The sequence below is a fragment of the Canis lupus genome, chromosome 1 (assembly GCF_003254725.2).
Source record: "Canis lupus dingo isolate Sandy chromosome 1, ASM325472v2, whole genome shotgun sequence".
In the NCBI taxonomy this organism is placed as follows: domain Eukaryota; kingdom Metazoa; phylum Chordata; class Mammalia; order Carnivora; family Canidae; genus Canis; species Canis lupus.
The window spans coordinates 56,306,507-56,378,595 of record NC_064243.1 but is presented as its reverse complement, the minus strand read 5'-3'; positions in this window follow the sequence as shown (position 1 = coordinate 56,378,595).

Genomic DNA, 72,089 nt, shown 5'->3' with positions numbered 1-72,089 from the left:
CTTTCCAGGGTGGCAGCAGGCAGAGGCTGAGGCCCTCCGACCGCACATACGGCCGGTGCACCCAGACCTCGTCCAGCCTGTACGGAGCCCCAGAGTGCTGTTCCCTGTAGTCTTTCTTCCTTCCTTCCTTCCTTCCTTCCTTCCTTCCTTCCTTCCTTCCTTTCTTTCTTTCTTTCTTTCTTTCTTTCTTTCTTTCTTTCTTTCTTTCTCTCTCTCTTTCTCTCTCTTTTTCTTTCTTTCTTTCTTTCTTTCTTTCTTTCTTTCTTTCTTTCTTTCTTTCTTTCTTTTTTTTCTTTCTTTCTTTCTTTTTTCCTTCCTTCCTTCCTTCCTTCCTTCCTTCCTTCCTTCCTTCCTTCCTTCTTTCTTTCTTTCTTTCTTTCTTTCTTTCTTTCTTTCTTTCTTTCTTTCTTTCTTTCTCTTCTTTTAGATTTTATTTATTTATTCATGAGAGACACAAAGAGAGAGAGGCAGAGACATAGGCAGAGGGAGAAGCAGGCTCCGTGCAGGGAACCCAATGTGAGACTCGATCCCAGGACCCTGGGATCACGACTGAGTCAAAGGCAGATGCTCAACTGCTGAGCCACTCAGATGTCCCTGTAGTTTTCAACAAGGGCTGAGGATGCAGCTTTTTATTTTTATTTTTGGGGGGAGGATGCAGGGTTTTATTTGCAGAACAAAATTATTGAATATTTTTCCTTTTCCTAAAGGGAAAGAAATGTCTTCCATGACTCCCTCTCCCAGTGTCTACCCCAGGAGCCCATGGGAGATCCAAGTGAGTGAGTCCCCTGCTTCAGGCCAGGGGGCCATGGGGTCGCAGGCCAGGATTTCTCCGCATTTTCACTATCTCTGGAGACAAATGTAAGGGCCCCATGTAGAGAGACCGTGGAGCGCCTCCTGGAGAGAGGATCTGGCAAGGGGAGCCTGGGCCGTCCTGGGAGCGCGGCCCAGACAGCAGACTCCTGTACAGTTCTTTGCTGTCCTTCTTCTCAACAAAGTCCTATGGATTCAAGACCTGCTTTGCAAATGGTGCAAACAAAATTGTACTTCTGCATCCTTTGACCGCCAGCTACTTAATCAACCCTTTAAAACAAATGAGACTCCTTGGGTTCCCCATTTCCTTTCTCACTCTTTGATACATCATTAACTTATTTAAAATATTTAAAATATTCTTTAAATATTTTATGCTTGAAATATGCTCTTAATGCTTTAAAATATTCTTCCGATGAGCACAAGCTTCCTCATGCCAAGTGTCACCAGGCAAGTCACCCACAGCCCTGGCGCCTCCCGGACGGACGCTGCGGCCGCACACAGTGACTCCCCTGTGAGCCTTCTGGGTCTGGGCTGTGACTTTGGACTTCATTTTTGCTTAAGTTTTCAATTTCCTATTTGCCTGTGATAGCATGTCATTACTTACCACCTTATGATTCCCAGTTTGCCGAAATTCTTGTGGCACTAGTGAGAATGACCTAACGGTGCATTTGGGGATGAAGGAGCAGCTGCCATGTCCCCAGACACACGCCGGGCTCCTGGGAGTCTAGGCGTCTCGAGACCAAGAAAAAGCCATTGTGAAGCAGCCGTGGCACCCCATCAAGGGTTTCCTCAGTGTTTGAGCCAGAAGGGGAAATGTTTGTTAGACAGCTGGAGAGTAATAAAAATGCACACTTCTTCCCCAAGTTTGCAAATAAAGAGACAGTGGAGCCACCAGGCTGGGCTGGCCTAAGAGCCTCGGAAGGGCCACTCTGGGGACTTGGCCCTGGAGGCACTGCTCAGGGAGGCGGCTGCGTGCCCTGAGATCTCCACAGCCACTGGAACCCACGTGCCCCATGGTGGCCGTGTGGGTGGACGAGACCCCTGACCCTGACCTCACTCATGATTCCGGCGTTCTCGGCAGGGTTGTGGCTTGAGCAGGAGGCCGCTCAGAAGGCCCACTGGCCCCTGGAGGGCCCGGCTGGTGGGTTCTCTGGTCAGGAGCCTCGGCGTCCTGGTGGCTCTCTTGTCAGCGTGCCCCAGGTCAGCTCGCCCTGCTGGAGGGTCCCTCCACCTCACTGAGAGACCGCAGAGACCAACCCTCAGCGGTCGGGGGCCCGCCCCAACATGGTGTGGGTGTGTGTCCTCATCTCTTATGGGGCCACCATTGTGCTTTACTTCAAGGATATGAAACTTGCTGACTGATTCACTCATTTCAAGTCCCTCCAGGTCCATCGTCCAGGACTGGGGACCAGGGATGGTGCCATATGGTTCCCGCGGAACTGGCACCTGGCAGCTCTCAAGAGATAGTCATTCACGGTCTGACGTGCTGTCTATAAGATGCCCTCCATGACCTAGGTGTGACAGGGTCACTGTTGGTCATCCCTGGACCCAGCCTCCAGGCCAGGCTCTGAGTCGTGCAGAGCACAGGCTGCTTCTTGCCCCATGGCCATCCCAGGGCCATCCCAGTCCTGTGTGTGGTTCCAACGAGCCCCAGTGGCTGATCCCTGAGAGCTACACAAACAGCCAAACACCCTTCTTAAAATCTGCGGGGAGCTGGCCATGCCCGTTGCTCAGGCTCACGCTGTGAAAGTTGGCACATTAACCAGAGTCAAGAAACAGTTGTCTCCGTGTTGGTGAGGGTTCACCACCATCACTTGTGCCCTCCCCTGGTAACAAAGCACAGCGGATCAGGGGACCAGGGCTTTCACAGGCAGATCTCAAGCAAGCATCCAGAGAGGGCCCACAGGCTCTGTCCACACCATGTGTTGGTGAGGCTTCAGGGTGTGAAACCATAACCCTCGGGAAGGCCTGTCAGTGCAGCCCTTGCCAGGGCCGGGGCAGGTGTCCTGTCTGAAGGTGGAGATTGGCACACACAGTGCTTGGTGAGGGATGGGGAGGAGGAGGGTGTGTGCTGGGAGTGGCACAAAGTGGTGACAGCCAAGCTTTGATTTGAGGTGTTGGGGTGTGGCCCTTTTTCAGTGTCCTTCTGTTATGTTTCCTTTGCTTTTGGCCTTGATTTTGTGGGAAAATTGAGTCTTAGTTATTCCAGGAAGGCCTCTGGCTTCACTCCTTGACTCGTGGGACATGAAGTCTGTGTGACTCAGGCCCTGCCTGGTCTCATCCAGAGTATGGATCCATGGGTTTCTTGGATCCTGACAGCAGTCGCTATGAGAGACCCGCAGGCAGCTGGGAACACAGAGGTGCTCTGCAGGGTCAACCTTGTTTTCATGAGCTTATCCTTCGAGAGCTAACCTGTATGTGTCACCCTATTCTCAATTCATACTCTGGACACAGAGCCATGGGGTCTTTGACAGTTCTGTGTGGAAAAATTTGGAGTTATTACAGTGGAGCGGTCCACTGAGAAGACCAGGTAAATGGTGTTAGGAGTCCAAGTAGGATGTTCTAGCACACAGGCCTCTTCAAGCCAGACAGACTAGACGATGTCTTTATTAGCCACATCTGACTCAACGTTTTACTGGTTACCCAGTGGGAAGGCCAGGAAGTCACTAGTAGGTGTCATGTTTGAGCTGAAGGAGGGCACAAGTTCTGTGGGTGTTAGAACATCTCCCCACAGGGGCCACCCTTCTCCCACCTGTTTCAAACGTCCTGTCCCCAGAGTTGCCCTTTGGGTTGGACACCGCTTGGGAGGCATCATCTTCAGAAGGGAGCTGACAGAGAAGACATGGCCGCACATATTCCCATGGGTGACCTGGTCAAAGCAGCAGGGCCTCCATGTGTGGAAGGTGTGAGGAGCCACCAGAAACAGCCTCAGTCTCCTCGTTTCCTAGGGCCTACTTGGGTCTGAGACTATGGTCTCCAAAGGCAGACCCTCCAAAGGCACAGCTGCACCAGTCAGTAGTCAGTTGTTGTAGTAAATCCACATCCTTTTCATTAACCCATTTTAATGGACAGACTTTCTTTCTTACTGGAGGGACCAGACCACAGATAGGATGTTAACACTGTTTTGACTTCAACCAGCTGATCTACCTACCAAGTAGCCAAGAAGTCAACAGGATGTGCTACATGGGGTGGCACTGCACCTGCGTTCAGATGCATGGGGCTTCCCTGTAGTCTGTGTGTACATGCTATTCGAAGCTAGTGAGTCCTACTGGCTTCCTAAAGCCTTTCCTGGCTGCTCCGTTTCTTGCTAAAGCCTCCTTGGCATGCCTAATTGTGGTTATTCCATAGAGACAGGTAGATAGATGGATAGATAGATGACAGAGAATGGCTGACTGCCTGGCTGGCTGGCTGGCTGGCTGGAGACATAGATAAATAGATAAATGGATGGATGGATGGATAGATAGATAAATGGATAGATAAATGGATGGATGGGTGGATATGTGGATGGATGGATGGATGGATGATGGATGGATGGATGGATGGATGGATAAAAATAGATATGGAGAGATGATAGATTGGTGAATATTTTTTCTTCTGCTCTTTAGTAAGGAGCAGTACTTTGGTTTGCATTTCACATGGTTTCTGTATTATTTTTCAGGAAATGGGTGATGAGAAGATTTATGTTTATTTTCTCATTGGTTCCTACCTCAAGCTGGATATGAAGCACTGTCTACAATATGGAGACCATTGCTGTAGGCCCACATGGCGATATGAAGTGTTGGTCAGGTTCTCCAGAGACACAGAAAGAACAGGATGCACATAGATATGTGTAAGGAGAGATTTGTTACAGAAATTGGCACACGTGGGCAGCCCCAGTGGCCCAGGGTGTGATCCTGGAGATCCAGGATCAAGTCCCACGTCGGGCTTCCTCCGTGGAGCCTGCTTCTCCCTCTGCCTGTGTCTCTGCCTCTCTCTCTCTCTCACTCTCTCTCTCTCTGTCATGAATAAATAAAATCTTAAAAAAAAATAAGAATTGGCTCACGTGATTGTGGAGGCTGGGAGGTCCCATAGTCTGTGCCCTATAAGCTGGAGAGCCAGGGACACCAGTGATGGGATTTAGGTGGAGGTGGAAAGCCTGTGAACCAAGAGTATAGATGTCTGAGGGCAGGACAGGACAGGCAGTCCAGTGCAGGAAGAGACAGCGCCAATTTGGTCTTGCTCTACCTCTCTGTGCCATTGAGGGTCTTGGGGACCCCTGCCCACGTGGGTCATGACCCTCTTTGTTCATTCTATGGTCTACCGACTCGGATGTTCACCTTTTCTGGTATTACCCTCAGAGAAACACCAAGAGGTAACATCTCACCAGCTCCCTGAGCCCCTTGTGGGCAAACACATAAGAAAAGATGAGCCACCACCAGTGCCTGGAGAGGAAGGAGCCTTGAGAACCCCTGTGCCATAGGGGTGATTAGCTCATGGAAACATGGCTGTCTGCGTCTACACTACTCACCTTTACATGGCCTCAGGAGGGGAGTCCGTTTTCACCAACCCACGTCACATCAGAACAACTTGGTTTCAGCACAAATAAGCCTCCCACAGGTTACATTTTTCAAGTTTTTAAGTTGAGGAAAAGAAACAACACACAATTAGGATTTTTCTTTTTTTTTTTTAGGCTTATATCTGAAGACACAGTAAAATGATACACTCTGACTTGTCAACCACGTAAATTCCGTTACAAAATTGTAAATATACCAGGAAAACTGGAATCACTTCAGACATTATTTTTGTGAACTTTGGGTACAATCACGCAATGAAGAACATTCCACCAGATCTGCACTGAGTAGACCTCTGACTTTTAAGTAGTGACCTAAGAAAGCATGAATGTCCAAAAGAACCTAACAGAATAAACCTCGGGGAGGGGATTTGGTGAGAAAGAGTAAATAAAAAATGAGGAAGTCTAATCCCCGCTGACCCTACAAGCCGCCAGAGCCCTGGTCCACGTCAGAGCCATGGGAAGAGATGCAAGACCGGCCTGAATAGACTGGAGGAGAGTCTAACTCTTAAATGAGTGCTGACCAACTATTCATGTAATGAGGGTTTGACAAGGTGTTTCTCATCTGTAAGAGCACAAACTGTAGGATCCTGCAAAGCCAACACACCTACGTCGATATGTAAGTGACCTTCTGATTCATATCTCCTGGTGCATACATAACGCTAAAAAGAAAACCAATAATTTAGAAGGGTTATTTACAAAATTTGAGCATGATAGAGGTTTCATAGGCAGGAAATTGATTTTTATTATGGTTTTCAGTAAACAAAGAGGCAAGCTGAGATACCCCCTGTGAGCTGGACGACAGGACAGGATGTTAGGAAGGCAGACCCCGTTTCTCGGGCTGGCGACTACCCGTCTGCATCCCGCATCCCGCAGTCGGCCTGTCCTGACACCTCTGACGACGCCCCATCTTCCTTGTTTACCACCCCAGTTCCTGTGTTAATATTTGGTATTTTGTGGTGTACGCGGCGCTGAATCAGGCCCAGGATACGTGCTCCTCTGCTTATTACTTAAGAATGGATGCGAGAAACAAATATAAGACTTTAAAAAAATGCAACGCATTGCATTTTTCAAACAACCTGACATCTACATGAGTAACATTTTTCAAAAATAATAAAGCAACCTCTAAACCACAAATCCCATTAACTTCTGAGTGAATGGTCTTTTGTGAATGCCGTAATTGGAAAACAGCAGTTATTCCTACCAAGTAAATTTCAAAAAGCATTAGTGGAAAGACCACGAATAATGTCATTTCAGTAAAAGAAAAAAAAATGCTGTTTCTGTTTGTCCCCTCATCCTTGTGAGGGTGTCTGAATGGTGAGATCAGTGACTTTTACCCTTGATACTGGGGCGGGGGGCGGGGCGGTCTTCACATCTCCTCCCTCCAAGCAGGAAGGATTCCACCTGCAGAGCCACGGCAAGACATGCTCCAGAGCCCTCTGGAGAGGGTGCTGGAGATGCACTGAGCACAGATCTGGCACACAGGCTACACCGACCTCCCACCAGCGCCATGTCAGTGAGGCAGCTGGTGGATGGGGACACGGGCCCAGGAGGCCACACGTGCCCCAGCTCGCCTTCATCGCCGGGCAGCTGTCATGCAGAGGAAAGCAGGCCTTGGCCCCACTCGGTCATTTCTTTCTCCCACTTTTCTCTGTGACTCATAATAACATACCACCGATGTGAACGTGCCAAAGATCAAAGAAAATCAGTTAAATAACCAAAGTCCATCCAATTTCCTTTCTTGGAACACATGACGCCATGTCTTCTGGTACCTTCAGGGCAATCGGCTTTTCTGGCCTGACTCACATTTACCATGTGAATGTTTCCCCCTTTTCCTAAAAAACATGCCACAGGTGTCACTGCAGACAGAAGACTCCCGTGTGGCGGTGCCACGTGGCCCAGGATCGGCCGCTCCCTGGAAGGAGCCCTGGTGCTCCCTGGGCGGGCGATCTGGTTCATGGGAAGGCAAAGTTCACATCGATCATGCTCCAAAAACAAACACCCACCACCCCTCCCAATGAGACAAGACCTGAGTCCACCTGGTCAGACACGCCCCTGGCGGTGGGGTTTTGCCTTGGAACCTGCAGGTGGGTTCATGCACAGGCCCCGCACCTGTGTGTCCCCCATGCCCAGTCAGCAAGCAGCTGCAGCGGTGAGGCCCCTGTCTGACTGGGGGTCTGGCAGCAGCCCCTCTGTGGCCCACTGCCCCCGCCTCCGGGTCCCTGTCCCGCTGGATGCCACCCCCCCCACACTGTCCCTCTGCCAGGGAGGCCTTCCTGGTGGCTCCTGGTCCTTGGTTGGCTCCTCATGTCTTCCGTCCTGGGGTGACCGCTTCTCTCCATCGCACCTGCTCTGACTGAAGTATCTGCAGACATTTCCATTCTCCCGATCAGAGCCGATCCACATGTCCTCCCAGGGATGTTTAAATTCCTTGCAGATGTGGGAGGACCCCTGAAAGGCTTTGTTGGCAAAGCTTAACGCTGCAGGTGCTCGTGAATGAGGGCACTGTTGGGGGTACGGCTGGTGGGTTGGTGGGAAGGGCCAGTGAGGACCACGCGGAGTCATGTTCATGGAGAGACGACACAGCAGCAACTGAAGGGGTTCCTCCCGGGTCATAAGTCAACATGCTAGCATCGCTAGATGGTAGGCATGAGCTAGACGGTAGGCATGAGCATGGCCTACAGAGTCGGACGCAGCTGGGCCCACCGTGTCCAACCAGTCTGTGCTGGTTCAAGGGAATGAAATCACCCTCTGGGCAGCAGAGTCCTCATCCACGACTGGAAATACAGGAGCCCACTCACTGCTGAAGTCAGGATTCAGCACAGCACCGGGTGGGGGGCGTCATTCATGAATGGCAGCCAATGGCTGCTGTCTCTCCATCAAGCTTCGGTGCCCACCTCAGCTGAGCAAGCACACTGTTCTAGGTGCTTAGGACTCAGTCAAACACAGACAAAGGTCCTTGGTGGAAGGCTTCGTGCGGAGTAGAGTCTACGAGCAGAGACAGCCCGCGAGGACGGAGCGTTAAGTCAGCAATGAGCGTGGTTTGTCAGGGGCCGTGGGAGACCAGGGGTTGGGGACACTCTGTGAGGGCCGGGGGGCTGCCTGACTGAGAAGCTGGTGTGAGGATGCAAGAGGTGGCTTGGGCTGTCTGCACACAGAGGCCAAGGAAGTGCTGCCCACGGGCCGGGAGAGGCTCCAGCCGAGCCACAGCTGGACGTGCAATGCCGGGTGTCGCGGCAACGAGAAGAGCGAGTTCCGGGGGTGGGAGCCTGGGGGGCGGTGGGTAGAGGCAGGGGGGGCGTTTGTCTGGAAGCACCCACAGCAGTTCAAGGGGCTGGCAGACAGTGCGGTTCAAGGAAGGTTTCTGCTCCGTCTTGTTTTGATTGTGTGTTAAAATGGGCCAGATAACAGCGTGCATGCCGGCTGATGGGAAGAATCCACTGGAAAAACAGTGAAGTAGGGGAAATAAGGAGAGATTTGCTGGAGGAAGGCTGTGGCGTAGGCGAGATGAGCCGGGTCCAGGGCACACGAGGGGGTTTCCTTTGGATTGGACAAGGATTGTCCTCATGGTGGTCAGGACGGTCAGGACGGAAGGACAGGAGGACCAGAGGGCGGGAAGATGGGAGGATGGGCCCGTGGCCACAGATGGGGACACAGGTGCCTGTGACCAGGGAGCAGGAGGGGGAGGCCTGTGGGACAGTGAGTGGACAGTGAGAACACGGCAGTGGGCGGCCGAGGAGGGAAGAGGATGGATGGACAGACGGGCAGACACGTGGCCCTGAGAGCTGGGCCTGGGCTGCTGGTGACGCCGCCCAGTCATGGAATGCTCTCCAGCGTGGCCAGCTGGACAGCCGCCGACCAGAACTGGGAGGGACTGGAGTTTAACCACAGAGGGTACAGGGGTACAGCAGTGGGACAGTGGGCCGTGGCCGTACGGGACGGTCACCGAGCAGTCACAGGGCAAGAGGCCGAGGTCGAGGATCTGCAAACCCGGGTACGGGGAGACGATGCACATGCCTGGCGCATCTGCCAAGAAATTTCATGAGTCGGCTGGAAGGCCACACGAGCTGCTCCTTCCAGCTTGTTGCTTTTGCAGAAATGAGACTCTGTTCCCACGGGGTGAGTCTCCTCGGGTCACAGAGAGGAGATGCTGGTCCCTGTCATGGACTGAAGTGCATCCCCCCGAGCTCACGGGTTGAAGTCCTGAGCCCAGCACCATCACACTTGGGGATGGGGCCCCTTAGGAAACTATTAGAGTCCAGTGAGGTCCCCTTTATGGGTCCTGATCCCATAGGTCTGGTGTCCTCACAAGAAGAGGAAGATGCCAGAGCCCTGTCCCCACTCACACAGGCAGAGGAAGGCCATGCGAGCACAGGGCAGGAGGGCAGCGGACTGAATCAAGGAGGGCCCTCGGGGGAAGCAGCCCTGGGCACCTGACCTGGGACTCCCTGCGGCCGGCAGACAGGGCTGGTGGTCCAGCCCCTGGTTCTGGTGCTTCATTGCGGGGCCGAGCTCACCGAGAGACCAACCGTCTTCTTCCGACATCAGGGTGACCGTCCATCTGGACAGCGATGGCCCCAAGCCTGTGGTTCAGCCAGTATTTGGGGGACCTGGGGTTTGGAAAAGGAGACCCTCAGACCCTCAGCTGAAGCACCAGTGAGTCACATCCAGCTCCATCGGCACCAGCATCCTCTCTGGCTGCTGCGCCGGGGGCCGTGTTCCCGCTGCACGGAGGCACCCGTGTCCTAGCCCTCTCCTCACCTCGTTACTCCTGACAACATGACTCCTCTCACTCAGTTTTAACATCTGGGATGCAGACGTGGCAGCCTCATGAAGCTGTGGTCAGGACTGGTGGGTGGCCGGGGTGGCTGCTGGGCCCACACGGGGCCTAGGACACTGCAAACCCCAGCTGAGCAGGAGCCAAACTCAACTGCTGGCTCAACACGGGCCCTGAAATGCAGGTGCTGAGCAAAGAAAATGATGGATTAGTTCTCTGTCACGTCATGTTCCTGAGAGTGACCACTGGTCCTGGGGGGGAGGGTCCCATTTCACCAGCAGAGCCAGGTCCCCTGCTTCTCTGGCGTCCTTCTGCACAGGACCCTCCAAGCTGGTCACCGGCAGCGTGTGCAAACAAACCCCCATCCCCTCCCAGAAGGAGGAGAGAAGCAGAGCACCAAGGCACAGGGCAGGGACACTCCTTCTCAGGGGGTCACAGGGACACAGCGTCTACTCAGACCTCGTGCAGAAGGACTTGATCTACAACCTGCTTCTCCACAAGGTGGGCTCTGGGTGGTCTCTAGGGGTGGACATGTCTGCTGAGAACCAGGGTCTCATTACTACCAAGAAGGAGAGCTGTTCTGGGACAGTTACTCATCGTGTTAACAGGTATTTATTGAACCTGCAGGCCTCTTGTTCTTTTCTTTTATTTATTTATTTATTTTTTTAAGATTTTATTTATTCATGAGAGACAGAGAGAGAGGCAGAGATACAGGCAGCGGGAAAAGCAGGCTCCATGCAGGGAGCCTGACGTGGGACTCGATCCTGGGTCTCCAGGATCACGCCCTGGGCCAAAGGTAGGCGCTAAACCACTGGGCCACCCAGGGATCCCCCACACCTCTTGTGACTCAGTGGGATGTGTCCAGCAACACAGGACACTGTCCCCTCCTTGGAGATGCAGTACTGCCCCTCACCCCGGGGTTGTTCCTGTCGTGACAAAAGGGGAAGCAGAAGGTGCCTCCTGTGCATGAAGCAACAATAGGAAGATCTGGAGGGTCAGGACCAGAGGGGTGCCCAGGCTCTGTTAGGGGTCATGTGCAGGACTCTGGGAGCTTCTATGAGCTTCTGGAAAACCTACCAGCATGGCTGGAATTTTTTTCAATGAAAAACATGAATGTCCATTGCTAAACAACTTCCCAACCTTGGTCGTGAGATTTGCTCTGAACTTGCGGGGCCATCGTTGGCATCTGGCTGACTTCTGTCTCTGAGCCTCGCGTGGGTGGCATGGTCCTGGGGAGACAGAAAACCATGTCTGATGGAGGCGCCTCCGGCCTCCATGGGCTCTCAGACACTGTCATGAGCCTGGGGCCTGCGACTTCGGTGTGCATCCATGAGCCTTGCACCCCTGCGGCAAAGAATCCCCGGCACCACCCGGCTCGCCCTGGACACCCTCCACCCGAACAGGATGACCTGTCACTTTGAAGTGGCCACAAAGGAAATGTGCAGGTGCCTGCTGAGCGGGAGGGAGCCAATGTCCCCCTGGGCTGATGTGGCGTTTGCAGTGTGCAGACCAAGCTGCAGGCTCCCTGTGACGCTCACTGCGCACCCTGGTCCCTGCGTATTCAGGCTCTCACGGCCGGGGCCGGGCCGGGCCGTCCTCCTGTTCGCAGGGGCCGGCGAGCCCGCGGGGGAGGCCGCTCTGCTCTCCCAGGCCTGGCCTCCGCGGCTGCCACGTTGCTCAGAACTTCTGGCAGCAGGAAACCCTCGTCTGCTGGCGCTGCCCCAGCCCGGCAGGAAGTCTCTAAATGTGCATTTGTTTCCTAACAGACAAAAAAATCCTTGACTCCAGAATGATTTCCAGGAACTACAGTGTAAGAACTTAGTATGTGAGATTTTAATTTTCTTCCTAAAAAAATAAAATGAAATCGAAGTACAAGAAACCAGACTGAACAGAGCACTTTCCGCTTTGCACCACAAATGCCTGTTTTTTCCCCATCACCTGCCCCAGATCGGGGTCGTCAGTTCCCTGGCTTTTCCGATGGCAGGAAATGAGGTGACAGGAGAGTCAGGGGCTCCCCCCTGCCCCAGCTGCCCACCTTGTCCTCTTCCTGGGGCTCCGGGAGGAGGCTCAGGGAGCCCTTCTGACTGCGGGTGTTGGGTCGGGTTGGGGGTGGACAGCGGCAGGCCCGAGGGAGGCAGCGCTAGTGGGTGGTGGGGTGAGTCCTTGGGCTCTGATGGCACCTGCGCATCTCTCCCGCAGGCAGAAGGTGAGCAGCATTACTGAGTCCTGTCAGTCCTGGCCCTGGGGGTCCCGTGGTCCCTGTGGGACTCCGGGCAGGCCCTGTGCCCTCCATAGGCTCCTCACCGAGACAGTGGCCTTGCTGGCTTGACGGGAGCCTGTGAATACCTGTTTTTGGTCTCAGGTTCACAAGGCCCTGTCTCTACTGCATCCCTGACCTCCTCACCCACTCCTGCACATGCTCTGAACATTCTGGAACACATCAGAGGTACTCCTGACCTAGGGTGCTGCACTGGGTCCCCGACTCGGGCCTTCTCTCCCTCCGAGAGCTCCTGGACAGTGTCCGAGTCCATTAGTGGGTCACTTCTCAGTAGACCTGATGTGATTTTGAAGTTATCACCTACCCTACTCATCTCTCTGGCCCCTCATCCTCCCCTGGAAGCACCCCCCTCACTGCTGCTACTCTTCCCTTCCCTGCACAGAACAACCGTCCCAGTCCTCACCCCGGTTTATCACTGTCCTCCCACCGTGAGGGTGTGAGTCTCCGTGGGGCCCAGGCCTGTTTGTTTTTCTTTCTTGCTTCATACTTGTCTCCCCAGAGCCTGGGTTAGAGCCTGGCACATAGCAGATGCTCAGTAAATATTCAGTGAGTGAATTAGCTTGGGTGGAGGGCAGCCGAGTAATCTGGGAGGCACGGCCGCAAGCCTACAGGGGCTCGTTTCACTAGCAAAAGCCTGTTTGCGTGAGGTTTGCATACAAAGATGCTTTAAAAATTTCACTGAATTATCTAGATGCTCACCTTCCTCTGACATCAGTCTGGAAATGTGACGAGCAAATGTTTCACTAGCAGAGCAGATCGACATGAAGAGTGAGTGCTGAGCACACGGATTAACACTGTGGCTTTCGCTTTGCAAGCATTCAGTGCTAACACTGTTTTCTGTAAAAACATGTTTTCAAGAGAAGCTAGCAGGATACTGAAACCTCACCAGCATCCGCCCCTTTGACGGCCAGTTTCTTCCACTGGTGACACAGCCAACCCGGCTATACCTGCATCCTCAGAAGACCCCCAGACCAGTGGAGCACGTCCCCACAGCCTCCACAGAGTGGAATGTGCCCGCGTCCATGGTGCCAGCCTCCACCTTCAGGCCATCTGGTTATTCCCGGGATGATGCCAGTGTGGCCACAGGGGAGGAGTGGGCACTATGCAGAGTAGTTGGCCTATCTTCTATGGGAAACACAGTAAAGCAAGAAGTTTTAGGAAGAGTGTAACCTCTGATCACTGTGGCTAAACACTCAATTGTAGGTTTCACCGGATATTTTGTTTATATAATTGCATCAATTGTTTGTATGACATGATGTTTCTCATTATTTTATTTTATTTTTTTATAAATTTATTTTTTATTGGTGTTCAATTTGCCAACATATAGAATAACACCCAGTGCTCATCCCGGTGGGTACTTGATGTTTCTCATTATGTAGAAGTAATGAGCATTTATGATTTTTGACTTGTAAACAGATGCAAAGAACACTGTTGAGTGCTACATTCAGCTGGTAAGTTTTCATGTCGCAACTGGACTTACTGAAGTGCATGTATTTATTCCTCAGTTCATTCTGAAAGTAACTTTAAATGTTTATAAATACAAACAATGTGCTTGTTTTCCGGCCAAAATGTAAATCATGCTTACATTATACTTCTATCTTGGTGTCAGTATAATATTTATTTTCAAATGAAAGGAGTTCAGTTTTTCATAATTTGATGTCTTGGGTCCAGTAATCACATGCTAATCCATAAGGAATGGGTCAGATCTGAGTCATCTTCAAACATGTCATCAAATGTACAGAAATAGTTCAAGGTGTTGAAAGAACAAATCAGAAAAGCCTAGCAACAAATTGGTTCCCTGCTCAGGAACTTGCCCTGGAAGGGTCATTTCTGTGCAGAACTGGTAATGAACTGACTCACAAGTGGGGCACGGTTACCAATGCCTACAGAGGAAAAGCTGGGACACAGCCTGTAAGCTCCTGCCTGGTGGAGCCACATTCAGCCCCAGGCACCCCTGCAGTGGCACAGGGCCCCCACCGTGGATGTGGAATTATAGCCTCTGCGATTCAGTGGGCTTCTCCCTACCCTGTCCACCAAAAACACCAAAGTCATTTGATCTTAAAAAAGGAACCAATACATTTTTTTTTTTAAGAATCTTTCTTAATGTCTGGGTCATCTGATCTCTCTTGCGTGTTCTCATCTCCCACCCACTCCTTAGTTGTTGGCAACAGACGGTGTCGGCCACCTGAGTTCACAGAGATGGAGTTCAGGATGGGAGAGTCACTAACTACAGTATCTGTCCCCTTCCCCTCCTGAGTAAACATGATGCTGGTGAAAGGAGTGCCCACAGAAGCCAAGAGAAGGAAGGGGAATTATGTAATGAAATTTCAGCAAACTCGGAGGATGGTGAGGGAATGAAGGCAGCAATGGGTCATTGCTGACACATGAAATGGCCTCGGATATTTGGAAAATGGCAAAGACAGGACAAAATCCAAGTGAGGTTCCAGGCTTAGTACCAGGTGGGCGTAGAATGTGGACAAGAAGCAGGTGTGTGTGAGGAGGCTACCTCACTTGCTCCCCGTACCCCCACTTCTTCCCACCCCTATTCTGTGCAGAGTTCAGGCAATCTGGCATTTGCACCCTATTTTAGGGACTGTGGAGTCCAGCACCAAAGGATGGGTTTCTATCTGCTCAGCCCCATGCATAAATTCTGAATGTATCTTTTGCTAATAATGGGAGTGATGTAGAGGCTGTAGAGCTCAGGGCTTAATCGGAGAAACAGAACCACTGAGAAGCAGCTATGTACACATATCTATGTGAGTCCCTTTATCTCTATGGTGTTATGTGTTTCTTCCAGAGTTGGCATTGTGCAGGTGTGGGCACACACCAGCCCTGAAGCAACAGAGAAGCTCATGCTAATACCTGCAAAAACCATCTCACTATCCCATCTGTAAATATAAACACTCCAAAATTAGACTTGAAGAGAAAACACATAGGATGAAAGAAAAAGACCAAGGTGAACAAAGGTAAGTAATGACCCACAAAACAACACAGAATGTTGAAGGAACAGTGATTTTAAGTACATGTAGTTGCCATTTGCAGAAAGACTAAAGGTGACAAAAAATAATACTCTAAGAAGATAAAATAGTCCTTGGCTATTATTGTCAAATGGAAAATTAACTGCAAGAAACAGAAGACAAAGTAAAGGAAAGATTTCAAAGATACAGGAAAAAATGAAAAACCAGTGAGAAATTTTGGACAAAGAACAGTTAAAGGGGATTTGTTTAGGAGATTTATTGCTGGAGTAATGGGAGAAAACCAACAGTAGATAAAAGCAGATCATTCACAGACTGAAGAGCTGCTTACGAGGTAAGGCCCAGGTGCTTCCAGGGAAGAGACCCAGTCCATGCCATGAGAGCAAACAGACATGGGCAGAACGAGGCACATCCTTGTGAATTTTTGTGACAAGAAAATGGAGAGTATCCTAAAAATGGCCAATGAGGAAAGATGCCATGAGAGGGTGAAAGCATTTCTCCCCCAGACTTTGACATAGTTGAGATTTCTTTGGGTAAAAACTAGTTTCATAATAGGAGGTAAGTAATTTTAACTTAGGATTTCATCCAGTCGAGCTATCTGTTGAGTGAGCACAGAACAAAACAGCACCAATCCATGGATCTTTTCTAAAAAGATTACTGTAGGGTGTGTTCCAGCAAAATCATTGCTTAAATAAAACAAACAAACAAGCAAAACAAGAAAGAGAAAGCCCATGGATATGCAGCATGCTCGAGGGTGGCAGGTGTCATGGTGCAAACCAAACCGCAAGTCCAAGTCTGTGGTTTCCAAGATCAATTCCTCAAGCCATTGCCCAGAATTGACCAGTGGAATGGTCTCGCAGGGCAGCGGCAAGGGAGCAGGGTGACTGAGGGAGCAGTTTTCTAATCGTTGCTTGTAAACCCCCTGGAAGAATTTTGTGAGACCATTGATAGAAAAGATGCCACATTTTTAAGTATGTTGGTACATTTTTCCTCATGTGTTTAAATAGTTATGATATCACTGATGGTTTAAAATAAAATTAGCACATCACTAAAAAATACAGACCAGCACACTTAGTGTCACAAATCGATACCAAGATTACCCACATTAAAAATACAAGGAAAAGTTCATCTTTAACAGTCAGATCTTTAATTTCACTAGGGAATTTACATTAGTTCTCTAATGAATTTTTATTCATATATAATAGCTTTTTGGATAGAAATTATGGATAGCCTATCATATTCTTTAAAAAAGTATAATTTACTTTAAGAAAGTAAAGTGAAAAATATTATAAAAAACTGACGCCATTGTGGTTGCATATTTTTAAAAAGTTTTTGGTATTATTATCAATCCTATTATTTTTAATACCTAATTTGTTGAACCCACATGAAATAGCACAAATTTTATCAGATATTAAGTATAGTAGTAAAATTTGATGGGAAATGAGCTAAGTAGGGATTCTCTCTCATTTATTTCACATGTATATGTATAAAAGTTATTTAATGCCATGATTAGACAATTTAATGTGTCAATTGATAAAAAAAAATGTTAGATTGGGTTTAAATGGCAAAACTTAATTATATGTTTTTAACACAGGACCTTGTTTAAATATACGGGCATAGAGGAAAGAAAGACAAGGAAATTCTAGCAACACTGAACAAGGTAGAAGTTCCCACAGAGGAGGATCCCTGGGTGGCTTAGTGGTTTAGTGCCTGCCTTCAGCCCAGGGTGTGATCCAGGAGTCCCAGGATCGAGTCCCACATCAGGCTCTCTGCATGGAGCCTGCTTCTCCCTCTGCCTGTGTCTCTGCCTCTCTCTCTCTGTGTCTCTCATGAATAAATAAATAAAATCTTAAAAAAAAAAAAAGAAAGAAGTTCCCACAGAGGAAGGAGGTGGAGAATCCATGGAAGATACTTATTCTGCATCTGAGTAAAATTTAGACTTCTATCTAATATAATTATAGTAATGCACCCAAATAAAATTACCTTAAAATATATTTTTAAAAAGTGGACAAATGTAAAAGAAGGACCAGATACATCTACAGCCATATTGTAATAATTCAGTACAGCTTTTTAGTAGCTGTAAAACGGGCAAGCAAAGACCCAGTGGTGATATTGGAGAGATGAGCAAGGGGACTTACGAAGCCGACCTGGAAGACCGTCCTGGGCGCGGCTTGCAGAGACCCCACTAGGTGTATATGGACGATTCCCCAAAGGTAACTACATGTTGCGGGAGAGAAAATCTCCACATAATTTAGCAGATGATGCCCTTGGGATGTTGCACTTCCTGCAAAATGACGATGTTTGTGTCCTGACCCCCTTCTGACGCCCCGCTCAGCCCTGTCTGGCTTCTGCCTATAGGTCCCCGTGCTAACATATACAACGACGGCCGCATAACCAGCCCCTCTAGGTTTCTCCATCCTCACAGAGTGTATTTCTCAGCATCATCATGCTCTGTTGACTCTGCCCCCCTTACCACATTCTCTTCTTCCAAATTTATGAGGAATCTCAGTTCCTCATGCCTGTGGAGCATGTCTTCAGCCGCGGATGCCCCCACGAAGGCAGGGTTAAACCAGTGTCTGCTCACAAACCTGTTGCAGGTGGAGCCTCCACATGGCTGATTGCACACACGCAGCAAATGCTGGTCAGGTGACTACACAGAGGGTGTCCCATCCATTGTGGGGTGAGGCAAGGCTCTCCGTCCCAGGTGGTTGTGAGAGCACACACTCCTGGGCTCCTGCTCACACTCTGGCTTTACCTCCTGTGGGCCCCATCAAGGATTGACACCTGTGAGCTGGAAATGCCTGGAAAGGCAGGCCTGGGGACTCCAGGGCAGGGGCCTCTCAACTTCCCGTGTGTATCCATGTCTTCAGATGCCAGAGCTCCCGGTCTGCTGTCTGGGTGCTCCTTGGGGTGCTTGGGCCTCTGCTTCGGGCTGCCCCTGCCCAGCTGGCCTGAGCTGCCTGGCAGAGGTGACCATGGAAGACGGGGCTGGTTCTGAGACAAATGGCAACTGTCCGTCCGGAGGCTGCAGAGAGAAAGGGCAGGACCTGACCCCTAACCCCTAACTGAGAACTCGGGGTTAGGGGATGAGTGGCCCCCCCAATGCCTCCTGAAACAGGGGAGGAAAAAAAAACCTGTTTTTTGAGAAGAAGTCACCTCAGCAGCAGCCTCAGACACCCCAAGGGACGCCCAGTGACACATGCAGGCCGCGTGGCCACCGCATCTTCCGTGGATGGTGAAGGCTTGCGAGCCTGAAGCTTATGTTGAAGACTTAATTTCAGAATCCCATGCCCAGCTTTTCTGTGAGTCTGAAATCCCTTCCTTTCTGGTTGTCTCTGAGAAGAGGCTGCTAAGGGATGCCACCTGTGTCATGCTGAGTGGGCGCTGTGAGACACAGATGGCGGCTCTGCAGGAGATGGGGAGCACAACCTGCTCCCTGCTGTGGGGAGTGCTGCGTCCTCGTCATTTCTTTTCTCAAGGAGGAAAATCACCCCATTGCATCTTGATAAATATGTGATCCTTCCACTATGAGGACAATGAAATGAGGGACGATGAGGCGAGTTGGTGACAGTCTCCTGCTCGGGGACAGGTTTCTGCCCACGAGCGTGAAGAGCAGGTGCTCTGGTGGGTCTGTCTCTGCGCCCCTGCATGCACGCTGTCTTCGTTACAGGGACCGCTTTGGGCCCGGCATGAAGAAGCCCAGGGATTCGCCCTTGGGCCCCATTCAGAATGTGCTTTATGCTTCCACTCCTCAGAGAAATTATGTCCAGCACGTGTGGGAGGCTCTGGGATGGGCCAGCCTGTCCCTGGATGCCCACCGCAGCCCGTGCAGAGCGGCCCTGATCCTGCCCGCGGGCCACGGCGCTGCAACGGACAGAGTAGCTGTGTTTATGCAGAATCTGCCACTCAGATTTATGTTTGGAAACCATTTTCTGTTTGTTTTGGTGATTCTGAAGTATGTCGGAGACCGCAATTGCCTTAAACTATGAGCTTGTGATCTTCGCGTCCGCTGATGTAGCTCAAGATTTATTTCTTTACTCATGTTCTGTAATTTCGTGTATCATTTTAAAATAAAATAAACACTGGCTTAGCAAAAGTGTCCAAAGGAGCTTATTTAGAAAACCCTGCCTCAGTTCACGATCTCAGGGTCTTCGCGACACATTTTATGGCACGTTTATTAATTCATTAACAAATTTATATCACTTCAGAATCAATACATATTGATTCTAAAAGATGGAGATGAGCAATGAATGAAACAGGCTGAGTCCTGCTGCTATGGAGTCTACTTTCTAGTGGGGCATAGAGGCTAAGAGAGCGGAACTCGATCTCAGATCTTCAATAGGGCCTGGGGGCAGGACAGGGCCATGCTGATGGTGGTGCTCTGCCCATGAACACCCGCACCACCTGCAGAAGCGGCCCTGCCACTGGAGGAGCCCGGGCAAGAGTGCGGTGCCAGCGACTGGGGACCAATGGAGCTTCATGAATGAACAGAACATCTGACTTAGATGCAGAAACTAAAATAGTGTCTTATTAACTCTGGGCTTTGATGTGCAATCATAAGATTGAATTTCTATTTTCGATTAAATACAAAAAAAGTTAATTTTTCTTTCCAAAGAAGTTTTTTAATAATAAATTTATTTTTTATTGGTGTTCAATGTGCCAACATACAGAATAACACCCAGTGCTCATCCTGTCAAGTGCCTCCCTCAGTGCCCGTCACCCATTCACCCCCCCCCTTCCACCACCCCTAGTTCGTTTCCCAGAGTTAGCAGTCTTCATGTTCTGTCTCCCTTTCTCATTCATTAGGAGTCTTCATGTTCTGTCTCCCTTTCTCATTCATTAGTGAAAGGGAATAGAAGGGAAGGGAGAAGAAATGGGTAGGAAATATCAGGAAATAACAAAGAAGTTCTTAACTGATAGTGTTTATTAACAATCAACCCAAAACAAGATAACACCTTGTTTCTTCCTGCGTATGTTGCCGTGACTCTCCTCAAAAGTTGAGTTCTGCATTTTATTTTATTTTTAAAATTTTATTTATTTATTTGAGAGAGGGAACGAGAGAGAGCACTAGCAGGCGTAGGGGCAGAGGGAGAGGGAGAGGGAGAAGGAGAAGGAGAAGCAGACTCCTTGCCGAGCAGAGAGCCCACTGTGGGGCTCAGTCCCAGGACCCTGAGATCATGACCTGAGCCTAAGGCAGATGCTTACCCACTGAGCCACCCAGGTGCCCCAAATTCTGCATTTTTAAGTCTAACACAAAATGGTCTGGAACTAGGAATAAACTCATTTTTGCCAATCAATGGAAAACTCATAAACTTACTGAGGAAAAGTGGCGTTATGCAATTTCAGTGTGCAACCAAAAACTGCTATTTCCATTCCCAAGTGGGAAATGGGTTTGTAGAGAGGTCAGAGGGGACACAAGGCAAGGAGCATGACACTTCTGCTGGGTCAGACAGCATGCTCTGAAGGACGACACAGAAACCCAGAAAGAATTTTAGGAGAAGGTGTCCACTTTTTCACAAAATGTTTGGTTCTTTGTAAAAGAGAATGTGATTTAGATTTGTCTTAATCTCCTCTTTTGTGTTTAGGATTAAAATTTCCTAAAGAGAATGAGTCTGGCTGCCTCCTCTCTGCTGTCCCTGGCTCTGTGAGCCTCCGCCCTCTCCTTAAACTTTATTTAAATGTAAAAGGAACTTTTCCCAACTGGAATGTGTTTGTTCTCTGATCAGCTAATCAAATTCTACTTTTTCACAATGGCAATTAAATAAAATATGAAGTATTTAAGCTCTTACAAAAGGTTCTAAAATTAATACATAATATCCATATAGTGAAGAATATATTCAGTGTGTGCTCTTCATGAAAGATCAGAATGACACAAATTCTGATGGAAGTATAATCTGTTTCATTTCCTACACCTTTCTGAGCCTATAAATAATGATACAAAAGGAACAAATTCATGTCCCCACAGCAAAAATCTTTTTTTTTTTTAATTTATTTATGATAGTCAGAGAGAGAGAGAGAGAGAGAGAGAGAGAGAGGCAGAGACATAGGCAGAGGGAGAAGCAGGCTCCATGCAGGGAGCCCGATGTGGGACTCGATTTAGGGTCTCCAGGATCACACCCTGGGCCAAAGGCAGGTGCTAAACCGCTGCGCCACCCAGGGATCCTCAGCAAAAATCTTTTTTCAAAAATATTTTCCAGGGATCCCTGGATGGCTCAGCTGTTTAGTGCCTGCCTTCGGCCCAAGGCGTGGTCCTGGGGTCCCGGGATTGAGTCCCACGTTGGGTTCCCTGAGTGGAAACTGCTTCTCTCTCTGCCTATGTCTCTGCCTCTCTCTGTGTGTCTCTCTTGAATAAATAAATAAAATCTTTCAAAAAAATATTTTCCTAAATGAAAAAACATAATTCTACAGAAAAGCTGCTTCACTTCACAATTCATTTTAATATTAATATCCTAGGAATGCTTATATCTCACTAAAAATTCATGTTTGAAGACAATTTTGTGGCTAGCTCTATAAAACTAGTTTTTGTAGTTTTGTAGTTTTGTTGGTAGTGATATTTGCAAGTCCTAGAGTAAGAAAAATACATGCCAGCATGTTGGACTGGGGAACAGAGATGCAGTCGGTATGATTATAGTTAGTTCATTAGATCCAGCCCATGCCTGCTGCTTTACCTGCCTTCAGCGTGAATTTGCAGATGTAGCTTGCAAGTGGCCTTGGGGTAGAAGCACCGTCTCCATCATGATCCATACACAGTCCTGCCACGTGGCTGTTCAAGATGCTTCGCTCAGAGGCTGCGAGCGGCTGCTCCCGGTGCAGCATCCCGAAGGTCAACACTTGGAAGGAGTTCGACCATTGTTGATGGGGACAGATATGCTTGAAGACTCTGAGGACCCGTGTGTTGTGCCAGGATGGACACGGAGGGAGCCCAAGGGAAATGGAGGGATTGCTGGCACTCCCGGCCAGTGTCAGGTGAAAGAATTGATGTGTGCATTTGTCCTACGAGATGGCCTATTTGGGAAGGTCTCTGGCTGGAAGATCCAGGTAGAGTAGGAATGGGATCTACCAGCTTCTAGGACAGGTCTTGTCTGTTGTTTAAGGATTGACTGGCTTTACCTTCCCCGAGCCTCAGCTGTCCAGGAAGGGTGCTTCTCTGCACATGTGTGACCTTTCCAGCAGATCCAGCGCAGCGTGCAAAATGCTCTGTTCCTTTAAGAAACCACATTCACTCCTTGTGCCTGCACACATGCTTCGTGTGTAGCCGCCACAACCATTACTTACGAAGGGGAATCAATGCATCATGTGTAACTATTGCCAAGTAAATAGTCACCTGGGCATGCATACACCTACCACCTGGTATGTCAGGGCTGGCCGAAATAGAACTAGGCTTTTGTCAGAACGCACAGTTATGTTCACCAACTTGTTTCTGAGCAATGATTCCTTGTGGTCCCTTTGGTGGGATTTGTGCTTGGCTTCGTGCACCTGTCAGGCAGCACCCACCCTGTGACACAGCAATGCCTGCTGGCTCAGGTTGTGCATGAGGTCAACCAGAGAAAGGAAGCCGGATTCCCCTGGGAGAGGACAACCACTCCTGGGACTGCACCATGCTGTCCTGGGGAGGCAGTCAGAGGCCCTCCAGCCAGTCACCAGTCTTGATTTGTGAGCCTCTCTCTAACCGTCCTGCTCACTGGGGTGTCACCGGAAACCACACAGAAGGCCGTCACAGCCTGTCCTGGGAGCAGATGCTTGTCATCATTTTAATTCCACAACAGAGGAGAAAGCTCAGCTGAAAAGTATGCAACCTTGTTTTTTTAAGTAACCCAAGATTGTGTCAATATTAGCAGCATTTCAAAAGTGTAAATCAGCGGAACAAGTCCAGGGTTTTGCACAGAGCCTCCTCTTCTCCTCTGACCCTGGGAGCACCGCTCACTGTGCAGAAGAGAAGCCATGGAGGAGGGACAGGGTACCCTTGTGACACGGGTGCTGGCCAGGACGGCCTCCGACCAGGCTGAAGGTGGCACAGAGCCTGGACAGAAGGAGCCAGAACAAGTCCCCAACCTAATCCACCCCACGCGGTGGTCACGGGGTTGGCCGTTCCCCGGCAGAGACCCCACAGTCCTGTAGGTCTCCAGCCCTCTCCCGTGGAGGCCTCATCAGGTGCTCAGACCTCTCATTTTGTGTGATTTCAATTTCCTTGAATAAGTAGCCTGGAATCAAATATTACTTTTAACACTGAATAATGTCAGTGCAGTACCTCAGAGCCAGAAGTCCCCGGAAGGAATCCGAGTTTGAGGACTCACTGTGCGATCAGAGACAGTGGTCACAGTGTGAGTCACACCAAATCACACCCATGTTGTCCTAATACACAGCCCGTGGGCTTTCAAAACACTGTTCCAACCTTTTGTCAACAAGTGTTTCCTGACACCTGCACCTGCTAATGGCAAACTGTGTGTTGCCTGATAGTTAATACCCTGAATGAGCATGTCCAATAGTGAATCTGAGACTGAGAACCATCCCCAGGTTTGCAGAGTGTGTTTTGTGCTTCTTAAGAGTTTTGGTTTGAGTCTATCCCCCAGATACTAACAACAACTCTGGGAGGTAGGCACAAAAGTTCCTGTGCACAATTATACAGATGCTAATGGGCGCTGGTCCTGTGGGCAAGTCTGCAGGACTGTTGGCGCCACACCCGGAAGCAACAACAGAGCCTTGACTTTTATGAATATTTGCTAGTTATGGTCAATGATCTTTTAAAAAGAGTGGTTGTAGATGTTAGGCCAGGGTGCTTAAATCTACTCCTCAAAAGGCAAGGCAAGAACATGTACACACATACACACACATGTGTACACAAACGTATATGCATGCAAGCACACACACGCACACATGCACACCAAGGAAACATAAATATTCATTAAGCATGTGTATGTATTTGATGATGTTTTGCAGTAGGAAGATGAAAAGAGAATGCTATTTATTTATTAGGCATTTTTTTTTTGTATCAGACAATACATGGCCTTTTTATCTACCATTTTTGAGACTCTGTCATCACCGAGCAGTGGGCGTTCTTTCCATGGTGGGATGAAGAAAGATTCACAGGTAAGTGCGTTGGGACTTTAGTAAGTGGGTGCCCGCTGACTCCAAACTCCTTGTCTTCTGAGTCCCCCTGCCCTGACCCTGCAGGTCCCTGGGGCCCCTGATGCCCCAGAGGGCATTCCAAAGCTGCTTGGAGGCCCCTGGTTTCAGAGTGGGGGTGTTTTAGGACGGTTTTAGGGGGGAGGCGAGGAAGGGAGCCCTGGGAGCAGAGCAGCGATGAGCCCAGTGATGCTCTGGCTTCTGTCTCTCACCAAACCTGTCACTACGTGGAGGGTTACAGACACCAGTGAAGGTCACAGAGTCCAGGTGCCTTTCCAGCCCCGATGTCGGGGGCTGATGCTCACCTGCCATGGTATGCAGGTGCTCAGCAGCCATGCTCCTGGGGGCAGAGTCTGTGTGGTGGCCACCAGCCAGGTCCCTGGGCCTTCCTCCTTCCCTTCCAGGTGCCCACATGTGATGCTCACCTCGGGCAGGCCTTGTGACTCCAGGAGCCCTGGGACCTCAGTTTCCCCTTCCGTAAAATGGGAATAAGAGACTTGTCCCTCCTGAGAAATAACGTCTTGGTGAGGGGCAAACCAGACATCTGTTCAGGTTCTCTCAGGCCTGGCCCACACGCAAATAACATGTATTTTTACTGTTGATCAAGGGAAATTGGGGGGTGGGGTGTTCAGTTCTGGGCCAAATACATACCTCTAAGCAAAATCAGGATAGAAGGCAGACATCCTGACAGATGGACCAGTGAGGGCCAGCTTCCCCTGGACGCTGCCAGATGGGAGTGGTTTGAAGCTCTGCAGGCCAGAGGGCCTCTGTCACCACTGCTCCATTCTGGCGTCATAACCTTAACCATGTGCAAGCACATGAGCACAGCTGTGTTCCAATAAAGCTTTATTTATAAGACAGGTGGCCTCTGTTTACTGACCCTACTCTCAGCCAACATGAGTCAGGGAGCAGCTGAACATCTGGGGAGTGTTTGCTGCTGGGGTTTGGGGCACTGTCGCCTGCTTCCCCCACCTCTGGCTATGGTCACGGGGCAGGGGGGCGGCTTCCAGGCCCTGAGCTCTGCTGCAGACAGTGAAATGTGGAGGTGGGTTTGATACAGTCTGGGTGGATCACGGGAAAGGACAGTGGTTGACCCCAGCGCAGACAAGCTCTGTGAATAGGCTCTTTGCAGGAAACTGGGCTCACGATGGCGAGGCTCCAGGAGGAGCTGGAGCCTATCAGTCTGGAATAAGAAGAGAGTTCTGGGCCGAAGCCCAGCCGGAGCGGACTGTGCTGTTGCCATGGCCACTGGTGGTGGTGAGCATCTGGGCCGAGGACTGTGGGGCCAGGCCAGGGCTGTGAAAGCCAAGCTCCTGGAGGGCCCTGGGCCTTGGGATCGCTCCATAGGCAATGAACAACAAAGAGGCCGGTCAGGGTCCTTCCATAAAGCCTTAAAAAAATGAGAGTCCACCAAAAGCCTCCCAAACACTGGTTTGCACAAGCTCTTCTGTGCAGACACTTCGTGCAGGCAGTCCATAAGCAGGGTCCCTGGTCCTGCAGGTCCTCCCCTGGGAGTTACACTGAGCACTGCACATTGAGAGGATGACAGGCAGGATAAAATTATATTTTATGTAGCCTTCTGTTTCTATGAATTCTTAATTGTCTACTTACCTAAAATATCCTTTTACTTACCATTTTGGTTTTTTAATTTACTTTTTATTTGCGTGCAGCAAAATTACCTTATTTTGGTGTAAAGTTGTGAGGTTTTTTTTTTCCAAGATTTTATTTATTTATTCATGAGAGACACACACAGAGAGAGAGAGAGAGAGAGAGGCAGAGACACAGGCGGAGGGAGAAGCAGGCTCTATGCAGGGAGCCTGATGTGGGATTCGATCCCGGGTCTCCAGGATCACATCCTGGGCTGAAGGTGGCGCTAAACCGCTGAGCCACCCGGGCTGCCCAAGTTGTGAGTTTTGACTTGTGTAAGTTTGTATACCTCAACCCCACTATCAAGGTGTTTCTCTGACCTGAAGAATTTCCTCATGCTGACAGTTTAGGGTCAAGCTATCTCCACATCCCTAACCCCTGAGAATTCCCAATTTTTGTCAGCATCCCTAGAGTTTTCTCCTTTCTTGAATTTCACAAAAACGGATTCATACAGTCTGACATTTTGAATCTGGTTTCTTTCACCTAGCATAATGCATTTATTCATCCATGTCCCCGCATGTATCAATAATTAATTTTTTTTACTAACCACTACTCTATTTAACCACTGAAGAACATTGAATGGTTTCTAGGTTTTAGTCATTATAAATAAAGCTTCTATAAAAATTCATATACAGGGTTTTATGTGATGGTAAGTTTGCATTCCTCTAGTGTAAATACGTGTAAGATCATTGCATCATTTGAAAGTGTGTATTTAACTTTGCAAGAAAATATCAAAATGTTTTCTGGGATGACAGTATCATTTTGTGTTCCCACCCACAATGCATATTTATTTCTGAAGTATACATTTTCTGTAGGTTAGAATCTGCACCAGCATTGTGATGTATCTAAGTGTGTGTGTGTGAGTGTGTGTGTGTGTGTCATTCTCACAGACATGCCAAGCAGTGGTATGCCTTGTGCTTTGAATTTGCATTTCCCTAATGAACAATAACATTTAGCATCTTTTCAATTTTATTTCCACCTGTCCATCTTCTTCAGTGAAGTCTCTGTTTATATCACTTGCCAATTTTTTAATTAGATTTCTGATTTCTTATAGTTGAGTGTTGGAAGTTCTTTATATACTATGTATATAAGTCCTTTGCCATGGAAGAGATTTGCAGATAATTTCTCCCATACAATCTTATCTTCTCTTTTTATTTTCCTAACACTGTCTTTTGCAAATGTTTTGAATTTGGATGAAATCAATTTATTGATTTTTTTTTTTTGCATGGATTGTGTGTTTGGTGTTAGATATAAAAACTCACACTTTCATATCTAGCACCACCTCTTCCTCATTCTTTGGTTTGAAGTCTGGGTTAGCCTATGTGCTCTGTCACAGACTGCATTTTATGTACAGAACATTCTTCATGCCACAGTGATCCATTTCATAGTTTCCAAGCTCAATTCAGTGAGAACACTTCCACAATGATTTTATAAAATAATCTTTCACAGTCTTCTCTAAATATTATCCTTCTTCTTTATTATGCCAATTCATATAAAAAGGGGACACAGGAGAGGAGGCTGGGGTTGTGTATCCCAGGATCCTAATCTATTCTAACTGACTGAACTAGATCACACAGCATCCCATGCCATGCCTCCAAAATTCTAAATGACATATATCACATGTAAAAGACAGGAGAAATTATGATCTTTCCTCTTTCTTTTATAGGGGAAAGATGTTTCCTAGTATTATGCATTAAAGAGGAAGAAACAAAAAGCATATAAACTATGGCTATTCACAGTGAGTATTTCTCATATTTATGTCACCTAATGAAAGGCAATCTGGTCATGCTTTGTAATTTTTTGCATGAAATACTGATTTTATTTTATATAGTTTTATTTTATATCATTTTTATTACCCTACACTGTATAGGATGCTGCTAGAGAAAAACAAGTAAATATTTAAAATCAATATATTTAAAAATAAATAAGTGGCTCAACATCCACTTAAAAATAAAAATTTTATTTTTAATAAAATTTCTTAAAACTTAGAACACATGTATGAAAGATGAGTGAGGAATATGCTATTGATATATGGAGACAGTTTGGGAAGGTGACAACATTTTAAATATTTTCACTGGGCAGCTGCAGCTGCATTTCTGAAATGTGCATTCAGACAGCCCAGCCTAATTTTTAAATATCACAGGTGACCGATGTTCCACTCTATGAGTCCAACTGAGTTTTCCATAAAAACCTTCCAGCTATTTCCCCATGTGAATTTTTCAGTCTTCCCTAATTGCTGCTTTTGAACATGTCTCTCAATGGGCGGTAGGTCATTTTTTGTCTAGGAAATTCTTTCCCTTGGAATTGAGCACGCAGCTTCTGGAAGGGTGCCTATGGAACAGTGGGGAAGAGGTGGATACCATTTTATTTGCCAAAGCAGTCAAAGTAAGCCCCGTGGCCCAACGTGGGAAGATGTCACAGGGAAGCCACCCTCACACCTGCACCCCTCCTGCCCTGCCTGCACGTCGTTTTCCCCTCCAGGAAAGCTGCTGGCCTATTAAGTTGAAGTTCATGTCTGTAGGTCAACAGGGACTCATCCCACGTCTGCATTCACAAAACATTGTACTGACTTTTCCCTTTCACAGAACATTGGCTATTCTCCATCATTCAGGACTTACTTCTCCCACAGAGCACTACAATTTCTTTATGTTCTTGGTGAGTGTATAGATCTCAGTTATCACCCTCCCTTCTTCAGAAGCTGGAAGGTTCCATAGGGGCTCCTGCCCTCACATCAGTCTTTGGAGGCAACTCCTGGAAAACCAAATGTGACCTGAGATCAGTCAGGTGGACTCTCTCTGGTCTTGGAATATTGAGCAGAAACACCCAAGATGATGAAGTGGTTGTAGTACTCCAACCAGCCTTCTGGTGAGCTGATTTTCTTCTTGTGGTTGGTATTTCACAGAGGTCCTGAACTTTCTTGATTCCTCAACAGCCAGTTCTGTGAGCTCTTGATAGTCTTCAAATACATTATCTTTTTTTAAATTAATAAGCCAATTTCTATTGCTCTCAACCAAAGTACCCCAATATATAATCCATGTTTACTTTAACTGGATTATCAGCGGCTATGTTTTCCAAACTTTTTCAGGCCATGGCACACATAGAATGGTAATATTTTAACAACATCATTGGAGCCAGTGTCATAAGCTGTTGGTGGCCACGGAATACTGTTCTGGGAGCTTTGGCTGCTCTGCGCCCCATTTGGTCATCTTGTGGGGTGAGAAGCTGGTGACCTGGCATACCTGTAAACTATTCTTCCTACACATTGCATACAATTAAGGATTTCTGATTTAAGATGGAGCTACTTACTCTTTTATTCACACATAAAATGTCTCCAAGATAAACATTATGCTCTTCAAGGATGGGATGGTGAGCTGTGACAAGTTATCATTGGTTGTTATGCCTGATAACATAGTTGCTAAATGAAGAGATGGTTTCAAAAATAACTGAGTCTGCATCATCAGCTAGTGAGAAAATAAATAAAAAGGTATAAGCATCTTATTATTGGAAAGTTTCCTTTTTTATTTTTAATATTTTTATTGGAGTTGGATTTGCCAACATAAAGCACAACACCCAGTGCTCATCCTGTCAAGTGCCCTCCTCAGTGCCCATCACCCAGTCACCCCATTCCCCACCCACCTCCCCCTTCCACTACTCTGTTCATTTCCCAGAGTTAGGATTCTCTCACATTTTGTCACCCTCTCTAATTTTTCTCTAATTTTCTCTCCTTTACCCAATAATCCTTTTCACTATTTCATATAGTCCCTGTATGAGTGAAACCGTATAATGATTATCCTTCTCCATTTGACTTACTTCACTCAACATAATACTCTCCAGTTCCATCCACATCGAAGGAAATGGTGGGTATTTGTCCTTTCTGATGGTTGAGTAATATTCCATCGTATATATATACCACATCTTCTTGATCCATTCACCTTCGATGGACATCGTGGCTCCTTCCACAGTTTGGCTATTGTGGACATTGCTGCTATAAACATTGGAGTGCAGGTGTCCTGGCATTTCACTGCATCTATATCTTTGGGGTAAATACCCAGTAGTGCAGTTGCTGAGTCATAGGGTAGCTTTATTTTTAACTCTTTGAGGAACCTCCACACTGTTTTCCAGAGTGGCTGCACCAGTTCACATTCCCACCAATAGTGCAAGAGGGTTTCCCTTTCTCCACATTCTCTCCAACATTTGTTGTTTCCTGTATTGTTAATTTTCCCCATTCTCACTAGTGTGAGGTGGTATCTCATTGTGGTTTTGATTTGTATTTCCTTGATGGCAAGTGATGCGGAGCATTTTCTCATGTGCTTGTTGGCCACGTGTATGCCTTCTTTGGTGAAATTTCTGTTCATGTCTTTTGGCCATTTCATGATTAGATTATTTGTTTCTTTGCTGTTGAGTTTAAGAAGTTCTTTATAGATCTTGGATACTCGGGTATCCTTTATCTGATATAGCATTTGCAAATATCTTCTATTGGAGAGTTTTCAGTAAAAAATTTTTTAAAAAGATTAAATCAAATCTGAATACTTAGAAGCATGGCATTTATTGATTCATTTACTCAGCAAATACTAAATGCTTCACACATTTTAGATACTGTTTTACTCTGAAAGAAACAAACAAGCAAAAAAAGATATACTTCTGTTTCTGCTCTCTGGGAATGCATGGGAACTCACTTGTACAACCAATTCTCAACTTACAGTCTTATAGGAAGAGCTGGAATTAAACCAGCGGTCACAGCACAACCACACCGGTCCCTAGCCAGTGTGCAGTCTGATGGATGGTTGCTTGTGCCTTCTGAGTCTGCCAAATACTATAATGAATCTCACCTGTTTGCAGGTGCTGTAACGGGAGAGTGCCTGGCCTTGGGAATGCTGAGGCTGGACACATGTGTGCTAATAGCAGTGATGATGGTAAGGACAGGAGGCCTCTCAAGGTCAAGAGACAGATGACATGGAGCCTGAGATTCGAAGTAATCAACCTATAATGAAACGAGAGACAGATTTATGAAAACATCAGTGTTTCATATTTCTAAAAGCTAATTCCAATATCAAGCTACTCTAGCTAATTTTCTCTGTTATAAGTTTTTTATAACATTAAATATTACAATTGAGAGTGTCTCAAACAATTATTTACAAGGTGGGGATATTGTCATTTTGGTTAGAACTCAATGTTAAAACTATAGCTATACATCTTCTTAAAGAAAATGTAGGAAAAAACATTTAATACTTAGGGTTAAAATCATTTCTTAGATGCAACACACAAAAAATAACCTCTATCAAAATTAAACTCCCCTTTAAAAGAAAGTATCAAGGGAATGAAATTTGTGATTTTGTGAATCATGTGTCTGATAAAAACGTTTATCAGATTATATAGAAGATCCAACTCTCATCAATTCAAAAACAAAAGAACCAATGAAAAAGTGGACAAAATATTTGAGCAGACACTTCACCAAAGAAGATCTATAGATTCCCAGTGATATTCCACATCAGCAGGTGATTCACCCCATCACAGGCTCAAACCAGGCAGACGGACCATAGCAAGTATTGATAGGAATGTGGAAGAAAGGGGGCTCTCAGGCCTGCTGGTGAGGAAACTGCTACAGAGAACAGTTTGGAAGTTTCTTAAAATCCCAAACATATAACCATATATTCCATCCTAGATATTTAACCAAGAGAAAAGAAGGCATAGGTCTGACAAAGACTTGCATCAACTGCTCATAGCAACTTTATTTGTAACAGCCAAGTACTGGGAACAGCCCTAACGCTCACCAGCAGCTGAGTGGGTAAGTGCTATGTAGGCATACGATCAAAAGCTCATCAGAAATGACAGGGAATAAACTACTGATATATGTCACAACACGGATGATTCTTAATTGTCCTGAGTGCAAGAAGCAGACTCCAGGGAGTAGGTACTATGTGATTCTGTTTATATAAAGTGACAGACTGATGTGTGGTCATCTGGAGACCAGGGACAAAAGCAGCAGGGATGGGAGAGGGATTATCAGGGGCATAAGTAGATTTTGAAGGGGAATCAATCTGTCCTCACTTTGACTGTGGTGACTGTTTCATGGATGCATACCTATGTTAGGACATCAAATAGTACATCTGAAATATATGAAATTATTTTCTGTCAGTTAAACCTCAGTACACATGTGAAAAACCTAATAGAGTAAGTTTCCAGTGGGGTGGTAGCTACATGTGTATGTGGAGAATCATGTGAATATAAGAGAAATTCGAGGGACTGCTCTTGCTGGGCAGAGTCGAGGGTCATCCCAGGCAGAAGTCTTCTGTACGTGAGCACCAAGGTAATGATTTCATTGAAAATGTACCCCATTTCCTGTATTCGTGTTTGATTTTTGGTCTTAACAATCACCTGGTTTTCTAGATTGAGCTGTCTGTCCGATGCGGCACCTTGTTAGCATCCAGGGCTGCCGGAGGTGTTCTGTTGAGGATTCCCCGCTCTTCAAGGCCACGCTGGTCTGTCTTCCACAGGATTAGTGTGGCCAGGAGCTCCTTCTGGTGGACAAACACTGTTCCCCAAACCAGAAGACCTTCTCAGTGAAGACTCTGCCCCATCTCTTACACCTGACCATCTTTTCCCCCCGATCTCAGATGGCTCTTTCTAGAACATATTCCTGAGGATTCTAACTGCTTATTGTTAAGAGATATTACATAAAAAAGTTTCTGTGTTCAAAATAACTGAAAAGTAAGTTTAACAGATGTTTTTGTTTTGATTTGTATTTTCACTGCACACCTTCCAATAATCAAGGGAGGAAGCGTTTACACCATTTCCCCACATTTTGCCACCAGATATGGTCTTCTCTGAGCATCTCATGATGCTCACCAAACATACTTACACATTCAGCTGAAGGCTGTGCACCTGCAGTGAACAGGGTCAGTCGGGGAAAGGGAAGGGGGGTCAGTAGCAGAGCCCATTTCTATTTCTATACAGATGGTCCTTTATTCTGGAGTTATGTTTGGAGAAAAAATTCCATTCCTTCAACAGATTCTCATTGAGTACAGACTTTATATCAGATATGTTCAAGGGTCTAGGCTGGGGCTCCAAGAGATAAATAAGACAGACACATTTTATGCTCTCCCAGAATTATTATTATAAGTAATTTCAGATGGTGAAAAATACTCTGAAGAAAATAAGCCAGTAATGGAGTAGGCCCAGAAAACTTAATCAGAAACAATGAGGGAGGTGAGCATTAATACTTTTTAAAGCTCCTCAAGTCATTGGAACCTGGATCCAGAGCCACAGCATGCTGGGGTGGAGGGGCCGGGGTGATGGCAGGGATGTGTGGTGCCCAAGTGGGGTCGGGGGGGGGGGGCTCTCCTAAGTCTGAATGATGGGGCGAGCCGCACAATAGCAATACAGAGGAGGAACATACAGCTGTGATTCAGGGATAATCTCAGTGCTCAGGGAGCCCTGCTGAGGACAGCAGCTGACAAGGGAATGGGGACCAGCCTGGAGATGATTTGATAAGTTGATTTGAAAACCTTATTTTATTCCTCTAGACTAATATCAAAGTTTTACCCAATCTTACCATGTAGTTAGTACGACAGCAAGACTTTATAATCATACGTGACTCTTCCAGATAACTCCTTGAAACCAGAGTTTTCATCTGTCTTGCATTAGGAAATGTCTAAAGCCCTAAATTAGGTGATGCTGGTTGGTCCTGGCCTCGCTGCTGTGTCCACTTGTGGCAGAATGTTCCTCCACGACTCCTCCGGGCAAATGCAGGTGCTTTCTGTGTCCTCTGACCTTTCTGAGAACACTGGGTTTCCTCTCAGACTCTGCTTCCCTGTAGCCCCACCTCTACTCGTCCCGACTTTGGGGGCCCAGGACTGGGTCAGACATTTTAAGGGCAAGTTCTGCATGTCTCTGTCACGTAGTTCTGCATTTCTTGGGCGGTTGCTCGTTTCCCCTGTTGGACTTCTAAGCTCATTGAAAGCAGGGCCTTCATCTACGTCGAGCCCAGCTACACCCATAAAGCCTGCAGCCTCATTAGCTTTGAGAAATACAGGCTTCAGGAATGGTCATTTCCAGGTACAGTCAACAGAAGATGGCATTCATTTGAGGCAAACTATAAAGTTGGTAGTTTGTGGTGAGGGGTGGGTGGGCGTGGGCACTGGGGGTGACACGCAGTGCTGCAGAACACAGGGCGGTCAGAACATTACAACATGCTCTTCAGCTGCTTCTGCCATCATTGTGGGGCCACAGTGGCTGGTGCTGGGGGCATCTCAGGAAGACACACTGCCTTCCTTACCCCACAGGGAGGCACAAACTGTTGGGATTGACTTTAGCTTGCTTCTCAGTTCCCGCATCCTTTGAGTGTCCAGTCCACGCATCCATTGGAAATTGTTGTAGAAATATCGTGATTCGCAATGTGGAAAGGCAGCATTAATAGCTATCATATGTGACTTCAAATTATTTTTATCTTGGGAAAGGAAAACTTTGACCAAGAAATTACTACATATTTACTTTAACATCTCTTGGAGAGAAACACATTTTCTTTGTTTCATTTTGCCCCTCAGCTATCATTTTGAGAGACTCGAAAGGGAAGGGGTTTGAAAAATAGAGAATGGGTGTAAGGCTTTTGGTTTGGTTGTTTGTTTGTTTTTGAGTTTTAATATATTAGGAATATTGAAACTTCCAACCCCTTTGGAATTTTATCAGAAACATCATCCTGAGGCTTAAAATCGATTATTGTCAACATGACAGATCCAAGCTTTTCCTGTGATGAATTATACCTCTCTTCTCTAGGAATTTCTGTTTGTGTTTTCACACATCAGAGGAGCCAGCTGCACTCTGAGTTCTGTTAGAGAAGAAGTAGTAGGGAGGACAAGCCCCATAGCACTTTCTCAACCAATGAGAGCTTTCTCTCTATGACTTGCGTTTTAGGGCATTGTTTCATTAGTTCATCACAGCATGAAATTTGGGCGTTGTAATCTTTATCAAGACAAGATGGACAAAGGCTTAGAAATATTAATTAATGATGTACACCAAGACCCTAATGTCAAGTTCTCCCGCAGGCTCTCCCACCAGGTGGAGAAGAGACAATGGCTGTTGAGAACAGAGTGACTCAGAACAAGTCTTATCTGAGGTCAGAATGAGCATGAGCAAAGAGAGTGAAGGAGGAACAAGTCTCTGTGGCTAGTGAACTGTGGTGTGCGGATCGTGGACTTCCATGACCTATAAGTAAATCAGCGGTTTGTGATAAGGGTTTCACCTGAGCTCCTATTAAAAGAAGGTTCAGCTCCCATGAGAGTGAGTTGAAAAGCCCAACCTCCCCACTCCTGCTGGAGTTGCCCTCTGTGCTGTGCGGCAGATTGTTGGACGGGGTGGGCAGAAGGTAAATCTGTGCTAAGTCTCCTATGTTGCTGATAATCAAAACATATTGCTTAATATACACATATGGCTTCATTATAATTATTTTAAATGCTTACTGAAGAAATAATGAAAAATGTGAAAATGTATAAGGAATACACTAAAAATAACTACTTGCATTTCTACTCTGCAAGAATAAATTTAGAAATGAGCCCAAAGAGAGACTTTCCTAAAACAGGAAAAGCAGGTGAGGGCTGAGGATCTTAGCTGTCTGGGAGCTCAGTGCAATTCAGAGTAGTAACCTGACCACTTCCGAATTACAGGCTTTACTAAGGAGACAAACTGGTTTTATTCTACTTATAACCTAATCTCTTCCTGTGTTCCAGGCACTGAATTAGGTTGTCGAGGTTGAAAGGCAAGCAAGATGCAATGTGCCACTATTTCATGTCTTAAGGGTTGAATTAAATATCTTAAATAAAATTGATGAACTGGAGTATATCTCAAGAAAACTCACCCAGGTAATGAGGAGTCTTGAAACAGATGGAAGTAAAAACGTTGCATTCCAGGGAGGAATGGTTAAAATGGTTGCACAGCAGACTTCTAAATACCAGGTACCTTGGAGTGCCACAGAGAGGAGACTTTACCCCAGGTCACTTCTGAGGGGACACCCGCTCTGATGTAAGGACGTCTAAGGAAAGCCCCATTCGCTCAATGAAGAGAGGACGCCATCTGAGCAGGTCACATGGGAGGTCTTGAAACCTCCACCCCGCCAACTTTCCGCAAACTGAGCAGTAGCTTTGGAAGGGAGGAGATATGTGCGTGGACTTATTTTCCTAAAACTCATCCAGGAAGCTGACTCTTGCTTCTCTCAACCATCTCTGCAACTGCTTGAGAATCTCAAACACAATTTAAACTTGAGGATTCAGTTTCAAAAGAGAAGGTCTGGATGATTTTAGGGAAAAGTGTGGCATTCTAAACATTCTTAAAATTTATAAATTATTCTTGAATGTACATCTCTGCTTACTACTCACCAGTTCTCATTGTTTCTCATCCCCTATGGCCTGAGTTCACTCCCTTGCTGCGTCTGTGTCTTGGCGCCACACGGCCCACGTTCACCACTTGGACGGAGGCAGGCCTGTGCGCACCCGGGTCAGTGCCGTGGACCCAAGTCGGAGAGTGCTGACTCTCCAGCGTTCACTAATCCCCAAATTTAACTGTCTTGTTTAAATCACAACCAAGTTTACATTGGACAGATCCTTGGGTCGCGTCAGGATTGTTAATGGTTCTATTCCTTAAAGGAACAAGAATCTATGTTTGCTCTGGGACTTAAATTTAATTCAGGAAGTTATTTCAATGTTAATATACATCCATCTTATCTTATTTGCTATGTAAACTTTTCAGAAGATTATGGTGCTGGGAAAATTAAATTAATGCCACAAAACAGCTACTCCTGAGGTTAAAGTCCTCATTTTTTTTTTTTGCAAATAAAAAATAAATATACTCTTCCTAACCCCTTTGAGTTGTAAAATTAATATTCATGACTTTAAATGTGCATTTGACAAATTCTCAAGACTTGGAATTTACAGTAAATTAAAATACCTTATGTGGAACTAAGACCCCACTCGGGGGCTCAGAGGGAAGTACAGTAAATGCGTGTGTTTACACAGTCCTTCCAACCAAAAATGCTGGTTTGGAACCATCTGGAATACTAACATTCCAGTGGAAATTCCTTGCTCCACATTCACTGGGGCGGCATGAAGGAGCGCTTACATTCTGTAGGTTTCCCAGAATGTTTCTTTCCTTTGTTTGTTTTTGTGTCTCATGGAACGTTACTTTTTTCCAAGGCATTGTGCGTGCGCGTGGGGTGCGCGTGGCCCCCCGGGGACGTGGGGACCAGCCAAAGTGCGTCGGTGGCGGTGGCGGCCCTCTGTCCTTTCCTGCCCCACGGTGACCAAGCAGCTCCTCACCTCCACCCTTGTCTCTCTGCCCGGCGGTTGGGTCCCCTCCATCACGATTCCGTGATGCCCACTCCCCATGGGTGTCCTCTTCGTCACTCGGGGCGCTGACTGGAAATGGTGCCCTGTTCCTTGTAGCATCTGTGAGCTACACGCCTCTTCACACTGTGGGTAAAAAAAAAAAAAATGTACATCATTTCATCACACAGGCAAACCCCAGTGAGTAAAATACGTTTCTTCTTCCTAATTATGTGTGTTTTACGGTGTGCGCTTCCCATCTCTGCTAATAAAATGTGACGCTAGGTTTGGCACACGTATACTGTGCTCTTTGAACTACCAGGAAGCCTGAAATGATGTCGACTGTATGTTCTATAAAATAATCACTTTCAGGTATATATACCTTAGTATAGCTGTAGTGGAATCACACGCCTTTCTGGGTTCTTAGATGTGGTCAGCGCCGTGGGACGTGTGTCTACGGCCTCTGCTGGAGACGGGACAGGCCGTAGAAAGCACAGTGCTTATGCAGGTACAGCCGCGGGGCGTCAGATGTTAACAGTGTCTACAAGTGGTTCGTGACTCAGCCCGCTGGGAGGTTCAGAGGCATCTTCCAACAGGTGGGAAGCTCGCTGATGAGTGAGACCCCTGGATGCCGGGCAGGGGGCCCTTCCCACCGGGACGGGGGGCTCAGGGGCGATGTGCAGGGCCTGCGTTGCTGCAGACAGTTGTGAAGCATGGCCAAGGATCTGGAACGTGGGGAGACGCATGCAGGCCAGGATGGAGGGCAGCACTCAGGAGCGAGCGTATCTGGCCATTTCGGGCTTGTAGAGTGACATCTGGTCATTACTGTGACACGATGCTGGCGCACGGCATCGGCCGTTAACTGAACAACCTGTGTCCGTGCTGCCCCAAGGCGGGAACAGAGAGCTGATACGGACCCCGTATCTGTATCATGTAAGATGCTCTGGCTCACCCTGTCCACCGGGGATTCAAGCCACTTCCCCGCTAGCTGGTTCTGTCGCTGGTGGACACCATCGCCTGTGAAGCCCGGTCCTTCTTGAGGCGGATTTGATGGAAGAGCTCACATAGCTGTCATTTCAGAGTCTGGGGTGTGCAAGGTGTTGGGGAAGGACGGCGGACTCCAGCACTCTTCCTTACTCACCGTCCATCCTGCAGACGCCGTGCTTGACCTGGAGGCCTGGGGTGGCACAGGGTGCATGCCTGGGTCTGGCCATGCAGTGTTCGTCACTTCCAGCCTGGGTGTGTGACGGCAGGTGTGGGACCACGGCCACAGTCAGAGCAATGGCAGTGAAACCCGCCAACCCGAGCAGCAGTGGCGGGAACTGTGCCCATAAACCCGGGGGTGGTACCCGGCTGTGTGACAGTGTCGCTCGGTGATGCTCAGAGGGGTCAGCTGGAAGAGGATGCCCCTGTGACCGCACAGTTCTATTAGCAGAGGGCGGGGAGATGGTGTCCTAGCCACATCTGACAGGGTCCCCAAAACAAAGAAAACCATGGAATGAGGCCAGAGACCAGTTTGTAAGTGGGGATAAAAGGGAACTGAGAGATCCCGGGATCTGGGGGCTTGGGGGAGTCCACTGGTTTTCAAAAGCAAACTCTAAATGTTAAAAGAAGATGGTGAAAAGAGAAGAATCAGGTGAATGAGGGCCCTTGAGAGCCGCACCTGCTGGGAGCACATGGGGAAGTAGGTGTCACACCCGCCCTGGATACCTGAGGGGGTCAGGACATCTCAGGGCAACAGCATGGTGAAGGTGTGAAGGTGTGAAGGCATTAGCTCCAGCAGTCTGGGGGACTTTGAGACATGAGAACAAACATGTGGCTCTTCCGTTTAAGCTGGGACTGATGCAGAGTCAGGGCTTTGGAGAAAGAGCTGGATATTGACCAAATCTAGAAGGTTTTCTAGGGATGGAGTTTTGGCACAGATCCATCTAGAATCAGATACAAGACAAATCCTCTAAGTTTTGAAGAGCTGTGTTGCCCCAAACAAAACAACAGCACATCATGTGCCTGGATGTGAGAGCATCTGTGACCTTCCCTGTGGCCCTAGGCTTTTCTGGGGAGGAAGCGGGCTGTGGCGGAGACATCTCCGGCATGGAAGTCAGGAGGGTCACCACCCCACCGGGCAGCCTGCAGGCTCAGAACCTCGTCCCGCAGGGGGTGCCTTGTAGAAGTGGGGGCCAGGGCTGCGGTAGGCTCTCTTCCTACTGAGAGAGGGGGACCTCACGCATCTGCTCACCCTCCTCCAGTCTGTGTCAGCTCCACCATGGGGATGCTGGAGTGGAGCTGACCTTGGTGCATCAGGAGGAGAGGTAGAGGTGCATCCCCCTTGGCCCGATGTAGCACGTCCCTCAGAGATCCTGGTCTGGGTGGTCCCTGGTGCCATTCCTCAGTTTTCTCAGGTCTTGGTCTCCTGGGCATGAGTAGGTTATACTTCCAGCCTCACATCTGGGTGAGGCCCAGTGAGCCCTGGCCCATGTGTCGGGATGGGGAGTGGCCAACCTCCCTCCGGATACAAACTTTGCCTGGTAAGTGATGCTGTCTCGGGCCCAGACAAGCAGCTGCTCCAGCACCTGCCCCTGGGAGCTGTGAGCACCAAGGACAGGGTGGGTGAGACCTGGCATGGTGCCCGCAGGCCCTGGGATGGGAGGTGGGATTGTCCATGACCGGACCTCACCTCTCCTGTTTCTAATTTCTAAGTGGGTGTGAGGAGGGTTTACAGAGTTGGTTTTGCTGCTGCATTGGTGAAGTCAACAACTAATCTTTGATTTTGTGCTTCCATACTTTCTAAATATGAGGACTCTGTCCTTCAAATGTTAAGCAAGTTTTTGGATTATTTGTCCATATAATAATAATTGCACTTTCTTGCATGAAGTCTACCCATAAGTTCAGTATTCCTATAGGATCAAGAAAGTTCACAAGCACTCAGGGTAGGACTTGCATCATGAGTCAGGAACTGCAGGGTCCTGTTCTGGAAACAGGAAGTCTGAGGTCACGCTGTGGGCAGGTTCCCTTTGGGGACCAGAGGAGGAATCTGCTCCAGACTTCCACAGCACATGGGGGTCGGTAGCATAACCCCAATCTCTTTCCTGCTCCTCATGGAAGGGCTCTCCCTCTGTATGTGTTTGTCTCCATATTTCCACTTTTTATGAGGACACAGTCCCATTAGTTTCGGGCCACCCAATGACCTCATTTCCACTTGATTACGTGTCTGAAGACCTGTCACCCAATCAGGTCACATCGTAAGGCACTAGCGATTAGTACTGGAACTTACAAATTTGGGGGGAACACAATTCAACTCATGACAGCTAAAATTACAGCTTTTTAGTGTTATAAGTAACATTGTAATAAACATCTTTTTATGTGAACCATTGACTAGTTTTTTTTGTGTGTTAGTATTTTCTTACTGTGGATTCTTAGAAGCAGAAATACTAGATCAGATAATGCCGTTTAGAAGATTTACAATATATGTATCCATATTGCCTTCCAGAAAAGATCTACTAATTTTCACTTCCAGAAGCATTTTGTATTTCTAAATTGAAGTCTTAAACAATTTAATATGTATTATCTAATGTTATTAGTGTGCTTCTCTGATTTATAGTGAGGTAGACACTATCTCACATTTTTTTTTAAAGATTTTAGTTATTTATTCATGAGAGACACATAGAGAGAGCGAGAGAGAGAGGCAGAGACACAGGTAGAGGGAGAAGCAGGCTCCATGCAGAAGCCTGACGTGGGACTCGATCCCGGGACTCCAGGATCAAGCCCTGGGCCAAAGGCAGGCGCTAAACCGCTGAGCCACCCAGGGATCCCTATATCACATGATTTTGTGGTTGAGGCAGGATCTATATTTATCCTGGTGTTGTATCACGTGGGGGTGTCTGCATAAGCCACTGGTTGAGATCTGCAGCGGGAAAACTGTCACCGAGGTGGAACGCAGCGTGATAAAACCAGTGATGTCATGGATTATCTCACAGGGTGGCTCCAGGTCCCACAGCTCCACTTCTGCTCATACCGTGGGATTGCTTCTGCACCAAACGGTCCCTTGCTTAGGTGGGGTCATTGTTGCAACATGTTTTCCTTAAAACTGGCATCCTAACTGCATTGGGCGGATGTAACACTGACTACGGAGTGCCGTGTGGATCTCCAATGCAGGCGGCGGCTTCCTGAGTCCATGTGCTCCCTGGCAGGGAAAACAGATGCATTTGGAAGTGGACGCGCGGCATGACGTCATGAGCAGCAGGCGGCCAGCCAGCCATGTCCTCTCCTTGAGTTAATGTGGACCATGAAACAGTTTCGAGGGAAAAGCTTCCTTTCTCACCAAATGAAATATTACCACTTGCTTCAATAACTTAAAGCCTTGATGTGTCATTTAATTATTTTTTCGTTGTTGTTGGAAGAGCAATTAGGAAGCATAGTTTGATAATTATAGTGAAAATAACATGAGCAATGTAAGAGCCTTGTGCTCTCATATACTGTAGCTGGTTTTATAATAATTAGATGATGCCTCATTTTAAGACTTTATTTTATTTATTATTTTAATTGGAGTTCAACTTGCCAACATATAGCATAACACCCAGTGCTCATCCCGTCAAGTGCCCTCCTCAGTGCCTGTCACCCAGTCACCCCCACGCCCCGCCCACCTCCCTTTCCACCACCCCTTGTTCATTTCCCAGAGTTAGGAGTCTCTCATGTTCTGTTATTTATTTGGGAGAGAAAGAGAGAGAGAGAGAGCACAAGGGGGGGAGGGGCAGGAGAAGCAGAAACAGGCTTCCCGCTAATCAGAGAGCCTGATGTGGGACTTGATCCCAGGATCCTGAGATTCTGACTTGAGCCAAAGGCAGATGCTTAACCCACTGAACCACCCAGGTGCCCCAAATTGATTTCAGAGTTTAGAAAACATCACAGAATTGTAGAATTGGGATGTGCTGTGAAGTGAAAATCCACACAGCGAAGTTTGATATAATATGGCCCATAAACTGCTAGCTCAGCTTAGACAAGAGGATTTTGAAAGGCATGTTTATATGTTTAAAGTGCTATCATACAAAAGAATATCTCTGTTCTACTTGTTTCCAGTAAGTCACAGTGTAGATGTCTGAAAGAGGTGGTGTTGTTCTCTGTGGCTCTAAGATTTAGGTCAATGGTCACAGAACTGATTGTGTTGAGAATCTCAACTTGTTGGAGTTTATTGGTTTTGTCCTCATTAATAGCTACCTCCTGAGCTCTGTGCAGTTCCTATCTTCTGATATCACAATAAGAAGACAATTCCAATCACCGTCCAGTGACTATAGAACACGTGTATATGGGCACACACACATATACAGGTATCCTCTGCTTTTCAAATTTCATGAAATGCCACTTTCCTTTTAGGAAAGACCTACAGTAGTACCTGTTTTTATTGACCTAAAGAAATCTAAAGGCTATTTGTGCTTTTACAAAAGAAGACACGAGGAGGAAAAAATCATTCAGCTTTGGTCTGCGGTGGGCTCGCTAGGCAGCAAGGGGGCAGCGCGCACCTGGCATGAGCTCCTGCCCCGGAGGCCACTGCGGCATCTCGGCCTCCAGCCCCCCAAGCCCTGGCTGTCTCTGTGCACATCTGGGCTTTATCTCTGTGGATTTTGTGCATCTGTTAGCAAGATGTGTCCTAAGGAATCAGAAAAACCTAAAACAAGTTATATTTTAGATCTGGGAATACTCAAAGAATTTTCCATATAAATTAATGGTAATTGCTGCTTTGCTTTTGGCCATTCTGGTTCTCCAAAGCTGCATAGGGAGGCTCTACTTTTGGGCAGAAGGGAAAGCTGTCTGTAGGTATGTCCATGTGAACGTGTGCACGTGCACGTGAACATGTCTATGTTGTGGTGCTTACCGTTCTGGACGTAGAGGAGAGTTACAAAGGCAGTGGAGAGCTCCCAAGGGTCCCTCACCCGCCTTCCTGATGCTAACATCTTGCAGGGCCATGACACCTTTGCAATCGACCCCGTGGTGATTGGAGATGGCACAGACTGTTCTGATTTCTATAGTTTTCCCCTGTGGTTGCTCTCCCATCCCAGGTCCAACAGGACAGCCCATGGCACGGAGCTGCCAGGTCATGCAGCTTTCACTGTGTCCCAGGACCTTGGTGTTTCTCAAGAGTCAGGTCGGGTTGTGTGACCCGGGGGCTGATGTCACTCGGGTCTGTGCTGATTTTTGCCTCTCTTCTACCAACGACTAAGAGGAGTGTCAGCGCACAGCTGTAATACTGGGTTCATCTCCCCTCCCTGTCGGTTCTGCGAGCTTCTGTTGGTGCATACAGAAAACCGACCCCTTTATCACCGGGTGCTAGGTGTTCCCGTTGGTCTGGAGCCCACCCCGATGTGGGGGCAGCTGTTCCAAGTCTCTTCTGGTTAGACGTGGTGTGGCACCTCTTTCCCCAGATTCTCTGTGCATTTATGCATAAAGAGTTTCTTATGAAAACCACATGCCTGGGGCTTTTCCTGTTTTATCCAACCTGACAATTTTTGTCTTTGAACTGATATGCTGAGAACAATCACTTTCTAGATTATCATTGTGAAGGAATGAAAAGCTCCCATCTTGCTAGCTGCCCTCCATTCTACGTGTTCTGTTCCTTCTTTTTCCCCTTGCTTTTTCTGCCTCCCATTTGGTACACTAGGTACTTTTTAATGTTTGATCTCCTTTATGGGCTTATTATTTACAGATATTTAAAAATTTCTGGTGGTTTTCCAAGGATTTACAGTATTTTTAAGAAAGATTTTATTTACTTGAGAGAGTGAGCATGAGCAGGGGGAGAGGCAGAGGGAGAGGGAAAAGCAGACTCCCCGCTGAGCAAGGAGCTTGATGTGGGACTCGATCCCAGGACCCAGGGTCATGATCTGAGCTGAAGGCAGATGCTTCACTGGCTGAGCCTCCCAAGTTCACCTATTTTAATACAGCATGTATTTTAATTGATCTTAGTCTGAATTACCCACACTGACCCTTTCATATGTAGCTCCTATGATTCGTGGTCATCCTGGGTTCTCAACCCCACTTACCCATCCCTGCCTCAGGGCTGGGGCACAGCTGTGCCACACCTGTGCCACCTGCCCAGACCAGAGGTTTCATGGCAAATCTCCCTTCCTCTATGCCCAGTAGTATTTCATCCTGTGCTCCTTTGTGCTGGAATCAGACTTGCGGCTGGTGATGCTGACATGAGCCAGAGAATAAGCTGTTGGTCTCCAGCCATCCTGGGGCTCCCATGATGCCCCTCCTACTCCCACAGCCCCTCCACCAGCCTCTGGAGTGAGGTGGGGATGCAGGTGTCCTCTCCCAGGTAGTGGTAGAGCAGGTGGTGGGGCTTCTGTCCCTGTCCCAGGTCTGCTGTCACACATGGGAGGGTGCATGCATGCCACTGAGCACACGTGGTGGAGGGCACAGGGCGCTGGTGGGCTGTGCTCCACAGCAAAGCTGATGACAACTGGTCCTGCAGGAGTCCGGCAGCCCTGCACGTGGGGGCTCATGGAGCCTCAGCCTCCTGGAACCTGTGTGTTCTGGGCCCTCCCCCGGCTCCACACACCGTGGACAGACAATTCTCAAGCCTAGTGTGGGGCTTAGTGACAGGACCACCGGGGGGGGGGGTGGTCCCTTCTCACTGGGGGGATCTGAGGAAGGATTTCAGGAGCTTCTGTTTGCATTAGATGCTTCTGAGATTTTCTCAACTCTGGTTGTATGCTTAATTAGCAGGAGACTGGAGGGTCTCTGGTGTTTATTATTTTTATAAAAGTCAATGCACTGTAACTCTGTTAGTCTCTTTTATTCATGAAAACAGACATTAACTAAATACTAATCAGCCAAATTGTGACTTTTTTTTTTTTCAGAAAACATGGCTAGAGCCAGGGGGCACCTGGGTGGGTCAGTTGGTTGAGCATCTAGCTGAAGGATCGAGTCCCCACATCATGCTCTCTGCTCAGCGGGGAGTCTGCTTCTCCCTCTGCCCCACCCCCTGCTCTCTCTGTCTCTCTCTCTCTCTTTCTCTCAAATAAGTAAATAAGTAAATAATCTTGAAAGAAAGAGAAAGAAAGAAAGAAAGAAAGAAAGAAAGAAAGAAAGAAAGAAAGAAAGAAAGAAAGAGAAAGAAAGAAAACTTGGCTCTAACTATGACTTGTAGAAACTCCCTAAACGGACATTCAGTGCTTTCAAGATGCTGAGCCGCCTCCCGGGCTGCCCCCGGGGAACCCTGTGTCCTGTGCATCTTGCGTGCGCCCTGTCTGTGTTCTGGCACCGGCCGTGGTGTAGCCCCCACCTGCACTCCCGTCACCCCGCAGGGAGGGCCGCCGTGCAAGGCCAGCCTGCCATGCCAGCAGGGCAGGCCCCCAGCCGCCTCATCAGAAGACACCTGCTTTGTTTCCCTTCTGATTCTCAGACCCTTCGTGCTAAAAGCCACAAGATGCGTGCAGCCTCAGTGTTTCGGTGTGAGCTTTGCAGCGTTTCTCTGCTTGTTCGCAGTGAGAACATAGGAGACACATGTGCCGGCGACCCAGCGAAAAGTCCCCCTCTGTTGGCACGTCTCCGCGGGAGCGTCTGCAACCCGTCTTCCCTTTGTCTGAAGTGCTGGCCACATGCTAGAAACAAAACCCAACATGTGTTTCCATAGTTCCTCCAAAACAGTGACCCTGCCTGCTGCTCGCAAGCTCTGAGGCGCTTCCTGGGCTTCAGTGTTTCTCCCAAACTGCCAAGTGGATAAAGCTTTTACCGTGTAGCTTATGCTGCTGAATTTGGTTTCTCAAGTTGATCTTTTGTGCACTAACACTGTCTTCTCCGTTAAACTCTGGTGGGCTCCACGGAAAGCAGGTGGCAAATTTTAGTGAGTGTTTATTTAACATCTGCTGTGTGGCAAGTAGCCAAAAACAACAGATCCCCTGCCTTCTTGGAATCCACCAGCCCTGGCATACCCACCCCCGCCAGCGTTCTGCAGGGAGTTGCAGCACCCTGACTTAGATCTTTAGGCCGAGAGCATAGGTTTCCATAGCACTGGGAGCCCTCCGCTCGGGTTCAAGTTGCCCGATAGGTTTTGTTTGTTCATTTTTCCCAAATCCATAAGGCCAACATCCCCCCAAGAGGAATGAGAAACGTGCAGGCCTGACCTGCAGTGGCCCCAGGGACTTTGGGGACAGACAAGAAAGAGGCAAACGGGCACCTTGGTGGCCTGGATCACCCCTAAAGGCTGTTAGTGCCCTCCATGGGCGTCACGACGCTTGTAGGAGACAGGGTGAATTTCACGTACCACTTTTTCTTAGTACACATTCACTAGGAAAGCAATAAACACTTAATCAATGCACATGTGGCCTTTGGTGGGACAGGCGTCAAGATTGGTGCAGGCCAGAGGCCGAGGTGTTTCTCCATCATTCCATGCTCAACAGCAGGATATGTGGCCAGCCAGGATCGCCTCAAAGATTTCTCTGTTCCCCTGATCTTGTCCTTCAAAATACATTGATTTCTATCTCTGCTGAAAACACTTCTCCCCAGGAATAGAGTCCAGTGACCCTAGTAATTGCCAGCACCTTTGCAACACTTGCTGTCTGCTCCCAGGAGGTTATTTTTTCCCATTTTTTGTGTGTGAGGCCTGAGGCCTCGGCACATAGAATTCTCTGGGACAGAACAGCAGGGTGGGAGTTGGGACCTCCAGCTTGAGTCTGACCATAGGAGCGGCTCTCCTAGGAGCCTGCCTGCCTGGCCCAGCTCCTCTGGGCCCCGGGGGGGTCTCCGTGGTGCGGGGCAGGTCGCATAGTTTTCTGAGTCTGCAATGCAGCCATTACCAAGGGTCAGGATGAAAAACTCTGGAAGAGAGGCAGCTGGGATCTCTTGGTCTGCTCCCAAATATCTCTATAGCTACAGTGTATTTACGAAGGCCCATGGCGATGGTCAGAATTCCAGCCAGGGGCGTGGAGAACTCTGCGTGACCGCCGTCCCTAGCCACTGCCTTGGTTCAGTGGGAGCTGCTCTGGGGCTGGTGCGTCATCCCACATATGGATGGAGAGGCCCAAGCATCACGTGACTTTCCCCAGGCCACCCCGCCCTGGGGGTGGAGCCTCCAGGCGTCCAGTTTGCACAAGCGTCTGTGACAATCTCCTGTACAAGGCTCATCCTGGAATGTGGTTTCTTCACCGGTTTGAGTTTTCCCCTTAAAAATCTGGTTTTCATCACTTCCTAAATGCACCCTTTTAAGTTAAAAAAAAAATCATTTACTGTCAGGTCCTTTTGTTTGTCTCTGTTTCACATGCAATGTGTTGACTCAGCAAAGCCACTTATAGAAGCTAGATACATTGTGGTGACGATGGATTTGGTGAATTTGGAAGAGTGCCCTTTTTGTTGGCAGGAAAGCCAGGGATGGCCCTGGGGGGCCTGATTCCTCCCTCTGCTCCAGTTAGGGTTCCTTGGTGGAAACGTCCCCCAGCTCCCTGCAGGGACCACCTCACCGATCGCTGCTGTCTTCGAACGGAGGATGCATCCTCTTGCCTTTTATCCTGTAAGCAGGTGACTCACTTGTGCCTGCTGCAGTCATTCAAAGGGACGTCTTGTCATGCTCCCTTTTTCCTTCTTGTTTTGAAAGTTTTTACATTGACATATAGCCTGGACATAAACTCACCTCTGTTAGGTGTGCAGCTCACTGAATATTTACGTAGGCAGTTGTGCAACCAACATCCAGACCAAGATGTAGAACATGCTTCCTCCAGAAAGTTCCAGCAGGAAAGCTCCTCCGTCAGCTAAGAAGGAGTCATCCAAGCGTCCTGATCGTGAGTGACATCTACCTTTGCTGCATAGCACGACCTGCTGGGGAGTGACATCCATCACCTCTGACAAATGCCATGGTAGGAAGCAAGTCTCAAGCCCAGGGCACTCAGGGAGAAAGTTACACAGAGAGATGAGCGTCTGGAGGTGGGAAATACAGAGGGTGTCCTGGGTGCCCACCCGCCTCTGAGGGCATGCGTCCCGCAGCTGACGTTGTAGGATCACCAGGCTGATCATCACGTTCTGCTTCCAAAAACACAGACAACCACTAGTGCGCGTACTAGCTCACGTTCCTCTCCGGGTTCAGAGTTCCCACGCTCCCCACCTTCTCCAACACTGATACGGTGGCTTGGGTGCGCTTGTCGCTGTCCATCTGCCCTGTCAGGGGATGTGTGGGGGAGCCCTGATGAGCCAGGCTATGGAGCACAGCTTTGCATACTTGTCAGCCATTTAGATGTGTTTTTCAAGTACCTTCTCATTTCTGGGGTTCCCACAGCATGGGGGGAGGCTATAGTCTGCATGTATATGTGATGCGTAAAGATTCCTCCTAAGGGATGGAAAATAGGTTGTTTCCAGTCAACCCCTAACTGGGAAATATGTAAAATGCTAAAACTATGCTATGGCACTATTCCTGGGGACGTGACTGTGTATGTAGAAAACAGAGTCTAAACATAGATTATTAGAATTTGTGGGCAGCCCGGGTGGCTCAGTGGTTTAGCGCTGCCTTCAGCTCAGGGCCTGATCCTGGAGACCTGGGATCGAGTCCCATGTCAGGCTCCCTGCATGGAGCCTGCTTCTCTCTCTCTCTCTCTCTCTCTCTCTCTCTCTCTCTCTCCCTCTCTGTCTCTCTCATGAATAAATAAATAAAATCTTAAAAAAAAGATTATTAGAATTTGTGAATAAATTTAGCAAAGTCACACACCACAAGGTCGACATACAGCATTAATGGCATTTGTATATACCAACAACAACAAAAACACAGATACTTAGATTAGAAAAATTTAGATGGTGATATTTACAGAATAATAAAAAAATTCAACAGGAAAAAGTCTAATGAAGATGTACAAGAGCCACACAAACACTCACCATCATCGAGAGAAATTGCAAAAATAAAACAGAGGCATGAATCAACCTCAGTATCTAAAGATTCAATACAATCCCAGTCAATACACAGACTTTTTGTTTTTCTGTGAAAACAGATGTACTATAAGTTGACTAATGAAATTTAAATTAAATTTTAAAAAAGGAAAAAGAACAGAGGATTCTAAAATGCATGTGGAAATGCAAAGGTGCAAGGACCCTGTGGTGATCTCGACAAGCAAGACAACGAAGTCTCGGTACCACAACTTACTACAAACACGCGTGTATTAAAACAGTGTGGTGTTTGCACAAGAACAGACCATAGAATAGTAAGTGTAGAAACATGCTTATGAATATGTGAGTGCTGATTTATTAAAAAGTCAAAGTGTGGGTGGTTTGGTGACACACAGGAAAAATATAGAATTTGACTGTTATCCAAATCATATCCTAAATGTAATTTCTGCTTATATGTTTACTGCATAGACAAGCATCTCCATGAGCTTGAGGTAGGCAGGGTTTCTTAAATCAAACATACAGAATATTACCAATACCTGGGGAAAATGACACAGTGCTTTATACAAGAATTATTGACTTTGTTCATCAAAGAAAACTCACCCCAAGAGAGTTAAAAAGGTAAGCCTCCCACCAACTGACCAGAAACTTGTGTGAGATTCATAGGAAAAGTCCTAAGTATCAATCCTACAAGACAGAAAGCAAAGGATGAAGGTGGGCAAGCTCTCTGGTCACCCCAATAAACCACGAAATTGTGGCTGTGCTCCTGCTGGCCATCAGAAACAGGCAGCGGTCCCCACAATGAGGTGTCCCCGCCATGTGGCAGCGATGGGCAAGGCTGAGCCACACACTGCCTGTGGGAAACAAGTGCCTCTCCCTTGGAGAACTGTCTGGTGTTATCCACCAAGTGCTCAAGCTGCACCCAAGACCAGAAAGTTCACCTGTAGAGAAACACCTGCCCAGGACAGGGACCCCCAGATGCTCCTCTTTGTCTAAGAATTCAATTTCAAGGCATTTATTTAAATGGTGTCTCTGGGTGTTATTCTGTATGTTGGCAAATTGAACACCAATAAAAAATAAATTAATTATAAAAAAATAAAAATTAAAACTTTAAAAAATAAAAAAAAAATAAATGATGTTTCCAAGACACTGTATACTGGAAACTAATATATCATTGCATGGTAAGTATATGTCAATATAAATAATGAAAAATGTTAAAAAATAATTTAAAATAAATGGACGTGCTCCTGGAGAGGCTGGTAACTGCTGGATAAGACATTAGCAGAGGCCAGGCGAGGACAGGATTCGAGGAGGAGACCTGGATGGATCAAAGCTCCGAAGTGTGTGTTCCCTCCAGAATCTGTGTACCTGGAGGCAGGAGCATGGGCTCTTGCGGGGTGGGTCCCTCCCAACACCTTGCCTCCTGTGTTGGCCATATTCCAAACCCCGGGACAAGGTTTGCAGATTGAGCTCTTCGAGGCAAACACTGGTTTGGGGGCTCCAGGGATCTAAAGGAATTGGGAGCAGCCCTGGGACACTCCAGGTCCCCCTAGAAGCAGAGCTGGGATGGGATGAAATGTGAGAGGAAGGCCTGTGTGGGGCAAGCAAGGTGGGGTCCCAAGAAGACTCCAACACTGAGATGTGGTTGGATATCAGAGGAAGGACAGGGACAGAGACGGTGGACAAGCCCAACCCTCCCCTGTCTTCAGGGTGTCGGCAATGCCGTTAGTGCTAAAGCCAGAGTTGGCTGTTGGAGGAATCCTGTCATTGGGCCCCTTCTGCCTTAGACTCCTGCCCCCTCAGTCAAAGACGAAGAGCAGCTTCTGGAAGACTCAGCACTGCCCCAGACATAGCCCTGGGTCTCCAGGGGCAGCAGCTGGGCTCTGGGGCAAGTGCCCTGGGGACGATGGGCATCTGGGGATGTGCATTTTCACACCACGTATGTGGCACCACATAAGGTGCCACAGTGTTGGGGCACAGTGTGGCACAAACGTGCATGCGTGTGCACCACAGACGTACACCTTTGTGTTCACACTGTCTGCATGGCCCCAACTGAATCAAGACTACCAACGTAGCTTGATCAACACCCTGTGGTCTCTTACAACAGGTGACTTCAAGGGAAGAAATCTTGTCCCCTACCCAGGGTGTGTCACAAAGGTAATGTTGAATGCAAGGAGTCACATGACCCTGTGGAAACTAAGTTGTCAGATGGATAAAAACCGACCTGTGGTTCTAGCCACAGTCTATTGGATCAACTTTGGGGAGGGCACGGGGTGATTAGTACAGGCAACAGAGGCCTTATAATAACCACTTCTGGTTATCACCGAAATATTTTCGGTGCAATAAGCAACTTGCTGAATAGGGCAGCTATTTCTTGTGTGAACGTCTGTGTATTCCCTATAAACCCAGCTCCCCTAGTTTGATGACATTTAACGTGAATGGCTCTTAATTCCGAGTCAAAAACAGAAGCCTTAACATAATCTCTGTAACCATGTATGTGGGGGCCCCAAATATAGGGTATCTGGAAATACTACTTTTTTGGTTAGTAGGATGAAGGATGTTAGTGCTCACAAATCTGTCATCATGAGTCAGTCCGTGAGCCCACCTGGGCACAGGCACTCTGAGAGAAGACAGCGGGATGGTCCTGGGACTGCGTTATTTTGACATCAGCCAAGGGTTGTGCCCTGAAGGACGAGGATCGATGTTGCAGCGCCGCCCGGCAGAGCCCTGTGGACGATGGTCAGCAGCAGCTCTGAGGCCTGCGCGGCCTGCTTCTCTCCCGAGCTGGGGTGACTTCGAGACAGGAGCGGGTCACCCGTGCCGTCCCCTGTGGGCACAATCAGCTCTCCAACGAGGCCGTGCTCGGCTCCAGAGTCCCAGGACCTGTTGTAGATGGATGTTTCCTCTGGGTGAATCTTCCGGTCCAACCGGCAGCGTCTGGCTTTGTGGTCACTGACTGCGGGGTGGCAACGTCCACCCGGGCCTGACTCACGGCCGCAGCCCAGGCCATGCGTGACTCACATTCAGGATCAGCTTCTTCCTAAAGCCCTCCAAGGCCTCTTCAGGTCCACTGTCCTCTTGATTACTATGTTCCTTTCTAATTAGGAGCATAGATCCTCAGGGAGGGAAATATCTGGAATCAGTTTCTTTTAAGGGACGCCAGTTTGGCACCTGCTAACTCCGAAAAGATCTTTCAGAAAATGACCAAAATTCTCCATTTATCTCCCTGTAGAACACATTGGAAAACTGACACTTGCTTCTTGTTGCACCGAAAGCACATAGGACGTGATGTTTGTCGTCTCTGAGAGCACACCAGCAGCTGCTCGGAGACTCAGAGCTCACCTTCTTTATCTCCTGTGCGACACGGATGCCGATGGGCACGCCTGCCTCTGTGTTCTGGACACACAGCCCACAGGACAACACCCAGACACGGGAACTCTCTGAAGATCCCCAGCATCATCACTATTCTTTCTGAGCTTTTCAGCCAGAGCGATTCTTTTTAACGAGGCTTAATTCTACACAGGACTTGAAAATGAGAACCCACGTAGTGACGAGTGATGGACACACACAATCCAGCATGTGATCACTCGCCTGTAATGCTCAGGGTCAAATACATTTTCTGAATATTTCCTTTTATTCCCTTCCTTGAGCTTCATGGGTGACTCACAGCCGAAACCAGAGTGGACCCAAGCTTCCTTTTGCTTCCCACCAATTTTTGCTCCTTCCTCTTGAGAACCACCTGAAACTTGCACGGGGGTCAACAGGCACTTACTCCATTGAAAACTTCCAAAATTATGCCAAAAAAGAACCCATACCTTACTTCCTGGAAACGACAAGGAAAGGTGGGTCATCTCTAGTTCCCTGTGCTAACACACTGTCTTCATGCACGTGCATGTGCACAACAAAAGCATGCTATCGATTTTCAAAAATTATAAGTTACAGAAGTGGTAAGAATTGAGAGTTTAATGGGCTAGAGTCTGTTTTAAAACCCTAAAAAAAAAAAAAAAAAACCTCTTTTGCCTGCTTTATGTGCAATCAAGTGATTCAGATGGAAAAGTATTAAATTTTGGCAAATGGAATGTGGGGCAGGCATGGCTTGCAGGAGGAATTCATGGGACATTGTAGACTCTAGACTGTCCTTCGGCTTGCGAGCAGTAAAATCTGTGATCCGCCCTGGCCACCAGCCTTTGTGAGGTGCTATTCATTGTGACACCCTGGAAAAGTTTTTTTTTCCTTTTCTACTCTGAAGCTTTTTTTTTTTTTCCACTCTCTCAGGCTTCTAATAAGAAAACTTGGTGATTTTTCTAGATTTCTGTGAGGGAGAAAAGGAGCAGATTTAAATGAAGTCATTGTGGGAATGATACCATTTTGGCTATGTTTATGCCAAGCAAGTAATTGCTGGTGCTGCATTATGTGGTCTGATCTTTTTGTTCTGTCATTTTATAAAATGGAGCAGGAACTTTCAAGTCAATAGACAAGTGAAATTCAGGTTCTTTGAAGGTCAAGCCATTTGCCTCTCTGAAAACCAGTCTCTTGCAGCTGATCTGGAAATTATAAAAATTTCTTACCTTATTCGAATCACTAAAGTATTTTTTCTCTGTCTTAAAAATTGAAGTACAATTAACATGCCATGTTGTGAACAATATGGTGATTCAGCAGTATAGTGATGGGCTCTGTGCCCATCACAAGGGCGGTCACTGTATAATGTTGTTATGATATGACTATATTCTCTATGCTGTACTTTTCATCCCTGTGACTTCTTTATTTTATAACTGGAAGTTTGCATCCTCTAAATCCCTTTTATCTACTTCACCCCCTTCCCCACTCACTGCCCCTCTGCAAACCATCAGTTTGTTCTTTGTATTCAAGAGTCTGTTTTTTGTTTGTTCATTTTATTTGTTTTTAGATTCCACCTATGAGTATCTGTCTTTCTCTGACTTATTTCACTTAGCATAATACCCTCGAGTTCCATCCTTATTGTCACATATATCAAACTCCCATTCTCTGTTATCTCTCTGCAATTTCACATTTTATACATAGACCACATCTTTATCCAGTCATCTATCAGTGGGCACTTGGGCTGCTTCCATATCTTGGCTATTGTAGATAATGTTGCAATAAACATTGGGTTTGCATATAACCCTTTGAATTGGTGCTTTTGTATTCTTTGGGTAAATACCATTTAGTTTGATTACTGGATAGTAGAGTAATACTATTTTTAACATTTTGAAGATTGTCTGTGCTAATCATACAGGAATATGTGTGCATATATTTGATGACATTGAATTATGTTACTTTCAGGGCACCTGGGTGGTCTTCAGCTCATGTCATGATCCTGGGGTCCTGGAATCAAGCTCCATGTCAGGATCCCTACTCAGCAGGGAATCTACTTCTCCCTCCACCCACCCTTACTTGTGCTTTTCTTTCACTATCTCTCTCTCAAATAAATAAAATATTTAAAAATATAAATAATCTAAGTCTTAACTGATTCTACTCTGGGCAGCCTCTTGCTTTTCACACTTAGATGAGCCTGGAATTTAGCACCAATGATATTGTCCTTTGTACTGCATGCTGAGGCATGTGATTAACATTTGTATGCTCCCCGTAACTTTGGCAGTGCTTAGTCAGCCAAGATAGACAAAGTTAAAAGTGTGGAGGGTCTTCTTTTATTTCTCTAATGTGAAACATGGATGAACTTGGTTTTTAATTGCATGTTTATCTGTAGTCTAGTGTTTGCTAAGGAAGCAAATAACACAATGAATTGGAGAATACTTCTGATTGGGATGCCTGGGTGGCTCAGTGGGTGTCTGCCTTTGGCTCAGGTCTTGATCCTGGAGATCCTAGGATCGAGTCCCACATCAGTCTCCCTGCATGGAGCCTGCTTCTCCCTCTGCCTATGTCTCTGCCTCTCTCTGTGTGTCTCTCATGAATAAATAAATAAAATCTTTTTTTAAGAAAAAAATATATAAATAATTTATATTACTTTGTATAAATTCATTCAAATTTAAAAATAAAATATTACTGCTTTAAAGTACATATTGGGAAATGAGGATATAGAACAAAGTCATGCACATAGTATGTGCTCAAATAAATATCATTGGATAAACATCAATTAGCTTGCTTAGGAAAAAGAATTGGCGACTTTGTAATAGTATTACACCTGCTGATGCTTAGCACTGTCCAGGCAACAGAATCCATTCTCCTATGCCTGCAATCCCTCTATGGCATATAATCAGGTAAAACACAGACACTTAAGAGGCAATTTTAAATTATTTCTGATTCTTGGGTACTAAAGTTTTCAGATGGTTGGAATGGTGATAAATGATCAATATTTTCAATATTAGTTATTTCTTCCATTTCATGCCCTAGAGATAATGCAAATACAAAATTTTTTTTGTAAAAGAGCATAGAAATATGGATATATTGGGGACTTCCTAACTAGTAAATAGCTCATGCTATTGAAAATACTAAATTCAGATAGTTCATGTGCAGTTTCAGGGTCTGACAAATTAGCTGACCAAAACAAGTCAAAAGAATATTTGGTTTTGCAATTTACCCACACAATGTTGAGGTTGTATAAGAAAGAATCAGAAACATTTTGGGAACAAAAATTGACATGGAATTGCTGAGTAAAAGTTTAATGAAAAATTATCTGGATGATATTATTCAGTAAAACATGCTAGCTGTAAAAATGATAGAGTCTAAAAATTTTTATAGACATCCTGGGAGGAGTATGAGTGAACCTAAATGTGTGGAGAATTTCTTGAATAATTTTGTTCTCTAAACCCAGTTTGGCTGCCTTGTGAAATGATTCTCTGCAGTAAACGGACTTTTCATGTATTTAATCATTCAAACTCCCATTCACACCTGCATGATTACAGAAAAGTATGTAGGCTAGTAACACATAAGAAAATTGCAGTAAGATGGTAATGAGACCCCGTATTCATCTTAACATGTTTCCAATGGAAAATATTTTGTTTTGAGTGTTTATTTGTTCAGTTTATTATTTTTCACGTGATTAATTTTTTTGTTTTATTAAACCATGTATGTTGCAGCTTAACAATAAAGAAACATCTATGAAAAAAAAGGCTTTGTGTCCCCTAAAATATTTATATTTGCTAAGTGTGTTTTGTATAAATGAGTGTTTAGCTAAGTGACCATTACCCAGTTTAAATAATGGAACCATCATTCAAAAAAAGTGTGAAGTGAGGACAGTGGCTGCCCATGAGAGGAAGGTTTGGAAAAGGCAAGTGGAAGGAATTTTAGAGGGGAGTAATGAGTGGGTTAAAGTAGACTGATGAACAAATACTGCATAAAATGTAACCACAGGCACATAAGCATTAGTCTTTAAGGTTGTGAGTTCAGCCAAGAATAAAGATGCAAAAAGAAATAAAAATTCTATCCCCAAATATATGAGTTTTCTTCCCCCCCAAAAAATCAAATATTCTTTGAAGTCAACATTCAAAATCATTAACACCATCAGATAATATGAATCTTCATATATTCTTCACCTTAAACAATAAAGCAATTTTTAGAGCTTGAAGTTAAGGTAGATGATAAAAATGTTGAAAAAGAAAGTATATTTTTTCAAAATGTATTGGAACTTTTCTTAAATAATAAAGGAATATAGTCTAGAAACTTTTTTCTACCAGAATTTGAACAATAAGATTCAGATAAATTCACACTAAAATGTGAAACTTCCATTTTTCTCTTTTTCAACACTCTCCACTCCATTTTAAACTTCTAAGGAAGATTCTGAGCTTCCTGTCTCCAAATTGGCAAGCAAATAATTCCAAGTTATTTTTATATTTGTTTCAAAATTATTTTAAGTACCAAACACTTTTTATACATTTATTTTTTATTGGTGTTCAATTTGCCAACATATAGAATAACAGTGCTCATCCCACCAAGTGCCCCCCTCAGTGCCCGTCACCCAGTCACCCCCACCCCCCGCCCACCTCCCCTTCCACCACCCCTAGTTCGTTTCCCAGAGTTAGGAGTCTCTCATGTTCTGTCTCCCACTCTGATATTTCCCATTCATTTTTTCTCCTTTCCCCTTTATTCCCTTTCACTATTTTTTTTATATTCCCCAAATAAATGAGACCATATAATGTTTGTCCTTCTCCGATTGACTTACTTCACTCAGCATAATACCCTCCAGTTCCATCCACGTCAAAGTAAATGGTGGGTACTTGTCCTTTCTAATGGCTGAGTAAAATTCCATTGTATACATAAACCACATCTTATTTATCCACTCATCTTTCGATGGACACCGAGGCTCCTTCCATAGTTTGGCTATTGTGGACATTGCTGCTAGAAACATTGGGGTGCAGGTGTCCCGGCATTTCATTGTATCTGTATTGTTGGGGTAAATCCCCAGCAGTGCAATTGCTGGGTCGTAGGGCAGGTCTATTTTTAACCCTTTGAGGAACCTCCACACAGTTTTCCAGAGTGGCTGCACCAGTTCACATTCCCACCCACAGTGCAAGAGGGTTCCCTTTTCTCCGCATCCTCTCCAACATTTGTGGTTTCCTGCCTTGTTAATTTTCCCCATTCTCACTGGTGTGAGGTGGTATCTCATTGTGGTTTTGATTTGTATTTCCCTGATGGCAAGTGATGCGGAGCATTTTCTCATGTGCTTGTGGGCCATGTCTATGTCTTCCTCTGTGAGATTTCTGTTCATGTCTTTTGCCCATTTCATGATTGGATTGTTTGTTTCTTTGCTGTTGAGTTTAACAAGTTCTTTATAGATCTTGGATACTAACCCTTTATCTGATACGTCATTTGCAAATATCTTCTCCCATTCTGTAGGTTGTCTTTGAGTTTTGTTGACTGTATCCTTTGCTGTGCAAAAGCTTCTTATCTTGATGAAGTCCCAATAGTTCATTTTTGCTTTTGTTTCTTTTGCCTTCATGGATGTATCTTGCAAGAAGTTACTGTGGTCAAGTTCAAAAAGGGTGTTGCCTGTGTTCTCCTCTAGGATTTTGATGGAATTTTGTCTCACATTTAGATTTTTCATCCATTTTGAGTTTATCTTTGTGTGTAAGTACCAAACACTTAAGAAATAAGTTGTACCAAATCTCTACAATCTCTTTAACAGATAGAAGCAGAGAGCATACTTTCTAACTCATTGTATAAGGCCAGTTTTACCCTAATACCAAAACCAAAGACATTATAAGGAAGGACAACTACATACTAATATCTCTCATGAACATAGATTTAAAAGTCCTCAACAAAACATTAGCAAATCAAATCCACTCATGTAAAAAAATTATACATCACAGTCTTAGGATTTTTCTAAGATACACAAGGCCGGTTCAACATTTGAAAGCAATTAATGTAACCTGTCACAACAACAGACTGAAAAAGAAAAGTCATATAATCACATCAACAAAGGCAAAAAAAAAAAAATCATTTGACAAAATCCAAGATCCATTTACAATTAAAAGCTCTCAGTAAGCTAGAAATAGAGACTTCTTCAATCTGATAAAAAAATATCTACAAAAACCTATAGATAACATCCTACTTAACAATGAGAAACTCAAAGCTTTTGCATTAAGATCAGTACAAGACAGGATGGAAGGCAAATAAGCTGTCCTCACAGATAATACTGTCTACACAGAAAATCTGAAAGAACTGACCCCCCCAAAAAGAAACCAGCCTGAAACTAATATTCAGTTATAACAAGGTTGTAAGACACCAGGCTAATATATAAAAATAATTTGCCAACAGGAAGCAAATGGAATTAGAAATTAAAAAAAAATCAGTTTACATTATCACCCCTTCAAAATGAAATGCTTAGGTATAAAACTAATTATGTAAATATCTAAATGAGAATAGCTAGGAAACTCTAATAATAGGGCTTTTTTTTTAATTTCAAGAAGTTTTCAATAAATAAATAAATAAATAAATAAATAAATAAATAACTAGCTATTCCACGTTCATGGGTAAGAATGCTCACTATGGTCAAGATGCTGATCCTTCCCAAATTGATCCATAGATCCCATACAATCCTACTAAAAACTTCAGCAAACTATTTTGTGGACATTGAAAAACTGATTCTAAAGTTTATATGGAGAGTCATAAGACCCATTGTGGACAACATAATCCTAGAGGAGAAGAATAGGACCTCGTGACTCACCACAAAGTCCAGACACTGTCATGTTGGCAAAAGGAATAGATGAGTAGATTAATGGAACAGAATGGAGATCCCAACAGCACACCTGCATTTAGTGCACCGATTTTTGACAAAAAAGCAGAGGTAATACAATGGAATAAAATAAACTCTTAACAAATGGTGCTGGAACAACTGGACACCCACATGTGAAAAAAATAAATCTAGACACAGACCTTACATCCTTTACAAAAATTAATGCAAAATGGATCATAGACCTGAATGCAAACCACAAAACTATAAAATTCCCAGAAGATAATGTGAGTTAGCCTAGAGGGCCTTGGGTATGGTGATGTCTTTTGAGATAGGACATCAAAGACAAGTCCATGGAAGAAATGACTGATAATCTGGACCTCATTAAAATTAAAAATGTATGCCCTGTGGAAGATAATTAGAAGAACTAGAAGATAAGTTTCAGGCCAAGAGAAAATATTTGTGAAGACATGTCTGATAATGGATTGTTATCCAAATATACAAAGAACTCTCAAACCCAACAATGGGAAAACAAGCAACCTGATTATAAAATAGGTCAAAACGTTTAACAGACACTTCACCAAAGAAGATGTACAGATGAGAAATAAACATGAACAGATGTTCCACATTGTATATTATGAAGGAAATGCAAATTCAAATAATGAACTAGCATTATGGACCTATTCAAATGACCAAAGGTCAAAATCTGGAACACTGACAACACCAAATGCTAGCGAGTATTTGGTGCAATGGATCTTATTTATTGCTGGCAGACTTGCAAAAATGGGGTAGCCACTCTGAAAGGCAGTCTGGTAATTCCTTACAAAACTAAACACACTCTTACCATGTGACCCAGCAATCATGCTACTTGGAATTGAAAACATGTCAAAAAAAAAAAAAAAAAAACCCTCCCACAGAGGTTTATAGCAGCTTTATTCCTAACTGCCAAAACTTGGAAGCAACCAAGATGCCCTTCAGTAGGTGATGGATAAATAACCTGTGGTCCATCCATCCAGACATTAGACTATTATTCAGGGCTAAAATAAATGAGCTATATCAATCCATAAAAAGACATTCAGGAGCCCTCAATGCATATCACTAAGTGGAGAAGGTCAATCTGAAAAGGCTGCACACTTTGTGATTCTAACTATGTGACATCCTGAAAAAGGCAAAATTATGGGGACAGTGAGAAGATTGGTGGCTATCAGGGTGTCAGGGGTGGAGGACAAAAGACACAGAGGATCTTTAGGTCAGTGAAAATGTTCTGTGTGATATTGTAAGGAGGGACATGTCACTCACTATACATTTGATATACAGACGAAACATACAACACCCAGAGAATCCTAAGGTCAGCTGTAAATTTGGGGTGATCATGACGTGTCAGTGTAGGTCATGGATCGTAGCAAATGAGCCACTCTGGTGGGGGTGTTGATGACCAGGGAGGCTGTGCATGGGAGGGCTGAGGTGTATGGGAACTCCCTGCACCTCCTTCCCAATTTTGTTAAAAACCTAAAAATGTTCTAAAAAATGGAATCTGGAAAGAAATAATTAAAGACTGCAAAGATTCTGGATTAATACCTTATGCAAGAGTTGAAAATAGAAAATTGCCAAAAGCAAAAGACACAATGTATCTAATCAGTGTTTGGAGAATAAACAATTTTATATTGTTAGACACATAATATAAAATTCAGGAAGAAGTGATGAAAACAGATGATTCAGCTTAGAAAAAAAAATACATTATTTGATTTACATCTGGGTCCCCGGGAAACAGATGCCAAACTGGAGTTAGAGGTACAGAGACTGGTGTTGAACAGCCTGAAGAAGAAGGGAGGCGGTGTGAGCATACAGGAGCCCTCAGAACAATGTAGATCTGAGCTTGGGGGAAGGTGGAGAAGAGGGGACACCCGGTACAGCAAGCCTCAGGCTGCTTCTCTGAAGTGCCCTGGAAAGGTTTGTGCAATCTGCAGGGTGATACAAGGGAATGAGGGATCATATGCCAATCCTGAGAGGGGGAATATGTGCTTCACATCTTTACTGTCCTGCCAAAATAAACTCATCACCATATAGTATGTCGCCAGCCCCCCAAATCAGATGCAGATATGCTCTTCACTCTATTTCTACAAACTAAGCAGGTTGGAAATGACTCAACTCCTAAGAAGAACTCATAAAAACAGCAGATAAGGATGTGCCAGGTGCTGCAATGGAGGGGGCAAAGTGCAGGGTGCTCTGTGGGCACTGGGCTCGCTGGTGCTGGTGCTGGTGCGGTGGGCCAGCCAGGGCTGGCAGGAACATTTCCCTCTTCTTCTGTACCACTTAGCAGACTCCAGGATTACCACATTTTGTCCATTTCCTGCCCCAGAACTTGAATTCCATTTAAAATGAAATTATTTTAAAGTCAGTTCTTCAATAAATTTAAAAGAACATAAACTATAAGAAAAATGAGTCTTTTTTTCCACAAGACATCTGCAGTTTAAACCCAGGATCCAGACTGTGGAGCATGAATCAAACACATTTGGATTACTTTAATCTTGATAAATGCCTGTTGAAGCTCCGAGGCCTTTTTATCCTTGATTTAAGTACATCTTTCAAGACACTAAAAAAATCTACTCTGCATCTCCTTACAGTACAGTAGCTTCTGTTCCAACTTCCAGAAAGAAGAGAATGTTCAACCTGGTAAAAGAACCTGCATTTAGGGTGATCCCAGGGCCTCCAAGTTCACCTCACCTTCTTTCAAACAGGTCATTCAGAGCTCCATCTACAATCTTTGCTCTCTAGATGTGCTGATCATTTAAAAACTGCACATGCTTTTCAAGAGGAAATAGTTTAAATATTTGGTTGTACGTTAGGAGAAAATAGAGCATTTTTAAAAACTGATTCCCAAATTTACATCTTGAATATTGAACCAACAGGCAAAGCATTTAGTTGAAGAAAAATTATATCAGATTTTCCCATCTTGCTCTCATTTTCTCCTATTTCAGTGGAAACTTCCAGCAAGCAAAGTTTTGACAGAGGCTGTGCAATGTGTCCCAGGCCACCAGCTATCAAGTTCCCTGGGGTCCGTCCCCACCTTGCATGCTGGCTTGAACAGAGAATGTAATAAGCATTTTTTCCATGCTAACAACTAAGATCCAAAGAACAATGGGAGAATGTTTAACTTGAAAGGAAACTCAGAGATGCTTTCTTTTCATTAGTCTCTTTGCTGGATAATTTGTAGAAACTGAAGCTTAGAGCAGGGATGACATTTGACCAAATATCAGCAGACAGTTGCTGATGATGGAACACAAAATGTCAAAAGAGGAATCAGAATAAAAGAAGCTATAATAAAAGCTCTGATTTACTCAATTTTGATATTATAATATATTAGAGAATCATAAAATTGAAGCGCTGTGGTAGAGGGGCATAATGAGGTGGATAGATCAATCTAAACACTGATATCAATACATAGAAATTGATTTTATTGAAGTTCACATTAAAAAAACAGACAGGGGGAAAAAAAGAACAGGGAAAGATCAAACAACTTTCGGGAAAACTAACCAAGCTTTGGCCACAAACATAAGTTACACCATAAAAACTGTATTTCATGTAGTTGGAGATTTTACCATGAAACTAAATCATATAAATGTACCAGAAGGGAAGATAAGTTGATATGCTTGGTGAATTTTTTTGGCATTTATCGGGCTTGGTATTCTCTGAGCTTCCTGAATCTGTGGTTTGGTGTCTGACATTAATCTGGAGAAATCATTAGTCATTATTGTTTCAAACTTTCTTCTGTCCTCTCTTCTCTCTCAGGCATCCCCAGTATGCATGCGGAATATTCTGTTCTTGTCATTCTTTGTTCTCTCTGGTTTTCAATGTTAAAGGTTTCTATTGACACGTACTTTAGCTCTGAGACTTTTCCTCCACCATCAAGGGCATTTCTTTAATTTCTGTTACAGGATTTTGGTCTGCAGCATAGTTTCTGGTTCTTTCTTGGGATTTCCACCTCTCTGCTTACCTTGCTCATCTGTTCTTGCATGTTGTTTACCTGTTAGCACTCTTGGGGTGTCAATTACAGTGTTTTAAATCCCCAGTCGGTATCCCCAGTATCCTGCCATGCCTGGTGCTGATGTCACTCTGCATCTTCCCATTGTGTGTTTTCCGTGTGCTGGACACGATGTGCTGTGTAGAAGAACAGCTGCCTGTAGGTGTTTGATGATGTGGTGAGGTATGGGGAGGGAGGTGCTCACCCATCCTGTGACTAGGGTCCGTGCTTCCCTTGTAAGGTGGGAATCTGGGACCTGCAGCCCCCCCCCCGGGCCCTGTGTGCACAACAGCATCACAACACAGAGGAATCAGGAAATAATCAGGTCATAAATAGAACTTGAATAACTGTATCCATATAAGAAAAACAGAAAAAGTTTCTAAAATTCAATCCTTAGTAGATCATGGGCCTAAATGTGAAAACAAAACAATGAAGTTCTCAAAAGACAACATAGAAGAATTTCTTCACGGTCTCAGAGTACAGCAAACATTTTTTTGGCCATAGAGAAAAAGATAAATCAAAGTATATTAAATTTAAGAACTTTGCTTCAGCCAGAGAGATGATGGGCAAAAGTGCAGGCTAAGTGTGGAGAGGAAAAGAATGGCAAATCTATAAACATTTAGATGTGTTCTTTCTGTTCAAAATATATAAAGACCTCTTACAAAGCAATGACAAAAAGAAGATCCAGTAGAAAAGTGCTTCAAGAAACTTGATCAGGGGCCTTTACAGTGGAGGAAATCTGGATGGCCAGTGGAGCCAGCACCACAGCAAATGTACCACACACTCCAACCACACACAGATACCAACAGACAGAGGAGCTGATTCTACAGGTACGTAGATGGAGGAGACACCATCCCAGGTACCAATGGAGAGAGGAAGTAGAACTGGGAAGATGAGCACCTGGTGGTGAGGAGGGGGAGCTGGGGTGTCCTCCCACCTCTGGCGGGTGGCACATTGCTGTCGTCACCATGGAAATTCGCCGACTGGTGTTGTCTGCTGTTCCTGAGGACGTGTATCCTCCAGGGTGGACACCCCTGTCACGGCACAACTGAGGACAGCAGGCGGAGGGTGTGGGAAAGGTCATAGCAGCCTGAGGTGTGACATCAGTGAAGAGTAACAAGTGTGTCTGCAATGGAATGTTGGTTCTCATTCTCTCTTTGCAGTAATTATGCTCTAGATCCATCCAAATGGACGAACGGTGATATGCTTTAATCTCCCATATTGTGTTTGGGAGATTAAAGAAAGCAGACATAAAAGAATACATATTTTATTTTATTTTATTTTTTTAATTTTTATTTATTTATGATAGTCACACACAGAGAGAGAGAGAGAGAGAGAGGCAGAGACACAGGCAGAGGGAGAAGCAGGCTCCATGCACCGGGAGCCCAACGTGGGATTCGATCCGGGGTCTCCAGGATCGCGCCCTGGGCCAAAGGCAGGCGCTAAACCACTGCACCACTAGGGATCCCAAGAATACGTATTTTAAACTTCATGTGTCTAAAGTGCTGAAACAGAAGTGCAGATGAAACCAGCAGTAGAGGATGCACAGACATGTGGTACAATTATTAAAAAAAAAAAAAAAAAAGAAAAGAAAAAAGACAAGAGACTTAGGCCCATAAAGGAAGGACAGAAGTAATCCTAAGTGGTAAGAACCCCACAAGATGCTTCATGTGGGGTTTTACTTTATGTAACCATTTTTAAGATCTGCAATTATGTTTTAAGCTTCCAGAGGTATGTGACACTTTCAAAATAAATTAAGTTAAAAAATATACCACACATGCCATCTGAAGACTATCTGCAGGAATGAAGAAATCCACCTATAAATGCATTGATGAGCATGTTAGACGTTGTTCTCATCAGGTAGTAGGATTATGGGGTGTTGCCAGATTTGTAAGTCATCCCCTCTTACAACAAATATATTTCTTTTCTAATTAGAGGGGGGAAGGAATTTAACGTAGTGTGTCTAAGCTTCACACAACGACACAAGGAACACCTGTCCGATGCGAACAGGTAGCAGCGCGCACAAGGATGTTCTCCCCAAAACTTGGAACTTATCACAAAATGACTTAAATAGAAACTAGAAGAATAGTCGAATCAGACTGTGATTCCTGTGATCCCAAACTCAATGTTTTGTCGTGTGGCCATTTAGTTTTGTGATGTTTGAGAGTCGCCCTCTGTACGACACCCTTGGGTGAAGTTTCCAAGACCTCGTGTCCTGGACTTCAGCTCAAGCATCCACAGAGGACCAGGCTTCAGCCCCGGGCCAGGCGGTGGGGAGCGGCGGGCCCACAGGAGGGGCAGCCCGGCCTCCGGTCTCCCCGCTGCTCCCGGGGGATGGCGGGCACGGCGGGCACGGCTCGGCCCCCCCAGAGCCGGGCGGGCGAGGGCAGGAGGCTCGCTGTCAAGCTGTAAACTGAAACCTTGTAACATCTGCGTGAAATCACAAAATCATATGTAATTACAAACGGCCTTTTTTTTCCCTTGACATACCAAGTTTGAACATGAAATTATATGAATTTAGTTGAGGACGTGAAGGGGGGCCCAGGAGACGGGCTGGGCCTGGAGAGGCTGGGCCCCCGCCGCCTTTTCGGTGGGACGGTGAGATCGTAAAGTTCTGCTGTGTTGGTTTTTGATTATTTCAAACTCACATCGCTATGGGGGAAACACTGCCTGAAACACACCTAGGAAATCCTTGTGATTCACACGCTGCCCGGTGGGACAAGATGTAGCTCGGAGTCCTTCGTCGCCGTCCTCAAGCCCTGGACGCGGGCCCACAGGGCACGGAGGAGGGGAGGTGTGAGGGTGGGAGTGACCCTGGGTCACAGGGTCCCCGGGATGGAGGTTCCGTGGCCCACGCTGGGGGACAGCAGGCTCCCGCCGGGCAGGGGCAGGAGGGTCTCACCTGTCATGGTGACGGGTGCCCGGTGACTTCCCACCACTGAGGGTCACTAGGTCTTTGCACTGTTTTATTTCCAATCTTTGCTCTTCATTCAATCCAATTATGGGCCGACGGCCCTTTGTTCTGGGTCCTTCCTGCCCTCCTTATAGACCACACACACTACACCTCGAAAATCCCCCCACTAAGGTGTGGGTGTAAAATATAATCTGCAGGGAAGCAGTTGGGTGAAGGAGGACCCGCAGATCGCACTGCAGAGAGAGCACACAAAGCCGCATATTGGGGTTCCTTTTCTTTCCTCCTCACCTTTACTGTTTTCCCTCTGGTCTGATTGCCTTGGAGGCTGCACTGAGCCTCCTCCCTTACTCCCTTCTGGGCCCAGTAACCCCCCATGATCCCCCCGTGGGCCTCCTCTGCCCTGCTGGCAGTGGCCCACCTCACAGTCCATGCAGCCCTTCTGCTGCGAAGTGGTGCCAGCTGTGTGTCCTTGGTCCTCACAACATTACCAGGTGACTATCCTAGGAGGACCGTCCCACCTCTTCCAACCAATGCTCGCCCACTCCTTACCCTCCTTGAAGGAGCTGTCTCCTGCCCCAGCACCTGCTCTGAGGTGCCCCCAGCTCCCCGCCAGCCTCTGGGTGTCCTGAGGACAAAGACCACACACTCCTCTTCCTGAGCCTCAGCATCTGGACCAGGGTGGGCACTCTGGAAATCTCTATGGAATTGGATTAGAAGGAGGGGCTCTCCTGTCGAAATTCAACCAGACAGGTACGTATGGAGACATCACAAGAACGTGGCTAACCCATGGTGGAGGCTGGAGGAGTGTGTCAGAAATCGGCACAGCTGGGCAGCAGGAGGGGGGACCCCGAGCAGGATGGGACCCCGGTGGGAAGGGGTCCCAACACGGGATGTCCTTCCCCAGGCATCGCCTCGCCCACCAGGACAGGCGTCTCCTTCACTGAACGGCAACCCATTAAGGGCTGTCATCACGTCGGGAATGATATTCTCAGACTTGGTTATATAAGAGAAGAGCGCAGGTTTTAGTTTTGGTTGCTGGACGTCTTTCTGGTGATATTTCAAGATTACATAGTTATAAAAAGCAGCTGGAAAAACACACCCCAGTATAAACCACAGGGAGCAGATGAGTTAGAATCAGTAATTCATTTGATTCAATGCAGGAAATGGTACCTTAGCTTCCAACTTATATATTCCAAATATTCACTCCATGCACACAACTATGTCAATCCTAATAAAATACAGACTACAAAAATAAAATCTTTCATTCTGGTTTTATTATAAACCACTATTTCTAAGCTCTTCTGCTATCTTAAAAATCATTCTTTTCTTATATAACGTGGTGTAAGATATACAGTCTTGAAGAAAGTTAAATTTAAGAAAATTAATTTACTCATAATTTTTTAATGTAAACTCAATTAGCCAACATAGTATTAGTTTCAGAAGTAGAGTTCAGTGACTCATGAGTTGCATACAACACCCAGTGCTCATTGCATCATGTGCCCTCCTTCATGCCCATCCCCCAGATACCCCATCCCCTAACCCCTCCCCTCCAGTGACCTTCACTTTGTTTCCCAGAGTTAGGAGTCTCTCATGGTTTGTCTCCCTCTCTGAGGACTTCCCGTGCAGTTTTCCCTCCTTCCCCTCTGATTCTCTGTGCCGTTTCCTATATTCCACATGTTTATGAAACCTTATAATAATTAATAGAGACATCTAATGTGTCCTGGTCCTTCTGAAGCAGTGTTCTCACATTCGACACTGTTCTATAAAAACATCTGAGGGCCTTTGTTTTGGTCAAATTGTCTACACAGTAGAGCTGGAGTCAAGCCTTGATATTCTGGCACTTGCTAGGCGAGGTTCCGTTCTGGGTTGCAAAGAAGGGAGGCGAGGAAAGCCACAAACAAGTGACCAAGATTATAGGCAGACAGGCAAAGGCACAGGGCCTGGTCCAAGGTGCCCCCTGCATTCCACTTGGGGAGGACCACCTGTGGGTATTCCTTGGGACGCTGGTCCAGGGACCATATGCGGGTTTGAAGACAAGACATCAGGCCGCTGCTGAGAGCCACGTCGGGTGTCTGACCCCAGTTCACAGAGGGTACTGGACGTGTCACTCCCATGGTTTCATGCGGAGCTGTAGGAAGCCATGTGGCTTTTCTCTTCAGCCTAAATCAGAGGCTCACAGATGGGCTTCTCACCTCGCCACGAGGATGGGCGCCCGGCATCTGTGAGGCCCGAGACCAAGTGTTGCACAGACATGGCGAGGCCCCTTCCTGCCCATCACCTCCTCATGGAGCTCCTCACTGTCCACCTTTTCAGCTGGAAATTCCCAGAACCAACACTTCTGAAGTGAATGAGTCTCCTGAAATGGTAGCTGCCTTCTTGAGTCAGAAAAACTTGGCTCCTTCTACCTCACTTTGACAGAAATGTGACTCCACTTTGCTGGATGGGCAAGGTGTGTTTGCCAGTCCCCAAATGCGCTGTCACTGTCCTAGGTTTGAAAAATGACATGTGGGTGGTTGGATGGACAAACAGGTAGATTCGCCAGCCTTAGATACTATAGGTATGAAGATTGTGGAGATCTTCAATTTTTTTCCCAATACGGCCTCTCTACAATGTTAATTGTTTCCTTATCTGTGTTTTTGTGAAGAGCTAAGTAATAGGATCTGCTCAAAGTCAGAAACACAGGGGTGTTCTCCACATTTACTCTGAGAAGCTGTCTTGATGCGTTTCCATTGCCACCTCCAACGGTGACACCAACCTCGTGTGTACCGGCTCAGAGGCAGTGGTGACCTGGTTTCTCCCCAATGCTTTTTCATTGCTTTGGGAAAAGGGCCATGAAACATATAGAGTAACTCATGGGCACCTTCCTTCTTCCATTGGAAGAGGAATTCACAAATGTGTAAGCAATCATGTTAATAATATTTTAAAATATGAATATTTCCTGCAAAGTGGTTCCATTCCATGTAATTTTTTTTAAACTTTGCAGCATCAGCTAGCTTATCCCACACGAGAAAGCTTGGAATGAATTTCTACAACCAGATCCTTTCTATGGATATCAGTCCAAAGCTGAGACTTTGTCAAATGGAAAGCAGAAGAGAGTCTAAATGTCCAGAAGTGTTCGAACAATGGGCAGCACTTCAAAACTGCTAGCTTCCCAGTGAAACCGAGCCAGTTAAAACTGACCCAAAGGCACACAATATTAAATTTTCACTCACAAGGCTGGTTGTTGCTGGGATAGCCCTTCTCACCTGTGACTCCCTTAAAAAATTTACACTAAGTGAAACTTAGGTTTAGGGAAGCTCACCATCTGGGGAGGCATTCCCCTCATAGAGAAGTCTCTGCCATGTGTGGCCTCTCCCCTCATCCTCTTACATGTGCCACTCCTTGTGTGGACCCTAGTGTCCCAATAGTGAGCCTTGCCATCCTTGCCAGGGGGTCCAAGGATGATGAACTGGGGCATTGGCACAGACCCACCACCGAGACCTGAGGGAAGGAGCTCAGTAGAAGGCAGCTTCCATTTCCTTGTCTGATGCTAATGATAGAGTGATTCGTGGCAGCTCAGAGCTTGAGGAAACCAGAGGTGTTTTTAAAAAAATGTTTACATTTGTCATCCTGACAAACGATGTTGAAGGCAACAACAAAGTGTGTCTCCAATGTTCGCAGGTGCCTGAGCTGAGCCAGGATGAATCCCCCATCCTGATCCAAGGACCCCCAAAAATCCTTCACTGTGAGCTTAGAATGACAAGGAGCACACTTAGCTTAGTCCTAACCCACCAGTGGTCCCAGAGGTAACAGGTGAAGAACAAGGAGGGAAAACAGTAAATTCCAAAGGGAGCTTTATTTGTAGGAGAACAAATATAATCAATATAAAATCAAAATACTTCTTTCTGCTAGGTTTTATGACATCTGATTAGAAATGAGGACATCTGTTCAGGACTAAGAAACCTACCTAAGTTCACAAAAATACCAAATCACCCACCCACTTATCTCTATCCACTGCCTAGCTCACGGTCTTAGTTAGAACCCACAAACCCTACTTCTTGTTAGCTTGCTGCACTTTTTTGAAGTTAATGTAACTTTCTTGTTATTAAGTTAAAACTTCCATGTTCCACCAGTTAGAAAGTTCTAGTCTAATCCTGGTCATTTCTCTGCTTCTGCATCACAACCACCACCCTGATACAATGGAGCCTTTCATTCAGTGTTCAAGGAAGCTAAGCAAAGATTTGTTTAGATTATTATTGTCCAAACAACTTATTCCAGAAGCACATTTTAAAGGTTTTCAGAATGTCTCATGTGTGGAATACGACAAATTGAATTTTCTTCTAATGCAAAGGAGGAAATTTATTTTAGAAATATTTAATTGTTTTAAAGAGCTTGCTGAATTCTCATATTGCACTCGGTGTAAACTCAATAGATCCTTTTCATTTCAGCTGCCAGCAGATGAAGTGATCTCTGTGTAGCTTTGGTTTTGTGTGCAGCCTTGGAGACTATTATATGTGTGTTGGAATATTCAGGACTTTGAAATAAAACCCTGAGTCCAGTACTTTACCTTAAATATGAGCTGTTTGTGTATATAAGACAAGAAAATCATTAGCCTTAGGAAAATGCATTTTTAGCAAGAAAGCAAATATTTCATAATCATAGTTCCTTCTCTTGGTAAAAAAAAAAAATAACCCAAACACTGAAATAGTCAAGTCCCATCAAGAAAAGCCTTGTACAGCCCTTCCAATAACACAGAGAGCTTTAGAAGTGGTACTGGAGGGAGCTGTTCCAGGGATGATGTCAGGGAGCATTTCCCCCTTCCTGCATCACTGTGTATATAAAAGGGCAGTTAAGTCTGAAGACGGACAAAAGAAGCTGTAGGATGGTGGTCGATTCATCTCCAGTGGAAACAACACAGAAATTCAGAGATGCACATCCTCCTCCCAGGCCTATGGATGTATCAGACTGTTGTCACTGGTGGAGCTCCAAGGCAAACTCTGCAGCCAGGAGAGCACCTCCTCCCTCTGGGCCCAGTCCTCCTCCTACCCTGGCTGCTGTCATAATAGGTATCCTTGTGCCCACTTCCCTTTATTTCATGAACCTCTCCCCCTACCCCAGTGCTATGGCTGCATCAGGCCACCAGGCATAATTGAGTCCTGACCTTGGTCCCTGTGAGCATAAATGTGACCTTGTGGAACAGAGCCTGTGACCGAGTTAAGACAGGTCATTAGGATGGGTCCCTGGGCAATATGACTGTTCTTGTCAGAGAATATCACATGAAGACACAAGTGCACAAGGAGAAGCCCGTGACCACAAAGGCAGGACTGGGGCAATGTAAGGGCAAGCTAGGGGCCTCTATGGACCCATCACCACAAGCTGCGGGAGGGAGCACAGCCCTGGGGCTCCTTGGTGGGACCCTCCATCCTCCCAAATCTAGGAGAGAATGAACTTGTGTGGTGGGAGCCCCCAGCTGGAGGCACCTTATTGGCCTCCTGGGGCCTCCTGGGTCCACTCTGCTTCTCCTACACATTCACCCCACTTCACTGCCTGTTCTCATTTGCTGGCTTATTGGGTGCTTGTTCCTCTTTAATCCCCTCCACCTGTTCATAAGCCTCATGCCTACCTACAGCTGGTGCACGGGGGTTGGTGGCCTGACCTTTCACCGCACGTCATGACAGTCCCTCTGAGGGGTCCTGTGACTGTAACT